The sequence below is a fragment of the Uranotaenia lowii genome, chromosome 3 (assembly GCF_029784155.1).
Source record: "Uranotaenia lowii strain MFRU-FL chromosome 3, ASM2978415v1, whole genome shotgun sequence".
Taxonomy (NCBI): Eukaryota; Metazoa; Arthropoda; class Insecta; order Diptera; family Culicidae; genus Uranotaenia; species Uranotaenia lowii.
The window spans coordinates 46167626-46239714 of NC_073693.1; the positions used below are offsets into that span (position 1 = coordinate 46167626).

Consider the following 72089-nt stretch of genomic DNA (forward strand, 5'->3'; position numbering starts at 1 on the left):
CCGAAATAAAGTGCCCGGATACTAAATGATCATAGCCTCATATGATCTCAGTTGAATTTCTATATTTCTCAGGCTTTATATTGACATAATCTTTGATTTATGAAACTCACTTATGACAAATTAGGGATCAGAAGATCACAATTCCAAAATCAGGATTCCCTATTCCAAAATGAATTTCAACTGAATATTTTTGAATTTGGAATAAGCAATTTTCAATCATTAATTTGTCCATTCCAAACTTTATGCAAAGAGTGAGAAAATATATATTTTAATAGCAAATTTCGAATAAGCTGATTCAGAAATGTTAAAATAAAATCTCAAATACAAACTCCGTACTTACTAACAGTTCGAAACATAGAGTGATGAACCCATAAAAAGAATTTTGATAGTTTTGAATCATAAATAATGAATAATTAATTTGGAGTTATTCATTTTAAAGTTGCGTTGTGAATTTTGATGATCGAAAAATAATCTTCAGAATATAAGTAGATAAAAATGACGAAAAAATGGTAGATAAAAAAAATTGCAGAAATCAATTCAAAAAGCTCAATCGAAGGAAATTCAGACAATAAACGGTGATTTCAAATCCAGTAGTAAGATCAAGATCGGATTCAGAGTTAATGTTAGAGATTATTATAATTTAAAAATAACAATGCAAATTTGTAATTTATTTTCCGACGTATCATTAATTCTATCGGTTTTCATCATTGATTGAGTATCATACACATTTTTTTTATTTAAAAAGATTTGAATTGAGAATAACATGAATATATTGTAATATTTAAAAGCTACTGTCCCGTTATTGTGGTCAAAGTCCGTTTTCGCTTTAACAAAATAAAGTACGCACTCTTATAATTCGGGTTTTTTCTCTTCTTGGAAAATTGTTACGTCTTCTTATAAGTTAAAAAGAATTCAATTCTCTGCAAAAGCCGTTGGAACTAAGGGTTTCATTATTTCTTCATCCTTTTAGGGGCATGTGAATAAGCTGGTGAAAAAACAAGTTTCCGTAGATATTTGTATCCCTCAAGCCAAAACCCCTCAAGAAAGTTTTTTTAAGAAAAATTACTTGAAAACTCTTCTTTGATTATTGAATTAATTTTTCAATTTTTTATGATGTTCACTTTAATCCAAAATAATCATTGATACGTTTGCATGTGTTTTTTTATTGAAACTTTACATATGGAATCGTGGTTGTCTTTTCCAAATTTAAAAAACAGTTATGGAATTTTACACTCAACCTCTACTACAGAAATGTAGTGATTTGAATGAAATTTTAAGGCTCTAAGATTTTATTTGATTATTTATTCCTTAAACGGTTGTTAAAGATCATTTTTAGGGCCTTCTTGTGTCCATTCTAATCCATAATTTTGTCAAAAAGCTTTGTTTAATTCAATTGATCACCCAGGAGTTGACATGGCAGAATGAATTTGATTTAATATTTAGAGTTTCATTAATCTTAAAACGCTCTAAGTTATCAAAAAAAAATTTTTTTTTAATCAACTTAAGTATAAAACAAAAATATTCCATACAATAATTGAAAGAACAGTGGAAAATGAAGAACTTCCTGCTGCTGCTTGAAGCACAATTTATTACCCGTACGCGTACCTAAAGAGACGCACAGCCTGCCTACGGAAGAAAATCGAATAACCACGCGTTCCCTTCCAAAAAAAAGTTCATGAACCTTTTCGCTAAATGGTTCGTGAGCCAAAATCGCGGGGAAAAATTTTCATGTATGTTACGATTTCCACGAGCGAGGCAGGATTCAAAATCCAAAAGAATCGTCTGTTGTTTGGACTGCCTCGCTCGTGTTTCCTATGGTTCGCGAACCTAAGGGATTTTTTCCACAGCCTGCTCGCGCTTTGGCGAACCTTTACGGGTAAAAATCGTAGACGAGCGGGAATCGCCACTCGTGTACACGATTTTATTAGTCCTTGTGCATGAGTACATAGATATGGATGGATCTTCCAATGTTGTCCTTAGGATCTTTTATGTGTGAACTAAGGTAAAGTAAGGTTGCACTCAGGATCTAACATATGTTTGTGAGTGCTCAACCATTGTTCACCTGGCACATATCGATAGTGGCAGTGTTTCTGGAAGCATATAAAGCTTAGTTCTTTTAGAAATGGGACAGTTACGAATGCCTGTATCTCAAAAACCATTCTTTTGAACCAAATACTTTCTATGAAGAAAATGAAGGTAATGTTATGATATTTCATGAAAAAATTTGAAAAAAAATATTTACCGTTTTTTGTTAAAGAAATTTCTACTTTATTCTTGGTATCTCCCATTGGCCGGCGCACACTTTTTTCAGTCATGGTATTGATCAGTTTCTCCAACTTATACTTCGTAAAATCTATATTTTAGGTGGCTTCACCCTCCTTCTTCAATTTCTGATAATTTTTGGTCCAATACTTCTCTGGAAACTGGAAACTGGAAGCATTTAAGTGGATACAGTTGTTTCGAAATGAACAAATTTGATTATTTTTGACCACATTTTTGAACGTTTTTTTTTCGGTACCGGTTTTACAGCTTAAGAGCTTTGGAACTATCAAAAAATGGTTGTTTGAGGTTGGATTTCTATGAGTCATCACTAGGCAACACTTTCAGCTTATCGGAGAAAATTGTTTTGGATATTTCAGCGGTCTACCCTTAGTTTTTCGTTTATTGAAAATTAAAAATGCTGGTATGAGACTTGACTTCCCTGATGATCCTTAACCGTTGTTGCCGATCATTTTCTTCACTACAATGCTTGATTTGAACTTTGTGGACATTATTGACAGTGTTTGCATACTTATCCACCACAAAAACTCAGTAATTCTTTGAATAATCAACGGTTTTGTCAGCTATCAATTTGATAATGACGAACTTTAAAGGAAACTGTGCAAAATTATTTTTTTCTTTTTCTCTTACATCGTACATATCTCAAAAACGCGTAAATTTTAAATTTTGAAAAAAATAGGTCGAATAGTACTTTTTACAGGCAACAAAATGCTGTCAAAATTTTTAATATCCAATAACTAGTTAACGAGCTATTAGCAAATGAAAGTGTCCCATTTCTAAAAGAACTAAGCTTTAGTTAAAGGAAATAACGCGGAGTTATGCTACACAAGGTCTAACTGCGATTTAATTGAATGATTAATGGCATTTCGGTGAATTATAAATTCTAATAGGAAGAATATCAAATGAAAGTAATGAAAATTATAGACGGATAGATTAGATTAGGAAGCATGAAAGGTGTTGAAAATGAGCCAAGAACGTGATTTGAGAAAACTTCTTGCCGCACAAGACCATTTGTCCCACACCGTATCATTGTCTAGAAGAAGCAAAGTCGATAGGCTGACTTTGCATTGATCTATACAATGATACTTGGATGGATCGAAGCACGTGTTTTTCGTACCCCGATCGGACTCCCCAATAAAAAGGTCGTCGAGCAGCGGTCGTTTTTGTCGTCGTCGAGCGATTGGAATGTTACTAGACTGGAGACATGCGAAAGTGGCGTACGAAACCGAAACTGATTTACGATCTACTGTCCCAACAGCGGGTGTTCCACAGGGGTCTATAATCGAACCTGTGCTTTGGAATGCCATGTATAATGAGGTGCTTACATTGAAACTACCAGCAGGCATGCAGAAGGCGAATTTGCTGACGATATCGTGCTCATGATCACCGGCGAAACAATCGGGGAGCAAGAAGAGCTTGTAACGGGGTCCGTAGAAAGGTTTGGCATCTGGATGGAGGGAGTTAAGCTTCAGATAGCTCACCATAAAACCAAAGTTCTGCTCGTGGCCAACAAAAGAGTTGTGCCGCACATGATGATTACTGTTGGAGGACCCAGGATATCTTGAAAACAGCAGCTGAAATACCTTGGAGTAATGGTCAACAATATTCAGCTTAAGTTCGCATGTCAAATACTGTTGTGAAAGTGCATCGAAAGTCATCGATTCATTGGCTTGGAGCGAACGGCCATGGTCCAAAAAGTAGCAAGAGACGTCTCCATGCGAGCGTAGCACTGTCGAAACTACGATACGGAGGAGCGTCCTGGAGCTCCGCCTTAGAGGTAGACCACAACAGATTCAAATTACGGAACACACATCGGCTGATAGCCATGCGAATTTCCTGTGCATCGAACCATATCCGTATCAGCAGATGCAGCTTTTGTCATCGCGGGCATGATTCCCATCGACATATCTCTGGCTGTGGATATGGAGTGTTACAAAGCAATAGCTGTTAGAGGAGAACGTAAAGTTCAACGAGCAGCGTCAATGCTCCAGTGGCAGGAGCAATGGGACGCATGAAACAACGCAAGATGTACGCATAGGCGAATCCCGCGACTTTCAGACTGGGTAAATCGTAGTAAGTACGGAGAGGTCAACTTCTACCTGGCGCAGTTCCTTTCGGGTCATCGGTACTTTAAGCAATACCTTCATTGGTTTAAGCTTATTAGCTCGTCTTATTGCCCGAAATGTGTAGATACGGAGGAATCGAAAAACATGCTATCTTTTTCTGCCCCAGGTTCATTTCAAGGCGTCAACAAATTCAAAATTTGAACGCTGAATACGTTGTGAGTGAAATGTGTCGCGACGAACAGTCGTGGCGTGCTATAGTTGACGAAATCTCGCAAATCATGCGCGATCTAATACGAATAAGGAAAGATGATGAACGGAGAGAGCGAGATAGTCAGGTCTTAGGCCTCGTTTGACACCACAATTCAAAAGCAACGCGCTCTTAGGGCGCGGTATAACCCTAGTCTCGACTTATACGTGTGGTGGGACTTAAAAGGTCTCACGTACTCAGCTTCGATCTTTCCTGCAGCAAAATTAAGTGGGGGTCGTGACGGGTTTCTAGCTTGTTAGTTTCTCAATTGGCATACAAAGCCCAAAATGGTTTTAGTGGGACAAACTCACTCACGGTAGCAAACACCAGGCTGTTATGGTGTGTTTCCATCTTATAAAAAAATGCGGAAGTCGTCGAACCAGACCAACTGAAGGTCGTCGAGGTAGAGCCATACGAAGATCATCGAACCAAAGCCGTGGAAGGTTCGATTGGAGGAGCTGTTTAGAAGTCATTAAAGCCAAGAAAGGTTGTCGATCTGTAGTCATCCAGAGAAAGTTATACCAGAGCTACTGGACGGTACCAGGGATGAATCACCCTTAGAGATGAAAATCCAGTTAAAAAAAACGCTACAAAATTAGATAAAAACACTGATGAATCATACAGTATGACCCACAAAAAAATGCGAAAATGTTTAGCAGTCTGTCCATTGTCGAAACAGACCGAATATTTTCAACAAAATAGTTCATGAAATTAGTCTGTAAACTGACGCTTAAAGCTTTCTACACTCATGTTCGATCTGTCCAAACTCTCTTCTACCAAAACTCTACACAGCTTTGCCTCTCTAATTCAAATTAACGGTCTAAAATTTCAAAGTACGTTGAGACTTTCTTCTCTCGATGAACCATGTCCACGGAATCTAGGTAATGCTAGGCTACGGTACGTACACATTTTGAAAGTGATAAAATTGTTCAAGACGAAAGTGAAGCGGAATTCAGTGTCCGGAGGCTGGCTAAGGAAACGAATAGGTTGAATTCTTCCATGCAACGATTGATTAGTCAATGACAAGTGAAATGCATCATCAAAGACGAGAGCAAAGCGCCATTCGATAACAGCACAAGTGGACTTAAGCTCTCGAGGCAATAACTGTCTTTGTTGAAGGAAATGCAGCTAATCGTCGTGTTCTCAGACGAAAAACTTTTTTAGATTGATCCGGTGTCGAATTCACAAACAAATCGGTTTATTTCACCCATGAACGCTAAGGATTTAGCAGAGAATGTAAAATTCAAGTTTACTACCAAGCTTACCAACAGGGCCATGGATCGGCTGTTTCGAATTGATTGATGATGCCTCATTTTTTCATCAAAGCTGGAGTTGAAGATAATATGGGAGAGTGGGGAATCATGGGGAACTTTTTTTCGTTGTTCCATAACTTCTTTACTATAAAAGATAAAATAAAAATAAAAAATGGTATGGTTTTCTACATTTTCAAGGTATCATAAGGTGTTTTTTATAATTTTTTATAAGTTATTTTCCCCAAATTCTGACTGTTTGAAAAAAAGCAATATTTTTTGGATTTTAAAAAATGGTGGGGAATCGTGGGCCACCAAATCCAAATTGACCAAATAACATGCAAAGTTTATGAGTTGACCCTAAACTGTGATTTCCTAATTCATTTCGTTATTTTAAAGCAGTTTCACATGATGAAATAAAAAAGAGAGCAGTGTATGATCGCATAGATTCCAAAACCTAGCTCGCGAACGTTTTGGCAAAATTTGTATATAGGATGGACAAAATATTTTTCATAACTCTTCATTTGGCATAAGAAAACTTCAGAAATAGGAAAACCGTATTTTAAGAACTGAATGTGTATAGAAACATAACAATATAGGTGGTTCAAGATGTGTGGCCCACGATTCCCCACAAGCTATGATTTGCAAATTAGTTGCGTTTGTGTGACTTATTGATGTTTCATCAAAAATTCCTTTTCCACGTGAAAGATCATGACAAAACTAAGATCATAAGCCTATGAGCATATTTTTGTTATGCACTTTAGGTTCCCCATCGATGAAATTAGCGGATGTTTTTTTAATTATGCAAGTAAGTTTTTCTAACTTTTTTAAGCTTGATAAATTAAAGAAGCATATGATGCGTATTTCAGTCAACAACATATAGAAATATATGCTCACACAAAGCGACGACGATGACAGTTGGTTTGAGATTTTTATCTCAACACACATCTGAGATATTAAAAGTGGCCCACGTTTCCCCATGGCCCACGATACCCCACTCTCCCCTACTGAAATCTACTGGTCATTTTGAAGAATATGGAGCTTCTGTGGATTCGGGTAAACTTCGGGTTAACTACTGTATACAGGAATTCGCCAAACTGTTAACGATCCAAAAAAAAAAATCCAATCGTCCGTTTACTGTAGTACTCCCTATCCAGAAAGCAGTATGTTAATATCATTGCAGAAAAGAATTAACAATAATGGGCCCAAATTACTTCCTTGTGGTACCCCTGAAGTTGGAATGAAATCTGAAGAATCAGAGGATCCGATTTTAACAGCAAGACGACGATGAGTTAAATAGCTTCTGATCCATGCACCAAATCTCTCAGATAATCCCATGCGTTTTAGCTTTAAAAATAAAATTAAGTGATTAACTGAGTCAAACGCCGCAGGGATGTCCGTTTAAATTGCGTCGACTTGTTTGCCACAATTCATCAAAGACATGCAGAATGACATGAATTCTTATAGTTAAGACGTAACCGAACGTTGCGGAAAGAACCGTGTTGATTGTCCGAAATCCAGTTACTACAGGCTGAAAATATTACATCCGTGACAATCCTCTCTAGGACCTTCGAGTAGACAGCTAGCGATGTGGCACCCCGACAATTGCCAAACTCTTGCTTATCATCCTTTTTGAAGATTGCAATGGTTTCCAGGTGGCAGAAAACTGATGTTGTAAGTGTGGCATCCCGAATTTGGTAACATCCAACCTGCACCGGTTACTCCCAGTTCAGTGTGTGTAAAAGAAGAGCACAAACGTGAGGTGCATTTTACGGAGTGAAGTAAATACGTTTTAAAGTTCTGTTGCGTAGTGCCGGATATTACATTGGCGATCCTGCCAGGAGAAGTAAGGCCGGCCGAAGCGGTATGTACGTCTAGAATTGTCGCAATATAATTATTTCACTAAATTAAAAACAATTTAATAAGGCTTCGCCTTTTCATGGCACTGAAAAAAATATGCCGGTAAATTTCACATGAACTTAAAGTTGAAATAATGAAATGTTGAGGAAACAAGAAATTCATTGCAAAAATAATTAAACCTTGAGTAGAGTAAAGCTCCTTGCCAAGGTAATAATTATGGATTTTTCGCCGATATCAAAGGTTGAACATCTTGAGTAGAGTTAAGCTCCTTGCAAAGACATATGTTCGACAGCTTGAGTAGAGTTCAGCTCCTTGCCAAGCGTATTTCAAGAATGAACTGAAAGCATCAAGCCTTGAGTAGAGTTAAGCTCCTTGCCAAGGCCCCATTTATAGATTTTCCGTAGAAATCAAAAGTTGAACATCTTGAGTAGAGTTTTAGGCTCCTTGCCAAGGGACATGTTCGACAGCTTGAGTAGAGTTCAGCTCCTTGCCAAGCATATTTTAAAAATGAGAAAAAAACAAACCTTGAGTAGAGTAAAGCTCCTTGCCAAGGTCACAATTATGGATATGTCGAAAGTTTAACATCTTGAGTAGAGTATAGCTCCTTGCCAAGCATGTTTTGAAACCTATTTTAACAATAAACAGACAAACATCTGAGTAAAGTTCGGCTCATTGAAAAGAAATATACTCAGCTCATAACCAAGTTCATATGTATCGTGAACTATTTAATGTAAACGAACAAAGAACAACATCTTGAGTAGAGTGAAGCTCCTTGCCAAGTATGTTGAAGTCCCTGAGTAGAGTCAAGCTCATTACCAAGGATATGTTCAAATGGACTTAACGTTTTCAATAAGATGAAACAATCAAAATATTGAAATAGATTTATCTCAGTCACTGTTTACACATTTTTAAGGTATATTTTTTTCAGAGTGTTGAGCAAACAAAAACAAAAAAAAACAATGGAAAATATATGCTGAGGTGAAACACCGTTTCATGAGAAGTTTTCTAAAAACAATCTGTTTATTGCTGGTGTTTATAAAATTCTGTTGTGTTATTTCCGAAACGGTATTCTCGAGCCTTGTGATGTGCGAATTTCCGACAGGAGAAGAGGTGCGTTTATTCTTCTACGCCACCGAGATGTTCTGTTTTTCTGACTCGTGTCTAGGATCAAGCTGAGAGTTTAGTGATATGGCAAACAGATATTAGCGGTCCTCGAAAAACCCTCTTTCGATGTTGGTCCCCCAGATATGCGTGTCAGTAAAATTTTCAATATCTCGCGTCAACCTGAAGCTGACAGCTTATACAGGGAACAGATTGTTTAAGGTGTACCTACCATAGCCGCGTAGGGCCATTCTTAGGTTGGACAAATGGTAACTGTAATTTTACCTCTTATATTTGTTGAATGTCTCATCAAGTCGAATATACTGCATTGTTTTGAAAGATTTTAAATTTTTGAGTGTTAATTGCCAAAAATGTTTACGCTGGAGCAGCCCCACGATTTGGGTAGTTATATAATGTTGTTCTATACTGTTTTCCAAGATTTGATGAGTTGTATCAATCGCAGCGCACTAAATTGGACTGCGCGCTCATGCAGGACATTTGTGCGAACTTGTACATTCGTGCGACTTGTCAAATCAGTGTAAAATCTGTCGGAGTTCTACACGCTCATCTCTTTTCAGTCAACCTTTGTACGGATAACTGCGACTTCAAAACATTGCACGAAATCCAATTTTCAATGAAAGAGATAATATATAAGGTACACGCGTGGTAGACGATTGTTATTGAAACAAAACTTTAATTTTATTTCTCAAACTAACAACTTAAACGATAAATTTACATAGAGTTTACTCAATAGCTGTATCGGAAAAATGACAAGTTTCCAACAAAAAAATCAATCATTTTAAGTGTTGCGAAAAATAAGAGGATCATTTAAAGTGTTGCGAAAAATGCGAGGATATTCTGTCGCTCCGAATATGATTTACATCGTGTATAACACTGCTTAACACGTTCGTCGCCACGCTCATTTTGGTAGTTTTACTAGCCGGGCCCAAAGAAATTTTCAGAGAGAGAAAGCAAAGAGGGAGAACTCCCATATTTGAAACGTGTGGCGAAGCTGAGCGGTAAACTCTAGTAAGAGAGCGTCACATGCTTTTTGATGTGACGGGGCCCCCCAGGAAATACACCCGTCACCCGAATATGGGTGCCGTGGCGACGAACGTGTTAAATTAGCGTGGATTAACATCGTGGAATCATCGTATTTGCACACACAATTTGTGTAGGTAATGTATGGCGGGCATTCACCAAGTTGGAAAGGGCGTTATACTGAGGTAATGGATTTTATTTTATTCATTTTTTCGCCGATTGGAAGAGCAAGATTGGACATGAACTCCACCGAGGGAGAATTCAAGCTTATTATACAAGCCGTAGAGCTAAGGCAGATCATTAGTAAGAAGCTGTTTCTGTAATTGCTACAAGTTTACCACATGAACCAATATAGAGCAAAGAAATTGATGTGGTTGCTGAATTTATTAATAACTTTAAATAATATAAATGCAGATGTGAGTGAGATTAGGGTTTTCTTTAAAGATTTACGTAGATTTGCATCAATTTGGAAATAAGAGCACGAATGAAAAGTTAATAATCAAACCTCGTCGGTCAGTATGACGCTCAATTATGATCGTTCCGAATTAGAGCTAGTGAAGTAACAACCCGTTAATTCTGCCTTGCGGGGAGGATGTGGCATCCCGAATTTGGTAACATCCAACCTGCACCGGTTACTCCCAGTTCAGTGTGTGTAAAAGAAGAGCACAAACGTGAGGTGCATTTTACGGAGTGAAGTAAATACGTTTTAAAGTTCTGTTGCGTAGTGCCGGATATTACAGTAAGAACTGATTGAAAATTTAAGTCACGGCCTTTAATAGTAAAGTGCAACACTTCTTTAACACGCACGCAGCCGGACAGGCTGAGGTAGAGAACTTCAATTTTTTGATAGCCTCGAAAACCATTTCGCTAACGACCAACACGTCGAGATTTATCACATCGGTAGGAAATCGTGTAACGGCTGCGCAAATTTGTTCTACTGTTGGCGATTGAATTGAAAATATACTGCAAAATGCTTTGCAGAAAGATTACATTTGTCAGTAGACGATTTAGCAATTCTATAAAATGCCAAAACTTTTTTGGGTCCCGACGAAGCTCACTCTGAGTAAGATCCACATAGCGGCGATAGCATAATCAATTGTAGATTCGATATTGTCTGTTAGCATCGTTCAGTTTCGATTTAATGAATGGGCATCTAGAATTAATAAAAATTCGAATCAATTTCTAGCGCAGCAGTTTCGATCGTTTTTAGCGAGAATTAGTCAGATTGGAGGCCGAGCCATGGGCACAGATTTGTCAAAAACCTCGTCCATAATCGCGAAGAATGAACTCAAAGCTACTTCTACACGATTTAGTAGGTACATCTTTGAAGATTTATCCAGTCCACTTCAGCTAGAATTAATCATGTGCAGATTGGTCGAACGCCTCAACAAAAGCGACCTGACTCGGAAATGCAATGTTGAACTCAAGCGGAGGGTGGTATACGCCTATTGATACAACGGCACTCACTTGCTCCAATAAAAGGGCTGTTCATGATTGAATCGCCATAAAAATCAAATCCAACGACCGATTTTGGAAGTTTTGTACACCGTTTCGCGAATGAATTAAAGTTCCGTCTAAAAATGTAGCACTTGTCATATTAAGTACTGAAGCAGAATCGACCACCAAGTTGTTGCTATCATTAGGAACCCACTATAATTGAAATTGATATGGGCGTATGTTCAAGTTATGGCCTGTGGATCTTCTCATCCAAAGGTTGCTCCTGATTCAGATCTCCTTTAGAGAGAGTGGTTGAGAACGACAGAGGACGCATTAAGTGATCGTTTCTTTTTATGTTTATCTACATGGCTGAAAGAATAAATTGGATTTAAAAATTATGTGAACAATAAGAAAAGTGTTTTTAAAATTTGATGACAGTATGTCGCATTTTTTATGGGTCTTGTTTATGGTTGCCGAATTTTTTTTTCCAGCACGTATTCGGACCGGACGATTTCGGGCTATTTTATCCAAAAACCTGTCAAAATCCAGTCATTTGATTTCGAAATTTTCGCTCAAAAATCCGGCCAATATCCGGGCTAATTTGATCAAAACCCAGGAATCACTCTACAAAAATCAATAATAAAAAGAACTTGAAAATTCTAATCAAAACTTATTAGCAGGTTTTTTATTGTATTTAAGGCTTCCAAAAAACCTTTCATGATTATTTTTATAAAACTCGCTCAAAGAACTTCCTTTTTGATGCATAAATAAAGAGTTTTTACATCACAATTTGTTTTTTTTTTGTTTGAATTGGCAAATAAAGTGATTGAATCAGGGTGAAACCTGGGCTTTCTTCAATAAAATCCGGGCTATAAAAACCGGGCAATCCGAAAAGCTTAGTCTTATAGAGAATTCGTTTTCGCGTGGTGGTGCACCGGGGCACTACCGGTAGTGCACTTTTTGTTGTTTTCATGCTCGTTTTCACGATGAGTAGTCCACTGGTAGTGCACCATAAAGTGGACGGTGGAACACTCTGAAAATATTCGGTGTTGCTTGCGCTCTCACCAATACTATCATGAATTTTGACAGGACGTGCTTCCCGATGTAAACAAATATCAGCTGGTCTGGTTTATTTACCGCAAAAATCACGTTTGAGATATTTCCACATTGTTTTTTTTTCTTTATCCCGAAGAACGGAAAAATGGAGGATGCGGATCGGACGCCCCCAAGAAGAAATGTGCCCCGAAGGCTTGCTGCAATCTATTCCAGGGGATGTCACAGAAGAGCAACAAATCCGAGTGCAAAAAGTCCAACCCAAGGATCTGGCAGAATCGCCCAAACCGAAGAGTTCTCTTGCTCGATCGTGTCCCATAGGTTGGTCTTGCGCAGCAAAAAAAAACTCTGCAACAAGCCAGCTCCAAGTGCGTGAAAATCGTGAAAGAAGTGCTTCAGGGTGACGATGATCGGTTGTGTCAAGTCCCGGAAAGTGGTTCGAAAGTGCATCCGCATTGGGGGCTTGAATTTTGTTCGTTTCGGTCTGTAATCAAAATTCTTTCCCCCGACATCCGCGATCTGAGATTGCCGTTTTGCTTCCAAATCAAACGGAAACAAATATCAGCTGTAATTGATTTTTGACAGCTTGCTATTTATGTTGACACTGCCGATTTCACACACACCAACAAAAGTGAGGGCAAAACTCGATTCATGCTTGTTTTCAGCGTGGATGGTGCAACACTTTCGGGTGGTGAAAACGAATACGATATTACTGTATACAACCAGTTTTTATGCATTTATTGTATTTATACACATCCGTGTGTATCACAAAATAAAGTTTCATACATGTTTGGAACCACCCTAATGTAAAGGTTATAAAAATTAGGAGTACCTACATTTTTATGTCGGGTAAGAACTTTCAGATCGAAATGAATTCTGTGATGATAATCCGTCGGATATACAACGAAGAAATATTTGAATCCATGTTACGTTTGGGGTAGGTGGAGTTTTAGTTTAACGTTTTTGCAAAAGGGTTAATGATCTGAGGCGAAAAAAGAGACAAAGATACACTTCCAAAGGAAAGGTTTTACCATCAATTTCATTATCAGACAGACTTCATCAACTTTTTTTCCAACCGGCAGAAGACACTGTTGCAAAATAAGACAGGAAAAACTGACTAAGTCGCAATCAGGTTCTCCCGGAGAACCGAAACTTCCGTACATCGTACAGTCAGTTGAAATAAAATAAAAATAACGACCGGAAACCGAATTTTCCCTCCGGAAACTAGCTTTCTGACGTCGCCGTCGTCGCTCGATGGGTGTAAATGCGTTCCTTTCGCTCAGATTTAACGCCCTAGCCAGGTCCCGTTTGACGGTGCTGATGGCCAAATGTTACCGGGTTGGCATACTCGAGACATGTTCCATCAACACACCGTCGAGATTCGGCGCGAAAGTTGGACAAGTCTAGTGAGTAAAGTTATGTGCAGGATTCCGATTTGTGTTTTTTCTGATTCTTCCGGAACCAGAACTGGCCGTCTAGTTCCACACAAGTTGTGCCAAGGGAATGGCATTTCTGAACAAGCGTAGAATTCCTGCATACAATTGACCTGACCTGATTTGGGGCGGCCACGTCAACAATCTCTTACCGATTCTCGGGAACGCGTGCTCCGACCGAACGAATGTTTTCGCTATCGATTTTCCTGGGCTTTGGAAGAAAAGTTTAGCTAAGTTTTTTTTCCAAGTTTGACAGTTGGTGCCGTTTGTTTTTGTTTTATTTCTATTTAGAACTGAAGAAAACATCAAAACTTTCTTATCATGCCAAGAAAAGCGGGAAATCGAGTGTCTATTTGCATTCGTAGGGACTCGGCCGGAAATAGCAAGACATTAAATCGCACGGATATGGAAAATGCCATTGCGTGATTCAGCTCAGAAAGTTTTCAACTATATAGAATACATTGAAGAAATTGTTGAGAATTTTTTTCAGTACAAATTTATAAGGCAACTTCCAATATAAAATTATGAATGAAGTGTGTTTATATAGCGAAAATTCAATACACCAATGATTTTTTTGTTGAATGTTAGATGTAAGACGTGAGACGTGAGACGTGAGACGTGAGACGTGAGACGTGAGACGTGAGACGTGAGACGTGAGACGTGAGACGTGAGACGTGAGACGTGAGACGTGAGACGTGAGACGTGAGACGTGAGACGTGAAACGTGAGACGTGAGACGGGAGACGTGAGACGTGAGACGTGAGACGTGAGACGTGAGACGTGAGACGTGAGACGTGAGACGTGAGACGTGAGACGTGAGACGTGAGACGTGAGACGTGAGACGTGAGACGTGAGACGTGAGACGTGAGACGTGAGACGTGAGACGTGAGACGTGAGACGTGAGACGTGAGACGTGAGACGTGAGACGTGAGACGTGAGACGTGAGACGTGAGACGTGAGACGTGAGACGTGAGACGTGAGACGTGAGACGTGACACGCGAGACGGGAGACGTGAGACGTGAGACGTTAGACGTTAGACGTGAGACGTGAGACGTGAGACGTGAGACGTGAGACGTGAGACGTGAGACGTGAGACGTGAGACGTGAGACGTGAGACGTGAGACGTTAGACGTGAGACGTAAGACGTGAGACGTGAGATGTGAAACGTGAGACATGAGACGAGAGACGTGAGACGTGAGACGTGAGACGTGAGACGTGAGACGTGAGACATGAGACGTGAAACGTGAGACGTGAGACGTGAGACGTGAGACGTGAGACGTAAGACGTGAGACGTGAGATGTGAAACGTGAGACATGAGACGTGAGACGTGAGACGTGAGACGTGAGACGTGAGACGTGAGACGTGAGACGTGAGACGTGAGACGTGAGACGTGAGACGTGAGACGTGAGACGTGAGACGTGAGACGTGAGACGTGAGACGTGAGACGTGAGACGTGAGACGTGACACGCGAGACGGGAGACGTGAGACGTGAGACGTTAGACGTGAGACGTGAGACGTGAGACGTGAGACGTGAGACGTGAGACGTGAGACGTGAGACGTTAGACGTGAGACGTAAGACGTGAGACGTGAGATGTGAAACGTGAGACATGAGACGAGAGACGTGAGACGTGAGACGTGAGACGTGAGACGTGAGAGGTGGACGTTAGACGTTTGTTTTTTGTTTTGTTTAGTTTCAAACTTTTTCTATGTAAATTTTAATAAATTTGAAAAAACATACATATGTTTTAATGTTTAATGTTTTAGAACCGTGATCGCTAAAAAACCACATAAGGAACCAACAGTATGTTCAAAAACTTTGGTAATAAGAAGAATTGCTGATGTTTTTCGCATTCTCAAAAACGAAAAAAAAATCCCACTTTCACATCATCAAATTTGCCATCATCATCAACAGCCATAATGCTGGTGCGCTCCAAGAAATTCAATGAATGTCGAAAACCTGAAGCTAAAAACAATGGAACCCCTTTTTCTAAGAGCATGTGCAATTTTTCTCGACCGGAAAACCAAAGAGCATGCCTGGTAAATGATGAAAATTATCCCGACAGTAGAGAAAAAATGAGTCAAAAGATCTCGAACGTGATGGAATTCTATGATTTCTCAAAAGACTTACCTACCCTTTCTAGCAAATTTTCATCGGCATAGAACGTAGGGTTCCTATACATCTTATATCACGATATTTCCTAACAAAAAAGAAGCATCCAAATGCAGCTAAGCCATAAGCCACTTGAGGGTACATGCTAAGTGATTTCGATCCTACACGTGAAGCTCTGGAAAACTTCCTTGAAGTGGTATCATAGTGGCAAAAAATTTGAAAAAAAAATCCCAATTTTCCTACATGATTGTGCTGTTTTCTGTCTTGAACATTTAAGAATTTAGTTTCATAAAAGACGAAAAAATTTCAAATTCCACAATTAATTAATGTTTTCAATACCAAAACCATAGTTCTAAGTGCAAACTCACGAGCCTTTTCGCCCACAAGCATAATCTACACCACTTGAGCGATGGGGATTTTAACCCATCGAGAAAAAAACAAAAACAGGACGGAAAACGTCAAGCAACGGGTGGATGTTTGAAAGATGATGGATAAACCAGCAAAAAAAAGTGGAACCCTGAAGGGCGGCCCATGATGTGGCGATAGTCCGTACTTTAGAAAACCATCTCTGGAGGGATTTTCGCCATCTGATTCACCCCTCTCGGTGCTTCCGTTTCATTTTCCTTCCGAGCCAAAGGTGACAATTCAGTGAAGCATCCTTAAGATGGATTCTTTTTTGCGGGTCGAAATTGCACCTACTTGTTACCACCATCTTAAATGGAACAGTCCAGGATATCCGAGTCAACCTCTTGAATGGGTGGGATTAGATGCTTTGTGGAGAATGACACGTTCGGGAAATGACCCTGCCTATTGTTTCTTCTGGTACGAGGGTCAATTTGAGGCTTTTGTCAGCGATTTGAAGGAAGATTTTCAATAAAGAATGTATGTGATTATGTAATATGAATACGGCGCATTGTATATTGTTATCAAAATATTACCAAATAGATATGAATATTGTTGAAAAAATTGACAAAATCGACAAAATTGACAAAATTGACAAAATTGACAAAATTGACAAAATTGACAAAATTGACAAAATTGACAAAATTGACAAAATTGACAAAATTGACAAAATTGACAAAATTGACAAAATTGACAAAATTGACAAAATTGACAAAATTGACAAAATTGACAAAATTAACAAAATTGACAAAATTGACAAAATTGACAAAATTGACAAAATTGACAAAATTGACAAAATTGACAAAATTGACAAAATTGACAAAATTGACAAAATTGACAAAATTGACAAAATTGACAAAATTGACAAAATTGACAAAATTGACAAAATTGACAAAATTGACAAAATTGACAAAATTGACAAAATTGACAAAATTGACAAAATTGACAAAATTGACAAAATTGACAAAATTGACAAAATTGACAAAATTGACAAAATTGACAAAATTGACAGAATTGTCAAAATTGACAAAATTGACAAAATTGACAAAATTGACAAAATTGACTAAATTGACAAAATTGACAAAATTGACAAAATTGACAAAATTGACAAAATTGACAAAATTGACAAAAATGACAAAATTGACACAATTGACAAAATTGACAAAATTGACAAAATTGACAAAATTGACAAAATTGACAAAATTGACAAAATTGACAAAATTGACAAAATTGACTGTTGGCAACTGGGAGCACTGCCAACTTTGAAGCGGCGCGACATTTTCGACGCCAAATACTAAACTGCAGTTCAGCGGCCAGCCGCGACGCTTTCCCGTTTGACAGCTACGAGTTCCGGGAAAAAACTTACACCACCCATTCAAGAAGAGTCAAACAGATAGCTTTATTTCTATTCTTCGTGATTAAAACTATATCTACCTATTTAAACTACAATTGAAAAAAACTACCTAACCTAAGCTAAAACTATTGCCGAACCAAGTGCAGTGAAACAAACGAACGATAACCAGACAGTGGCACGTAAACAGGTTTGTGAATCCTGCCCTACACGAAATGTTGTGTTGTGCTAACCTCAATTTTTCTACACATCACTAGCTAGTTTTCAGTGAGACCTTTTCGGATTCATCCGGCCCAGTGTAGAGCATAGTACTGTGCTAAACAACAACGTGTTCCATCCAGCGCTTTCTAGCTCGACTATTGTTCCGGCTCTTCCAGCCTAGTTCATAGAACTTAGCCTTCTCAAGCCGCATCCGAGTAACAGGTTAAATAGAATGTCGCTACATGCTAAACGATCATGCTAACCTTTATCCTTCTCAGCAGCTCGTGAATCGTTTCGGCTCATCCAGCCAAGTTTATCGAACTTAGCCTTCTCAAGCCGCGTCCGAGTAACAGCTCGTGAATAGTTCCGGCTCCTCCAGCCAAGTTCCGAGAACTTTGCTCTATCAAGCCGTGTAACACTATCAGGTTAGCAATTCCCGCTGCATGCAAAAACGGTTCATGCTAACGCTTTCTTTCATTAGCAGCCTTGGTCAGCTTTGCCTAGAATCGTTCCGGTTGTAGGGAAATCGACTCGAAACACTGATTTTGTAAGTCAAATTACTATAAAACTAAAATTATGTCATCTAACCAAAACTCAATAAATACAGCTTGAAGCTGCTTTGCTATCAAGACCGGTGTCCTTTTCCCCTCCTCCCCTACATACAACTCGGAACATTCTTCAAGAAAATCACCATCCATCGCGGGAGATGGCAACTGCGAACGACGATGCACCATCTCCAGCGACACCCAATGATGGAGTTTCCAACTGCGTGGCGTGTAATCTTCCTGATTCGGCAGGGAACATGGTGCAGTGCGACGTATGCGATGATTGGTACCATCTAACCTGTGCAGGAGTTACACCATCCATTGAGTCCCGCCCTTGGTCCTGTCCAAAATGCCAGCCAGCGCTCAGCATTCACAGCAGTGCGACCGCTTCCAGTAAACGTTCCCGAAAGGTTCAGCTACAGCTGGAGCAATTGGAGGAAAACCGTAACTTAGAGCTTAAGGCTCTACAGATCCGCTTGGAAGCAATCGAAGCCCAGAAACGACTGGTCGATGCGAAGTACAAACTTTTGCAATCCACCGTCAACGATGTGGATGAAACGAACAACACTCAGAGCCGGGTGAGCAGGAGGATTAGTCGTCAGCTTACGACTGATTGGTTGGAAAGCATATCCGATGTCGTTGTAACTCCCGAACGTGCTCCAACCAATGATGCAACTTTTCCGACGGTCCCTACAGGCCAGCTGAACGGTCCAACTTCTAACACACCTCCGACTAGTTCAAACCAACCTATCGCTGGTTCAACTTTCCCCACAACCAGTGGTCGGAGCATCAGTGATACTCATCTACCGACCTGGTTGGTCGTTCCGGATTCAGCATCTACCCAAATTTTTCCCGCTGTTTCGGAAGCCAACTTGGGTCAACGGATGCAGCAGTTGTCAACCGACAACCATGGTGGAAAGAGAAGGTCAGCAGTCCAATTTGCCGATAAGATAGCCACGGTAGGAGCTCCCGAACAACAATATCATCGAAATCCAGCCGGTTTCTTTCCCCATGGCGAGCAGGTTACACCAATTCCACGTGCGCCATCCCAGGACCGTGCGCCTGTGCCTCACCCCCCTCAAGACAAGTATAAAAGAAACCAACGTCAAGGTAAGACCGTTCCTAATTCTCTTCGCCTAAATTCCGATCAATGTAATGAGCCCCATGAGTCCCTGATATCACAGTTGGGACATTGCCCCCCAAGCGAGTACGCAAATATCACCCAACATATGAATAGTTTTTCGCCTACCCCATCTCAACTAGCAGCACGTCAGGTTATCGCCCGGGATCTCCCTATCTTTTCAGGGGACCCGGAAGATTGGCCAGTATTTATTAGCCATTATACTACCTCCACTTTAGCCTGTGGCTACAACCCGGTTGAAAATTTGACTCGTCTTCAACGTTGCCTCAAAGGAGTAGCACTTGAATCGGTGCGAAGCAGCTTACTTCTGCCCGATTTAGTGCCTGAGATAATTGACACGCTACGCTTTCGTTTTGGCCGACCTGACCTGATAATTAATGGCCTTTTACAAAAACTTTGGAATATTCCTGCCCCCAAAGCTGAAAAATTAGAATCCCTGATAGAATACGGCACAGCCGTTCAAAATTACTGCGCTCATCTGGAAGCATCTGATCAAAACGCCCATCTGTCAAATCCATCATTGCTCGCCGCGTTAGTGAACCGTTTGCCGGTCGATTACCAAATGCAGTGGTCAGCATATACAGACGACAACAGTGAAGTGAGCTTAAAAGAATTTGGTGAATTTATGAAAATGTTAATGAAACGAGCAAGCAAAGTTACTTCTTCGAAAATATGTGTTGTACCCAGTCGGTTTGAGGAACGGACTCGGCCAAAGCGAGGAGCTTTACACGCGCATACCGAGAGCAGTCACCCAGCCAGTAACCACAGAGAGAGGAGATGTAGCATGTGCAGCCGGAACCACCAACTGAAGGAATGCGACGAATTCAAAGCGCTCACCCTTGAAGGACGCAGGCGAGTCGTGGAGCAAGAAAGACTATGCCGCAATTGCCTGAATTTCCACGGCCACCGACCTTGTCGTTTGAGTGGATATTGCAATGTTAATGGTTGTACAGTCCGCCACCACCCTCTTCTCCATTCCATCGGGGGTCAGCAGATGCAGAATAATGCAGGCGAATCTTCAGTACGTTCAAACGATCATCAGTCCAACTCCAATGGTCGTGGACCATCCGCTTTCGAACCCAGTCCGCCCGCCGACATCCACGTGCATCGAAGTTTTCCTCAAGTTTGCCTGCTTCGCTTTGTGCCGGTCACATTACACGGTAAGGGAAATCTGAAAATTGACACTTTCGCTTTCCTGGATGATGGTTCATCACTCACGCTTATCGAAGAAAAACTGGTTGATGAACTCGGTTTGCAAGGACAACCACGAACACTCTGTTTGAAATGGACGGGCAATAAGACGAGAACGGAACATGGCTCCAAGGTGATTGAGCTTCAGATATCCGGAACCGATCAACGGCATCATAAACTACAAGATACTCGCACAGTCAAAGAATTAGCTCTTACCCCACAAACACTAGACTTTGGTACATTGTCGGCTTCATTTCGGCATCTACGAGGACTTCCGATAGCGAGCTACAGGAATGCAATTCCTCGTGTTTTGATAGGGGTTAACAACCTTCATTTGACCGTTCCGCTTCGTACAAAAGAAGGTCAGCCGCAAGACCCAATAGCTACTAAAACAAGGTTGGGATGGTGTGTCTACGGAGGAACAGGATATCAAGATACATCTTTGTACGTGCACCGTTGTAGTTGCTCTGGTGATGATGCATTGCACACTGCTGTTCGGAACTATTTTGCTTTAGAAGACGTGGGGATAACCGGGACAGCCATTCTAGAATCTGAGAACGATAAACGGGCCAAGAGAATCCTTGAAGAGCACACAAGTCGCCAAGGTGATAGATTCCAAACTGCCTTACTTTGGAAGTCCGATTATTATGAGTTTCCTGACAGCCGTTTTATGGCTGAAAAACGTTTCGAGTGTTTAGAACGTAAGCTTAAACGAAACCCAAAGATGATGGAAAACGTTACTAAGCAAATAGAAGAATACCAGATGAAAGGATATGCCCGTCTCGCCACCGAAGGTGAAATCAGAAACTCAGATCCTCGGAAAACCTGGTACCTACCACTCGGCGTTGTAGTAAACCCCAAAAAGCCGGAGAAGATTCGCATGGTGTGGGACGCAGCTGCTACGGTTAAAGGTGTCTCGTTGAACAGCATGCTTTTGAAAGGGCCAGATCAACTAACAACACTACCCTGGGTCCTCTTCCGTTTCCGACAATATGCTGTGGCAGTCTCTGGTGATATATCCGAGATGTTCCACCAAATCCGTATTCGTCCCGAAGATCAGCAAGCTCAGCGTTTTCTCTGGCGGACCAATCCAAATAAAGTTTTCGACGTTTTTGTTATGCAGGTGGCCACTTTCGGTTCAACTTGCTCCCCAGCATCTGCTCAATTCATAAAGAATAAGAACGCACGAGCAGAGGTGCAAAGAGATCCCTTTACGCTACATGCAGTGCCGATTCTTACAGCCCGACGTCAGCCACGAAAGAATCATCTTGCAAAGTTGCAAACTGATTCTTTTCCCCTTACGTGCAGAACGTCGAACGTGTCTGCAAGTAAAAGCCAACCGCGCGATGACTGCACGTTCCGAAAATTACAAACGATTCTCCGAAGTTAGGAACAGTTGCAAACTTGCAAGCCCGAAGATAAAATCCCTTGAGCCGAACAGAAAGAATCATTTCCGAAGATAGCTACAGTCTGCAAGTTGCTTGCTTGCAGACTTGCAGCGCGGCGATGTACGTTTGCAAACTTGCAAGTTGCAAGTTACAGAACGGTGGACTCGTTCTTGTGCGGATGGATTCGTTCCACTAACCTAAGCTAAGACCGACCGAACCGAATCCACGGAGGAAGAAAGTGATAGGCCGAAGAACCACCGCCACCGACCATCAATTCAGTTGCCGTTCAGCCATCGAAGCGTGCGCGCGTAGCGTATGTACATGGCTATCAGCATAACGCTCGGCGCGCCGTACTACAAAAGTAAGGACATGATGGAGTTGTTGTTGGTGCCTTCGTGCTCGTTTCGTTTCCTTCTAAGACGGATTCGAAAGGAAGTGGTGCCCAAATTTTATTGTCGAAAGCGTGATATGTTTAACCGTGAAACGTCCAGCTTTTTATAAGCAGTTTCGTAATATCTGAAATATATACAACTGTAGAGTAAGATTTTTAAAATTAAAGTTTCTACGAAGATTGCAAGTAATTTTGGCTTTGAAGTCAAAGAAATTTTGTTGGTTTTTTCCTTCTGTTGAAACGAAATTCTGATGGAAATGAATCATAGATATTTTTCAAAGTATAACTTAAAACGCTTTACAGTCTTCAGCAAAGAAGTAAAACATAATATATAGTCAATGATTGATTTATCATAGAACTGTTTTTTAAAAGCCTTATCAGTAAAACTGGATGCGATAGACAAAATCTCACCAAATATTCGAGTTCAGTACGCCAAAATCATTCAAAACCAGTTATAAAACATTGATAGAAGATTTGAATCAAACAGAGTGTGGAGTTTTTGAGTTCAAGGTTGGAATGACGACGAACAAGCACTGAATTTCTATTGAGTTTTGAACTGAGCTGTACAAACTTTCTGTAAAAAACCAAATGAGTGTTGCAGACCACAGAAGAAGACATGACTCCCAAGATTACTTGGTAAAGATGACGTGATTCTTATACATGTCTAAGCAAATGAAACTGAATTCTAAATTTGAAATTTACACAATTTAATCTGTGATCCTACTAATCAAGTGATCCTGCCTTCGGAAAATCGATTGAATTTTCGGGACGTAACTTCAAAGAAGTTTTCGTGTCGAAACTTCAAAGAATTTTAACGCAGCACTGTTTTAAAACATCATAGATGATTTTTCAACATAGTTTGGATCAGTTTTATTTAACAACTTTGTGTTCATAAATAACTTGTAAGATGACAAAGTTATAATCAAAACTAATTTGCTTGTATTAGCTTTGATGATTTATATCAATCACCCTGGTATGATAATTGAAAACTAAATTAACAGTTGGGCACCACTTCCTTTCGAATCCGTCTTAGAAGAAAACGAAACGAACACGAAGGCACCAACAACAACAACTCCATCATGTCCTTGCTCTTGTTGTACGGCATGCCGCGCGTTATGCGGATAGCCATGTACATACGCTACGCGCGCACGCTTCGATGGCTGAACGGCAACTGAATGGATAGTCGACGGCACCTCGGCCTATCACTTTCATCCTCCATGGATTCGGTTCGGTCGGTCTTAGGTTAGTGGAACGAATCCAACCACACAAGAACGGGTCCACCGTTCTGTAACTTGCAAGTTTGAAAACGTACATCGCACCATCCCGCTGCATGCAAGCAACTTGCAGACTGTAGCTATCTTCGGAAATGATTCTTTCTGTTCGGCTCAAGGGATTTTATCTTCGGGCTTGCAAGTTTGCAACTGTTCCTAACTTCGGAGAATCGTTTGTAATTTTCGGAACGTGCAGTCAAGGGATTTTACCGCGCGGCTGACTTTTACTTGCAGACACGTTCGACGTTCTGCACATAAGGCAGAAAGAATCAGTTTGCAACTTTGCTAGACGATTCTTTCGTGGCTGACGGCGGGCTGTTAGAGTCGGCTAAAAGTCGTGCGCTGCATGCTACATGTAGGGATCTCTTTGCACCTCTGCGCACGAGAGTTTGCGGATGTCTATCCTCGAGCTGTTGAAGGAATCATCGACTGCCATTACGTGGACGACTACGTCGATAGCTTTGGGACAGAGGAAGAAGCTCAACGAGTTGCTCGAGAAGTCAAGGCCATTCACGCGCGAGGAGGCTTCAACATTCGTGGTTGGAGATCCAATAGCGTGAAAATACTCCAAGGACTTGGAGAGGCAACAGATCCTAATCCCAAAGAACTAAACACACAGCACGGCATCATCGAGAGGGTTCTTGGAATGCACTGGCTTCCCAATGAAGATACTCTGGCATATTCCACCAACTTTCAGCCACAAATAAACGACATTATTTCAAACAGAATGCGGCCAACGAAACGACAAGTACTGAAGTGCTTAATGAGTGTATTCGACCCTCTCGGTCTTCTAGCGGCCTTTGTCGTTCAAGGCAAAATACTTCTCCAAGATATTTGGAGAGCCGGTACTCAATGGGATGAAGAAATCAACGACCAAGTATTCGAAAAATGGACAAGATGGATAGATCAGTTCCCACTTATAGCAGACCTCCAGGTTCCAAGATGCTACTATCTAGATGCTACTGAAACACTCTACAATAATCTTGAACTGCATATATTTGCCGATGCAAGCGAAGATGCTTACGCAGCCGTAGCGTATTTTCGTATTTCCATCAATAGCAAGGAATATAAGTGCACTTTAGTTGCGTCAAAGACGAAGGTAGCTCCTCTACGACATTGGTCGATTCCCCGGCTTGAACTCCAAGCTGCTGTATTAGCTGCGCGACTAGAAACGTTTATTAAAGAAGGCCATACATTGCAAATACATCGTACGGTATTTTGGTCGGATTCGAGTACAGTACTAGCCTGGATACGCTCGGACCATCGAAGATATTCGTCGTTTGTGGCATGTCGAGTATCTGAAATATTATCTACCACTTCTATCGCTGATTGGCGATGGATCTCAACGAAGATGAACGTTGCTGACCTGGCCACAAAATGGGGACAAGGTGGCCAACTGGATGTGGATGGTCCATGGTTCAACGGACCGGAATTCTTGAAAGAGGAAGAGGCAGAGTGGCCGCGTCCCAAGTCAATACAACCAACTGTAGAAGAACAAAAAATGTGTGGGGTCCATCAAAGCCTAGAAATTCCAGATCCGCTGGTTGATGTATCCAGATTTTCTAAGTGGGAGAGACTGACCAGAGCAATGGCCTACGTATTCCGATATTTCAACAACTGCAAGAAAACACGTTGCAAGATCAGTAGTTTGTATCCCACGCAATCCGAGTTGAGGCTTGCCGAAGATTACCTTTTCCGAATGGTTCAACGAGAAGCTTTTCCAGACGAAGTTCACCAACTACTGGCACAAATCAGCGAGCCGAATAAGAAACAGGTCACCGTAGGAAAAGGCAGCAAACTGTATAAGTTGTCACCTTACCTGGACGAGCACCAAGTTCTGCGAGTCGACGGGCGGATTGGAGCGGCGGTTAATGTGGACAACTGCATCAAGTATCCAGTGATTCTCGCGAAACAACACCGTGTCAGCGATTTGATCATCGATTTTTATCACCGTAAGTTCCATCACGCTAATTTCGAGACCGTGGTGAACGAATTACGTCAGGTTTACCATATCCCACAAATACGATCCCGTGTGAAGCAGATCGTGAAGCGTTGTCAGTACTGTAAAATCAACAACGCTCGACCTCAAATTCCAAGGATGGCTCCTTTACCAGCGGCGAGGTTAGCAACGTGCACACGACCATTCACTTTCGTTGGGTTGGATTTGTTTGGTCCACTCCAGGTTAAAGTGGGTAGGAGCTCGGTTAAACGCTGGATCGCGCTCTTCACCTGTTTAACAGTGCGCGCTGTCCACGTCGAAGTAGTATTCAACCTAAGTACGGAGTCGTGTATTATGGCGGTTCGGAGGTTTGTTGGTAGGCGAGGATCACCACTAGAATTCTATTCAGACAACGGCACCAACTTCCGGGGAGCCGATAACGTGCTGCAGCAACAAGTGTCCAACATCGAAGAAGGGCTGGCATCTACGTTCACCAATACTGCAACGAAATGGGTGTTTATACCACCCGGCACACCACACATGGGCGGCGCTTGGGAGCGCATGGTTCGTTCGGTGAAGAAGGCGATGGAGACGAGCGTGAGCGCGTGTCGAAAACTGAGCGATGAGGGTCTGTGGACTCTAGCAGTCGAGGCTGAAGGAATAGTGAATTCCAGACCGCTTACGTACCTCCCGATTGAGGCAGCGGAACAAGAAGCTCTTACTCCTAACCATCTGTTAATCGGAAGCTCCAACGGTATCAAGCAGCCGACTGTGGAGCAGGTAGACGAAAAATTGGCGCTGAAAAATACTTGGCACCAAATACAAACTCAAGCGGACACTTTCTGGCGTCGATGGATTCGTGAATACTTGCCGGATTTGACTCGGCGACAATGGCAGAGTGAAACTCGACCGATTTGCGTAGGAGACTTGGTGATCATTGTGGATGAGGCTAGAAGAAATGGTTGGGTCCGCGGACGTGTTAATGAGGTAAATCCAGGGCAAGATGGGCGTGTAAGAAAGGCGATTGTTCAAACTCATAGGGGGCTCACTAGGCAATCGGTCTCCAAGCTAGCTGTACTTGACGTTGGGGGTGAGGTCTCAAAGTTAGCTGTATTTGAAGTTGCGACTAAGGGTAACCCGGGATCATCCTGACCAGTGTTACGGGGGGGAGGCTGTTGGCAACTGGGAGCACTGCCAACTTTGAAGCGGCGCGACATTTTCGACGCCAAATACTAAACTGCAGTTCAGCGGCCAGCCGCGACGCTTTCCCGTTTGACAGCTACGAGTTCCGGGAAAAAACTTACACCACCCATTCAAGAAGAGTCAAACAGATAGCTTTATTTCTATTCTTCGTGATTAAAACTATATCTACCTATTTAAACTACAATTGAAAAAAAACTACCTAACCTAAGCTAAAACTATTGCCGAACCAAGTGCAGTGAAACAAACGAACGATAACCAGACAGTGGCACGTAAACAGGTTTGTGAATCCTGCCCTACACGAAATGTTGTGTTGTGCTAACCTCAATTTTTCTACACATCACTAGCTAGTTTTCAGTGAGACCTTTTCGGATTCATCCGGCCCAGTGTAGAGCATAGTACTGTGCTAAACAACAACGTGTTCCATCCAGCGCTTTCTAGCTCGACTATTGTTCCGGCTCTTCCAGCCTAGTTCATAGAACTTAGCCTTCTCAAGCCGCATCCGAGTAACAGGTTAAATAGAATGTCGCTACATGCTAAACGATCATGCTAACCTTTATCCTTCTCAGCAGCTCGTGAATCGTTTCGGCTCATCCAGCCAAGTTTATCGAACTTAGCCTTCTCAAGCCGCGTCCGAGTAACAGCTCGTGAATAGTTCCGGCTCCTCCAGCCAAGTTCCGAGAACTTTGCTCTATCAAGCCGTGTAACACTATCAGGTTAGCAATTCCCGCTGCATGCAAAAACGGTTCATGCTAACGCTTTCTTTCATTAGCAGCCTTGGTCAGCTTTGCCTAGAATCGTTCCGGTTGTAGGGAAATCGACTCGAAACACTGATTTTGTAAGTCAAATTACTATAAAACTAAAATTATGTCATCTAACCAAAACTCAATAAATTACAGCTTGAAGCTGCTTTGCTATCAAGACCGGTGTCCTTTTCCCCTCCTCCCCTACATACAACTCGGAACATTGACAAAATTGACAAAATTGACAAAATTGACAAAATTGATAAGATTGACAAAATTGACAAAGTTGACAAAGTTGACAAAATTGACAAAATTGACAAAATTGACAAAATTGACAAAATTGACAAAATTGACAAAATTGACAAAATTGACAAAATTGACAAAATTGACAAAATTGACAAAATTGACAAAATTGACAAAATTGACAAAATTGACAAAATTGACAAAATTGACAAAATTGACAAAATTGACAAAATTGACAAAATTGACAAAATTAACAAAATTGACAAAATTGACAAAATTGACAAAATTGACAAAATTGACAAAATTGACAAAATTGACAAAATTGACAAAATTGACAAAATTGACAAAATTGACAAAATTGACAAAATTGACAGAATTGTCAAAATTGACAAAATTGACAAAATTGACAAAATTGACAAAATTGACAAAATTGACAAAATTGACAAAATTGACAAAATTGACAAAATTGACAAAATTGACAAAATTGACAAAATTGACAAAATTGACAAAATTGACAAAATTGACAAAATTGACACAATTGACAAAATTGACAAAATTGACAAAATTGACAAATTGACAAAATTGACAAAATTGATAAGATTGACAAAATTGACAAAGTTGACAAAGTTGACAAAATTGACAAAATTGACAAAATTGACAAAATTGACAAAATTGACAAAATTGACAAAATTGACAAAATTGACAAAATTGACAAAATTGACAAAATTGACAAAATTGACAAAATTGACAAAATTGACAAAATTGACAAAATTGACAAAATTGACAAAATTGACAAAATTGACAAAATTGACAAAATTGACAAAATTGACAAAATTGACAAAATTGACAAAATTGACAAAATTGACAAAATTGACAAAATTGACAAAATTGACAAAATTGACAAAATTGACAAAATTGAAAAAATTGACAAAATTGACAAAATTGACAAAATTGACAAAATTGACAAAATTGACAAAATTGACAGAATTGTCAAAATTGACAAAATTGACAAAATTGACAAAATTGACAAAATTGACAAAATTGACAAAATTGACAAAATTGACAAAATTGACAAAATTGACAAAATTGACAAAATTGACAAAATTGACAAAATTGACAAAATTGACAAAATTGACAAAATTGACAAAATTGACAAAATTGACAAAATTGACAAAATTGACAAAATTGACAAAATTGACAAAATTGACAAAATTGACACAATTGACAAAATTGACAAAATTGACAAAATTGACAAAATTGACAAAATTGACAAAATTGACAAAATTGACAAAATTGACAAAATTGACAAAATTGACAAAATTGACAAAATTGACAAAATTGATAAGATTGACAAAATTGACAAAGTTGACAAAGTTGACAAAATTGACAAAATTGACAAAATTGACAAAATTTACAAAATTGACAAAATTGACAAAATTGACAAAATTGACAAAATTGACAAAATTGACAAAATTGACAAAATTGACAAAATTGACAAAATTGACAAAATTGACAAAATTGACAAAATTGACAAAATTGACAAAATTGACAAAATTGACAAAATTGACAAAATTGACAAAATTGACAAAATTGACAAAATTGACAAAATTGACAAAATTGACAAAATTGACAAAATTGACAAAATTGACAAAATTGACAAAATTGACAAAATTGACAAAATTGACAAAATTGACAAAATTGACAAAATTGACAAAATTGACAAAATTGACAAAATTGACAAAATTGACAAAATTGACAAAATTGACAAAATTGACAAAATTGACAAAATTGACAAAATTGACAAAATTGACAAAATTGACAAAATTGACAAAATTGACAAAATTGACAAAATTGACAAAATTGACAAAATTGACAAAATTGACAAAATTGACAAAATTGACAAAATTGACAAAATTGACAGAATTGTCAAAATTGACAAAATTGACAAAATTGACAAAATTGACAAAATTGACAAAATTGACAAAATTGACAAAATTGACAAAATTGACAAAATTGACAAAATTGACAAAATTGACAAAATTGACAAAATTGACAAAATTGACAAAATTGACAAAATTGACACAATTGACAAAATTGACAAAATTGACAAAATTGACAAAATTGACTAAATTGACAAAATTGACAAAATTGACAAAATTGACAAAATTGACAAAATTGATAAGATTGACAAAATTGACAAAGTTGACAAAGTTGACAAAATTGACAAAATTGACAAAATTGACAAAATTGACAAAATTGACAAAATTGACAAAATTGACAAAATTGACAAAATTGACAAAATTGACAAAATTGACAAAATTGACAAAATTGACAAAATTGACAAAATTGACAAAATTGACAAAATTGACAAAATTGACAAAATTGACAAAATTGACGAAATTGACAAAATTGACGAAATTGACAAAATTGTGTTCAACGTCAGTTCACGAAACTCATCTTCACATTCCTACTCACCTCTCAGCTCAATTTAAAGTCTTAAGTTCAAAAAGAAATTTTCAAATCCGATTTTTATTTCAATTTGATTTTACTTTCTACGTTTCTACGCATAGCTTTCTCATGTTAATGTTTTTTTGCCTTTTAAAATGTCTGTTTTGAAGATTTTCCGTTAGTTCTCCGAGTTTTTTATTAAGTTTTTTTTGCAGCAATAATGATGGTTGATGAATAGTAAATTGCATTATTGAGATATGATTGTGTAGAATAAATAACAAAAAAGGAAGAGTTTTAACCATATAATGAGCATCTTCCGCCTCGTCAAATCTTTAAAATAAGGTCACATTAATGAAATATTCATTTTAATGGGAAAAAAATTCTATTGAAAATATTCCGCACAAAACATTTTCAATAAGTATAATTGATATCAATGACATAATGATTGCGCAAACATTTTCGAAATACCCAATTCAATGCTTAATAGCTTTATTATGGCCAGACAAAAGGCTTATTAGTTTTATAACGGGTTTATGAGAGCCATATAAAATCTAAAATTTTACCTTTTTTTTTTAAAAAATGCTGTGAATTACTCAAAATCGCATGAAAGCCCCATAATAAAAAGGCTAAACAAGCAGAAATCAAATTTCGCAATCTTGAAATCCAAGATGACGGCTCTCGATTAACTCTAAAATGCTGTTAATGACAAAAGAACACATGAAAGTCCCACAATATGGGTATTTGTTTAAAGGGCTGAGCGAGTAGAAGTCGAATTTCGCTCTCTGATGCCATCTTGAAATCCACGATGGCAGCTTCCTCTTAAATTTAAAAGCTGTCAAAAACTGAAAATCCCATGATATGGGAAGTGGGTAAAAGGCTAAACTAAAAGAAGTCGAATACCGTTATCTGCCGCCATCTTGAGATCCAATATGACGGCTTTCGTTTAAGTTTAAAACGCTGTTTATAACTGAAAATTACATTAAACTCCCACATGGGTATTGAGTTAAAGGGCTAAGCTAGAAGAAGGCTAATTTCCCTCTATGACGCCACCATGGAATCCAAAATGGCGGCTCTCGATTAACTCTAAAATGCTGCAAACGACTAAAAATCAAATGGAACCCCACAATACGGATATTGAGTGAAAGGGCTAAACGAGTAGAAGTCAAATTTCGCTATCTGACGCCACCCTAGATGGTGACTTCCACTGATCTTTAAAATGCTGTAAATGGTCGAAAATCTCATTTAAATTTCATTCGATTATCAGAGATTGACAGCATTTTCAAGCTCAGTGGAAGCCACCATCTTTGATTTCCAGATGGCTTCAGAAAGAGAAATTTGACTTCTACTCGTTTAGCCAATAACCAGGCTGCGGGGGTTTCATGCGGTTTTCAGTCATTTACAGCATTTAAGTTCAGCGGAAGCCACCATCTTGGATTTCAAGATAGGGTTTTAAGCGATTATCAATAATACACAGGTTTGAAAGGTTTTCATTTAATTTTCAGTGATTTACAGAATTTTAAATCTAATCGGAAACCGCCAATTGGACTTCTTCTTGAGGAATATTGTTCAATATCGAATACTGGAGGAATATTGTTCTACAGGTTATAAGTATGCTAGACTTTTCCGAAGAAATTGTGAAATTTATCCCGTCAGCCCATTCGATCACTTTTGTCACAGCATTCTGCAATTTTTTTCTAACACTTTTCACTTGTGCTCCTGATACAAGTAACACTATGTCGTCAGCATAAACGAATGTTTGCACTCCACGGGGGATTCTTTCGAATAACGGTTCCATGGCAATTAAGAATAGTGTTACAGCAAGAACTGATCCTTGCGGAACTCCATTTTCTATGGATTTCAATTGGGATAAAGTTCCACCGACCAGTACTTTGAACGATCTGTTTGTTAGGAAGTCTTGGAGGAAATTATATGGATTTCCACTAATTCCCCATCTAGCTAAAGTAGCGAGAATGGGTGCTTTTTGAGCAGTATCATATGCTTTGCTGAGATCTAGTAGGGCCAACTCAGAGTGTTGCTTTTTTTCGAAGGGATTGTCTAAAGCAGCCTCCAGTTCTGTTAAATATTGCTCTACACCCCTTCCTTTTCTGAACGCGTATTGGTTGTGGCTCCATAGATTTCGGTCTTCGATCCACTGAACAAGTCTTCGGTTTACCATGCGTTCCATAGTTTTACCAATACAACTTGTTAGTTATATTGGTCTGTGGATTTTAGCTTTTTTAGGATCTTTCCCAGGTTTTGCCAGGGGTATTACTATGGCTTCTTTCCAAGAGGGCAAAAAAGTTCCATTCTCCCACAGCTCGTTAAAACAGTCGAGGAGTTGCGTTTTGGTTGCAATGGGTAGTCGTCGTATCATTTCGTTACTTACGCTATCTGGTCCAACAGAGTTGCCTTTTTTGGATTTCGTCGCGTAAAAAAACTCCTGTATAGAGAATTTTCTTTTCAGCTCGGATATTTCCTTTTCTTTTTTCCGGCTGGTACGTGGTGGCGGTGGAAATGGTAGTTGGGGTTGATTGGACATTGACTGAAAATGGTCTCCAAGACTTTCTGCAACTTTTTGGTGGTCCTCTGTTATTCCGTGTAGGGTTTCGAGTACTATTCGGGGCGATTTTCGTTTCCCAAAGAATCTATTGAAATTCTGCCACATAACTGTTGTGGGGGTGTCGGATGTAAAAGTGGCGACAAAATTTTCCCAACTCGTTTTTTTCGCCTCCGCTATCCCACGAAGTGCCGCATTGCGAGATACTTGGAACTCTTTTAAAGCGTTGGCGCGTTTTTGGTCGTCTGCTGGAAGGATTCTTAGGCGTCTTAACTTTCGTCTTCGATCTTTTATAAGTTCTTGTACTTCTCTATTCCACCAAGGTACTGATTTATGGCAGCAGTTGCCACTTGTACGGGGGATGCTGGCTTCGGCTGCTTTAACTATTGCTTCTGTTATTTTAGCAAGGTTCGGTGTCGTGTTGTGGGAAAGTTTTTCTAGTAAGACATTTTCGAAAAGCTGCCAGTCAGCTTGATTTTCGAGCCAGCGTGGGCGTTTGGTTAACTTTTTTGGTGATGTGTTAATTGTTACTCGTATCGGGAAATGATCACTGCCGGAAAGGTCATTTTCCACTTGCCATGAAAGGCGATTGCAAATTGACACGGAAGCCATGGATAGGTCTATTGCACTGGTTGTACCATTAGGAAGATGGAAGTAAGTATGTTCGAATGAATTTAAGATGATAAGCACATTTTCGGCAGCAAGTTGTTCTATGAATCGTCCGCGACGGCCAGTACGTTCACCACCCCATATGGCATTGTGAGCGTTGAAATCTTCAACAATCAGAAGAGGATGAGATAAAGAATCGAGGACATTCTCGAATTCAGTTTTTAAGGACTCGAGAGACTCGTTATTCGGAAGGTAAGTGGATAAGATCGTAACTTTTATGGGTGCTTCTATGGTAACAGCGCAGAAAGGCAGGCAGGGATGTGTTAAGGCTAACTTGGGATGCCGGGATACCATTTCGGATTCCAAGGCCAGCACTCGAAGTGTAGGGAAATGCGCTAGGAGTTGAAAACCAGCGATTGTTTTTTACATACCCGTTAAGGTTTAGTGTGCGAAGCTCTTGAATGGCTATAACTACGGGATCGTACCGGCTGATGAGTTGTTGTAATTCGGCTCTGCGTGGGTTGGCGGCGCATACGTTCCATTGGAGGACCAAGGTTTCTTCGCTGGTTGGGGTTCTATTTCTGGGTGTGGTGCTGTTGCTGTGACGACGTGTGAGTAACGATGTGTTACTGCCGGTCCATCGATTGGAGATTGATTGCGTGGGTGCTGAAAGGTACGGTGCATCGGAAATGTGTTCGGGTTGGATATGCGTTGGTGTACTTGCCTGTGAAATACACAGGTGTCTGGTGCCAGCAAGCGCCCCGGGTGAACCAGGACTTGGAACAACCAGATTTGCGGCTGGCACCGAACTAGGGCTGTGTAGAAGTGATACTTCTGATGATGTTCTAAGGGATTCTTCGCAGGTTGAGGCTCGGTTTCTGGGTGTTGTGGTACTGTTGCTGCGGTGACGTGTTGATAACGGTGTGTTACTGCCAGTCCATTGATTGGTGGTTGATTGCGTGGGTGCTGAAAGGTATGGTGCATCGGAAATATGTTCGGGTTGGATATTCGGTGGGGTACTTGCCTGTGAAATACACAGGTGTCTGGTGCCAGCAAGCGACCCGGGTGATCCAGGACTTGGAACAACCAGATTTGCGGCTGGCACCGAACTAGGGCTGTGTAGAAGTGATACTTCTGAAGATGTTGTTGTTTGGTCGGTAATAAAAGTTGGTTGGGGAAGGGCCATTTTGATGATTTAGTTTTGGGAAAACATATCCTGGCTTTCGGAGATTACTGTTTCAGATGCGATGTTCATTGCGCTATCAGATTCTAAGCTGGGTTTGATCGTGGCTTGTTTCTTCTGTGGGGGCTGTGTTTGTTTTTGGGGGTCACTTTGGATCCTCTTGACTGGGGTCACGGAACGATTGACTTGGGTTTCCGTTGGTGCCAAGGAGCGGCTTTTTCGATTTGATTGTTGTGCGTAGATGTCTTTTGTTGGGTTTCCGGGTTTTGGTGGTTCAACAACAATTTTGATGGATTTCGTTGACGAATCATTTTCCTGGCTTTGTGAACGGTTTCTTTCAAGGCTCTGGGACCTTTGTATCCATGTTTTTGCCTTTTGAAAATTTGATTGAAGGGTTTTGCAGGTTGTCTTTAATTCTTCTATTTCTTTCCGCAGCTGTTGAATTACCTGGTCTTTTTTATGGAGTTCTTGTAGGGGTGATTTTGGTGAGCTAATTTCCGCATATGAGGGTTGTTTTTGCTTGGATTCGTACAGTCGTCGTGCTTCGGGAAATGAAATTTTTAGATCTATTTGCATCTTGCAAATTTGATCTTCCACTAAGTATTTAGGGCATTGTCGGTTCAGTGCAGAGTGGTCTCTTTTACAATGGAGGCAGAATGTAGGGTTTTGGCAATCTCCTTCGTGTTCCTGGGAGCAGTTTTGACACTTTTCATTTCCTTCGCACCTCAATTTAGTATGACCGTAGTTTAGGCATTTGAAGCAGAGCATAGGTGATGGGTAATACGGACGTGTTGGGATTCGAAGGAGGCCAAAATAAATATCCTCAGGTTTTTCAATGCCTGCAACCGTAAGTACAAGGGAAGCAGTTTTAACTGTTTCTTTTTGTACTTTTCTCGTTATTCTTCGAACACTCGTCACATTTTGATATTTCAACTCTGCCAGAAGTTCTTCGTCGCCGAGACCTAGTACATCTCGACAAGTAACGACACAACGAGTGAAGTTCAGTTGCGGGTGAGGTGTCACTTGGATAGGAGTTCCGTCGATCAAGGAATCCAGTTTCATAATCTTTTCAGCTAATTTTCGGCCACAAACCTTGATGGTGTACTTGGTTCCTTTTGCTTCGGTTTTAGCGTACTCTATCCTTCCTCCGTCGAGTTGGACAGATTTGCTTATGGTGAATGGGTTTTTCGGGAGATTGCTGCCTTCAGTTGGACTCAGTTGTAGGATTATTGTGTCATCTTTAGGACCAAACCATTCGGGTAGCGATCTACTATAAATGATATCTGGTGGGGAACCTCCCCCCGGAGGGTTTTCCGCGCTAGCCATCAGGCTAGCGTTGAATTTTGCTACGATTTAATCTTTCTTCTGTCACCAAACTCGGGGGAAAAAGGTAAGAAGAGGTAGCGAAAATGGATAACGTCCTTGTAGGATATGCCTTTTAACCTAGTGTCTCACGTAGTAGCAAGAGGCTAAGGTTCCACTACTACGAGGTATCAACCCACTCACGATGTGAGTTGTGCAGCCCTTTACCCTCAGCAAAGAACGAACACGCGAAGGGCGAAGGTACCACGTTTCGTTTTTTTTTCTCAATCAAAAAGACCTTCAACATGCGCTGTGCAAGTCTGCCAGTCAACCTTTAGAGGGAGGCGGAAGAGATCACCAACTTTCGAGCAGTTAAACGCCTGAAGTTAGGCACTCTAATACAGAGCTCCAGGTCGGATTATAGCGGCAGGATAAAAAGACTATAGCAGTCTATTGCCGCCACCGGAGTCAAAACAATAACAACACTATTCAGACGATGTTTTGGTGGATGGTGTTGCATGAAATTTCACCGTTAGTCGAGAGTGAGGCATACAACTTCACTACGTTACGCTTCTTCTGGCCTCAAACTAACTCGCAGACCGGAAACCACTACGTCAAAAGTCTGATTCCACAGAGAAAAAACGCTTAAAATATTCCGCATAAAAAAACGTGCCGTTACGCTCGTACTGATAAACTCGGAATGTACTAGTTGGATCTTTTCACTCAATACTTGAATATTCATAACACTTCCGGTTGCTTGAAGTGTTTCAAAGATTTTTATATTTTTTTTTTTATTTAACTCGAAAACAACTCACATGACTTATCAAAAATGTGTAAAAATGGGTATTCCAATTCAAATATGTGCAATCTAGCCTGAGCATGTTCTGTTTTGACGTCTTGATCGAGAACTGCCATCTAATTTGATTACGGCTTTTAAACCAATCCTGCCTTTACGGCCTTTAAACCAATGCCTTTATAAAACATGCAAAAAAAAAGCTGGGAACAAATTTCTTAATTTACGTTTAGAGCATTCAGAACTCTTTCTTAACAACTTAAACAATATATTTAGTAAAAGCTTTATTAGCGTTTTCAGATCTGTCTGAAAACAAATGGTATAATAAAAAATCTAAGCATTTTTCTTGACCATAAAACGGTTATAAAACTAGCTGCATATAAAATGCTATAATAAATCCATAATAAAACTGTCAAATGCTCGTTGGCTTAATCCGTGGTACTTGGGATAGGACAATCTTGCGTAGAACGGCAGTTTAGAGGTCGAATGTATATCCACGATAAAACTGCTTTCAATTCCTACTCAGAAAAATGTAAACTTAAAACGCTGCTGCTTAATTTAAGATCAATAAAGTTTTATAAAAAAAACACAAAATAATATTCATGAAAAAGCGATGACTAACATTTTTTTCAAAGGCAGTTTTTTCCACCAATTAACGCATTGCTCACATTTGGCGACTGACAGTTACAAACCAGGCGAATCCATAATTGTTGATAAGTGTTGTTGATGCATGTTCAAAGGGGAGTAAGGGGCTGTTCATTGCAACAACCTTGATTGTTAATCGACCGGAAGTTGCACATCGTTATCGCCACATCCTGCAATCATTCCTGACGGATGCAAACCACAACGGCAAGAATAAAACAAAACGTTCCAGTTTACCAAATGACCGGAGATCCTTCCTGATAAGAGCTCGATATGCTTCGCTTGTTTAAGAGTGACGCATTTTTTAGAATTGTTTAGAAATGTTACTTCTGGGTGTAATTATTAACGATGTATTGTCTGATTCATCGGTTTGTATGGTCTCAAGTCTTAGTTAACAAACTTCCATGGTACCTCATTAATCTTTGTGTGTAAGACTCAACAGTCATGAGGCGGGTTCTGGTTCCAGTTTTACTCAATGAAAATGATTTTCATTCAGTTTCAATGTCAGCCGAGCCAGTTGCCCCCCGATTATTGTTTCCTTCCATTAACATCCGGTCTTACCCGTAAATAATTGAATTCTACCCTCCCCAATAACTAGGTGCGCTTCCTTCTAGTGCGCCCGCGATCCAATTACACAATGAGTGCACAGAACCGAACCGAAGATCAAGGTCAACTTCTCGCTAACCCAAAGAGTAGCTAACTATGCTATGAGTATTAATTGCTCACGCTCTACAACGTCATCGTGTCTGCGTCTGCCTTTTCCTCCAGGCGCGACGACGTCCTTCCGATGGCTCCCAGACAACTTCTATCGACGCCCGCTGTTGTCCGGCGCGGATAATTTCCAACTTGCAGCAGAAGCAAAACATTGACCTACATTAACTTCCAGACTTCCAAACGTGTAAAAGTGAAGCCCTCGTTCTGACGCCATCTGGCCCCGAGCGAATCCTTCCATTAAATAGCTGCTGGAAGAAGCGTAAGGAAGCACCCTTTGCTCCTGACTGGCGTCTTCCATCCCTGCCGGGACGCTTCATCCCCACCCACAATTTAATCCTATTGCCAATTACAAGGAATACTTACAATCGTCCTTTCCTGTTCCTTCTCCAATCCTCGTCTCAAAAAAAAGAAGAAAGCGCGAAAATTGTGTTAACTATATCGAGCAAACATTAAGTCACACAGAGAGCACACCAGCCGATCATCGTCCTCGTCGTCGTCATCGTCGTCCTCATTCATCGTCGTCGATGTGGCGGGAACGCGAAAATCGCAAGTCCTGTTTTGTTTTAGGTACTTCCCGAGAATAAGAATTAAAAAAAAACGCCGCCGAAGACGGAGAAGGACCCGAAGTGAGGGCTGTAGGGAAGTTAATTCATGACCAGTCCTTTTGGCGTTGTTGGGGTATATCGGTGAGAATATTCATGGAAAAAGACGCCCGATTGAGGAGTGCCAGCTGGTCACTTTTAATTGAAGGTTGGTTCACTGGAACAATAAGTGCCCCATGTGTCAGGAGAGAGAAGTACTCAAGGCTGCTTAACGATGACGGGCGATTGAGGAAATTAAATCGGGTGTTTTTTTCTACTTCAACGAGTAGATTGCCAAACGGTTGCCCCTAAGGACCAATGAAAAGTTTCCCTTTCGTTGACTTTATTTTTGCCGGATTTACAATTGTACTGAAGCAATTCAAGATGTAGGCTTTCCAGACCAAGTGAATTGGAATGCAATTTACATCTTTCAATGAACACACGGTGAACACGCATAAATCTGAAGATTGAGTATGAAACCCAACGGTGAAACAATAAGTTTCTACCACAAAACTGTTATCTTGTCTTTGTTTCATTTTTGGGCAGTGAAAGGGGGTAGTAAATATAGGGAAATGAAATGAAATAATAAACAGCCGTAGAAAAACAAATAAATAATTCACATTAGAAAATAAATCCTACGGAAGAAAAATATCCACTGATTTATATCAGTTATCTTAAGTTGTAATCCAATTCGACATTCTATTAATAAGAGTGTGTCAAAGTAGATGAGAGTCGGGTTGATAGGTGCTTATTGATGAAAGCTATATTTCGTCGAGCTAATGTTGAGCTAATTTTGAGAATGAGAGCACTCTTGGGTGCAAACTAATGAAGAGCGAAAATTAAAGATCAGTTTGAGAAAAGTTGGAAGGAAAGACAGTTGTGCTTTTCAAGGATGGAGGCGTTATGGGCGAGAATCGGAAAATATGAATGATCGGTTACGACAGAAAGTAGAGACTTTTCTATTAGCCGGTAGAACTTTGTTTACCTTTATATTACTTTGCTAATGTGCTCCTTGAATCCTTCAACTGAATCGATCTTGGGTATCGATCTTTTCTAGAAGATCGAACAATCCTACTTCTAGCTACCTCCGGTAGTTTCTCCTAAGGATGGAGCTGCTCCTCTTCAACGCACGCACCGGACCTCATTTGTCGCCTTTATAGCACGACGCTCTCGCCCTTGTTGCAGCTCGATGCACTTTCTTAAAGGCTTCCAGATCGACGACCATTGGCTCCAGCCCGACGATCTTAGTTTTAGTTTTATTGATTAGATCCTAGGCTTCAGCCCTTTATCTTATTCTATAATATAAATGACACTTAATAACTACAGTAATTGTTAATTTGTAAAAGAACACTGCACAATTCTACTTTTGATTTGCTCTCTGGACATGCTTAGTTGAGTAATATCGACGTTTGTGTTGTAAAATGCCATCATTCGGTACATTGGTTCGTTTCTGGCGAAATTCTGGTTGCGATTAGCTAGTTGAAACGGCCTTACGCTTCGTAAACTGCTGCGGCCTTCGTACGGAGATATACAAGATAATAAATACGGCGAGTAATATCTTCCACAGATTAAGTCCTTTAGAAACAGTGCGTCGATCGATTTTCTTCGGGTTTCCAGCGTTTCCAAACCTACCAGCATGCACAAGACTCGATACTCCGGCATTTCTGCTTGCCACCCAAGGTTTCTCAAAGCGTATTTCAAGAACTTCTTCTGAACTCTCTCTAGTCTGTTGTTGTGTATGTTGTAGTACGGTCGCCACACAATGCCGGCATATTCAATGACGGTCCTAACTAATCCAGTGTAGATAGAAACAATCGTGTAGGGATTATCCAGCTCGTGACAGATTCTACTAACCATTCCGAACATAGAATTGGCCTTTGCTACAACTTTTTCGATGTGTTTTGAAAAAGTTAACTCCGCGTCCAACTCCACTCCTAAGTCTTTTACTGAGCTTTGCCGAGCAATGATGAAATCGTTTTCTAAGCGGTATTCATAAGTGATATTGCTTATTTTCCGGGAAAATGTTATCACGTTGCACTTCGAAGAATTGATCTTAAGGCCGAATCTACTGCAACACTCTGTGAATCTGTGCAAGGCGTTTTGCAGAGTCACGCAATCCTTCGGGTGACGAATAGGTAAAAACATTTTCAAATCATCGGCATAAACCAGCGCGAACACATCAGTCAGCACTTCAGGAAATTCGTTCATAACAGCGATGAAAAGAAGGGGTCCCAAGTGACTCCCTTGTGGAACACCACTGTTGACCGAGAAAGTACTAGATCTCACGTTCTCCAGTTTGACGTATTGCGTTCTTTCGATCAGGTACGAACGAATCCATTGGAGACAGGATCCGGTTATTCCATTCTTGCATAATACCGACAGTAGAGCGTTTATATTGATTACATCAAAGGCTTTGGACATGTCAGTGTATATTGTGTTAACTTGAAAACCTTGCATCATCCACTGCGAGGTTCTCGATACACACTCTGTTAGGTTCGTTACGGTTGAGCGTTTCTTGAGAAAACCATGTTGAACATCCGAAGTCTTCGTTTCAATCCACGGGTGAATCTTATCGTATACAATACTCTCGAAAAGTTTGGGTATTGCAGAGAGAATTGCAACACCACGATAGTTTTCTACGGTGAGCCTGGAACCGTTCTTGTGTATCGGTATAACATGCGAGATTTTCCAAAACTTCGGGAATAAACCGGCACGAATCGATGAAGTGAAGAGAAATTGTAAGGGCTCTTCGATTCCACTCACACATTTCTTCAAAAATGAGTTTGGTATTCCATCAGGGCCACAACTTTTCGATTCGTCGAGCGATAAAATCTTTCGTCGTATATCAGATGCCGCTATGGTGAATTCGGGTAAGATTTCTACTGGTGATTGGCGTTCTTGTTCTATTTCTGCGTTGCTCAAACGATACACGCTGTGAAAGTATTCGGCAAAGAGCTCGGATGCATCTTCCAAAGATTCTGCTTTGTTGTTGTTGTAAGAAACATTTTTTGGTATCAAGTTAGACTTACGTTTCGAGTTGACATACTTCCAAAATCGTTTTGGTTCAGATTGTATATTTTGTTGAAGTTCGTTCAAATAGCTGCATCGTTGGGCTCTATGCAAACTATTGAATAAATTAGCCGCTGTTCGGTATGCTGTTTTATCATGCTCAGATTTACTTCTGCGGAATTTGTTATGCTTCTTTCGCTTGTCTTTAAGTAGGCGGATAGTGTCGCTGTCAAACCATTCCGGGTATTTAGAGCGAGACGATTTTACTCTGATGGTTCTACAGTGATTGAGTAATATTCCATAAACCACGGTGTAAAACGACAAAACATTGAAATCCAGGGCATTTCCTATTGAGCTATCATTTTCGCGAATGTTGTCGAAAACCCCTAGGCTATTCAAAAAATCCAACATAGATCGTATTCTCGAACTAGCTGTTTCGGGAATATCTTCGTTATGTAGAAAAACCGTATTCCATTCCACTTCCAAAAGAGCTTGAGAAACAGCGTCAACGTCAAAATTTTTCATATCAATCGTTACTTTGCTTTCCTGAGCTGACAGTGCATCTGCATATTGAAGAATATTTAGACAGACGTTTATCCCCATGGCCTTGTGATGCACCTCATGCTGAATTATAGGTAAAATCTCATCAACTTGACAACTTTCCTCGTCATTAGTGAATATAAGATCAAGAAACCGGTTATTATGATTAGCGATTCCACAAACTTGCCGCAAATCGAAGGCGGCCATGTCGTCGATAATAATCGATTCTTCAGGCAAACGAACGTTGTTTGGCAGAAAGGGAAGATCACTAGCTTTATCTCGATACCAAGTGGTATTCTTCAAGTTGAAATCACCAATTATGATCACTTTGCTGTCGGGTGATATACTTTTAACCAAAGAACCCACATTTGCAGTATGGGAAACGTGTCTTTGATAGCCTGAGGCCGGAGGTATGTAGATACTGCATATGAAAATCTCGATTTTGTCTATGACTAGTTTAACTGTGACTTCTTCATTGCAATTTGATTCATTGATCAGAGTGCTCGTAAAACGATTGTTTACAGCGATCAGTACACCACCACCAGAAGTTTTATCAGAATTTGTGGGCGATCGGTCACAGCGGTAAACTGAGAAAGTTTCGGGAAAAATCATTCGGTCGCTTATTGATGCGTCAAGATTTGTTTCGCAGAACGCGAACACGTCGTAGTCCAACTCAAGTGAAGACAGTAAAACGGTCTCTAGTCTCTTTTTACTACGGATACTATTCATGTTTTGATAATAAATCGTCAAATATTTTTGTCGTTTTGTCTCGATGCCTTGATTTGTTGTTACGATTGAACGATCTTCAATGATTCCTGGCTCAACGACCTCCGACAGGCCTCCTGATCCGACGACCATCCAATTGGCTCCTGGTCCGACGCCCTTCAATGGTTCCTGATCCGACGACCTTCGTCTGGTTTTGATCGGACGACCTTCCAACAGACTTCTGGTCTCAACACCCTTGCTGCGGTTCGAAGCTTTCTCCTGCGCCTCGACGCCTTTCTTGAGGCAGGACGCCTCTCGATCTTCCGTGGTACTCCCCTCGTAAGTCCTCTAGTGGCTCCAGGTCCGACGACCACCACCTGGATTCTGACTTGACGCCATTTCATGGCTTCTGGTCCGAAGAATTTTCAGGAGATCTGGTCCGACGACGGCTTCGTTGTCCCAGCCCAACGACCTCACCAATGGTATCCTAAACACTTTTCGCATTGACTTTTTGTAAGTGCCAAAAGTTCCAACTAGCGAAAAAATCCACGACTTCATCGGACTTGAACTTGGAGTTACAAAAAAAAAATGTGGTCCACATGCAGCCCAACAGGCTACTCAAATGCGTTTACGTTAAAGTCAATGACCTAGCGCTTGCTGAACGCATTCTTGAAGAGCACGACGATAAGCACAGTATTGTAGTAGATGGCAGAGACTACAAACTGCGAGTAGTGATGGAGGATGGAGCAGTTGAAGTTCGACTGTACGATCTCTCCGAAACTGTAACGAACGAACACATCATCAACTTCCTCAGTGCTTATGGCGAAGTACTGGCTGTTCGCGACGTTATGTGGGACGAAAAACTTCGTTTTGGAGGTTTTCCCACCGGAATTCGTGCCGCATGTGTAATTATCACCGAGAACATGCCTTCGTATGTTGTTATCGAAGGGCAAAATACTGCTCTGATCTACAAAGGTCAGCGTCTTACTTGTATGCACTGCAAGGAACTTGTGCATATCGGAATACCCTGTGTGCAAAACAGAAAACTCCTTGTACAAAAACTGAACACAGACCAACTCTCACTCATATGCCATATGCCGGCACAGAAACCAACAATAAAACTTCCACCAACATCCAATATTTTATCTTAAAAAACTAACGAAACACAATACGTACCAGCACAGAAAACAATTCCTGCACCGGGTCCGGCACCGAAAAATCAACGCCACCACCTCCAAAAACTACCAACATGCTACCATCATCCATTTCTCTAGTGATGTAGTCATCATTCACAAAAAGAACAGCAATAGATAATGTCAGCTACAGCACCGGAACTATTAATATCAACACGATACCAAGCCCAACAAAACTGAATGCACTACGAATTTTTGCACAAATGACCGATCTCGATATAATTTGCCTGCAAGAAGTTGAAAACGAAAACCTTTCGATACCGGATTACAACACACCATATGTAACGTCGTTCACTCCAGAAGAGGAACTGCTATAGCAATGAAAGACCACATCGATTAGTCTCATGTTAAGAAAAGCTTAGATGGGAGACTGATCGCCTCTGGTTAAGCTTGTTCCTCACCACCCGGCAATGCTGCTTTCGCTTGAAATCTCTGAAGTTGTGACTCCTATCAAGAAGCCGGCATCCTTTTTTCTCGATTTCAAGTACAGTAGTTTTTCGATTTTATCACGGTCAAAAAAAATTTCACCGTGAATATGGCGAAACCGTGAATTTGGCGAAACTAAAAATTGAAGTATAAAAAAGTATTTTTACTGTCTTTAATCAATAATTTATAATGTTTTCAGTAGTGGAAACGTTTTGTATCAGTGAATTTTGATCATAAGGCGTAGTTATCAAAGATTACTAAACAAAAAGGATCGTTTTCAGTTCAAATTATTCTTCTCTAAAGCCAATTTTTATGATTTTTTTTAAATAAAACCATTTTGTATATCCATTTGATAGTCTACATCTAATTAATGTGAATTATTTTGTTTTGAGGGAAATTTAACAGTCGTTATCTCTTATTTCGATTTTGAAAAAAAGTTCAAAGAAATTAGCATCAAAAAATTTGTTTCAGATTCTTTCAAATTTCAATATTTTAATCTTAACACCTTTGATGAACTAAAAAGTATGTATGTATGTATGTAGATAATCCACCATGGGTGCACGGATTCACCGCAGTTTCGCCAACGTATGCGCTAAATTGCATTCTTTAGATTATTAGTTCGGCCAATCTTCAATGCAAAATACCACATACCCGACACCATGGCTTCGTTTGAACTGTCATGTAATGGATGTATTTCGTATATGTGTATGTCTTATTTGTAGAACAAGCAAACAGTTTCGCAACCGTATAAAATTCATAACATTTTCAGTGTTATAAATCTTTGACAGGTATTCCGCATGCGTGTAGATACCTGCCCAGCTGGCAACTGATTGAACGTTCTTATATAATATAGTGAATAAATGAAATAGTTATACAACAGAATAACCTTACCTTTATACCCATCTTACCTCAAAACACTCTAATCTTACCTTAAGATATAACCGACCTTGTTCAGTATTATAACCATATTTATTTTCATCTTATCTAAAATAAACAATTTTTAAACTATTAAAAAATTGCGAAGAGAAATATTTGAACAAAGAATCGAAAATGATAAATTCAGTTTAAGTACAAAAAACTAAGAAAAGTAAACAGGACCACAAATACAACCTATTCCACACTAGGTAACGGTTGAATCGCTTTGTAGCCTGCGGCGAATCGTATGTAGTTCCACCGACCCGTAACTCGTCGCTGCGTCTAGAAAAGCCCAGTGATGACTTGAATTAAACGTTAAAATAGTTAAAATATCATAGGCCGGGATATTTTTTTACTAAGCAATTGAGTGAAAAGTATATGGAACTACGTTTTATAATAATATTATTGTTATAGCAGAGATTTGGATTGTAATGAGCCCTTAAGTTGAGCATACTATGGATTAAAATGGATTATATAGATGACCTCCAGATCCCATACCCGGCACCATGTCTTCGTGTGAACTGTTATGATGTGTATCTTTTTTGTGTTAATGTAAGTAAATATTTGGATGAACAATCCAATCCAGTGCACACCCAGTTCAAAATTAATAACATGTTCAGTGTTATATATTTACTGCAGGTATTCCGGCATCCGTGTATATACCAAGGTTGCCGAAATCACAGAAAAATCTGTATTATAACAGAATTTTGAACATAATTTCGTCACAGAATCTGTGTCACAGAACACAATTTTTTTTTAAATTTTCACACAATTCACAGATTTTCCAAATTTTGAACAGATTTTTAAAATTATAATTTTTTTTGTCATTTTCGACTTTATATTTCTGACTTCAATTCATGAAAATATTAAAACAAGGTAATGTAGATTTATTGTTTTAATAACTATAAGAAAATTCCAATTTGTTGATATTTAACATGATTTCCCTATGAATTTCATAGAAAAAACGTCACAGAAAACCGTCACAGAATTTTAGGTTTAAATCACAGTTCGAGATTTTTTTTTGACGAAAACACAGATTTTTTTTCGGCAACCTTGGTATATACCTGGCGATTTGGCACCTGACTGAACGCTCTAATTTAAATATCCGAAACCAAAATTTCATGTCATGAAAACAAAAAAGAACAATCTTACCAAATAACAGGCATTCATTCTTACGTTTTTCGTATGCGTTCATTGTAGTGCCATAACGCCAATCCGCATTTCTTCTTCGGCACACGTTCAAACTCTGGATTCGTCCGTTGATACTTAGGGTACGACAAGGTTCACACATCTATCCACTCAATCTCGCCAAACGCGATATTACTAAGAGAAAATTAGGCTTTCCGCACCACGCGCAACACAAATTCTGCGAGCCGATTATTAACAACCGAATAGCAGTAATAACCGGAGAAACCATGCATTCACGAAAACCCCGCCGAACCTGCCTTTTTTGGAAGCGATTGAACATTGCTCTTCTAATTGCAATTTCACCGCTACGTCATAGTAGGCCGAGAGCGTGTCACATATATGAGCTAACTATCATCTCGTATCATTAATTTATTTACCGGCCGCTTCAGATACTTTTCAAGTTCGAAATTCCAACTACCACCATTCGCGTATTTTTGTCACATCACAGCAAGCTGTTCGGAAATTCAAAACTGCTTGTAAATTTCAGGAACCTCTCTGATTATGATTCTCTCTTTCGTGTTTTCGTAGCCATGATTTCCCTTGCCCCATACATATATTTTCTCGGGCAACTTTTCTTTCAAATTTTCTACATATTTTATCAATGTCACCAAATTATAGCATACTTTTCCACTTGCTAAAATAGTCTAAGAAGTAAGCCCTTCACAATTTCCCTGGTTCACAATAACACCATTTTTTCACACACTGCTTCGCGAAAAAAAAACGCCCCAGCCACTTTTCATTGAATTTTATTTTTCACATAATTTTGAGGGCCTTCTTTCCTCACAAACCAAATCCTTATGTAAAACCACCATTTAAATCCTCTCATCAGGAGTAGTATCAAATTTCACTTTCCTATGCAAGCACTTTCTTAAAATTTCACTACTATTATATGACAAGGCAGCTATCGGAAAACGCGTCCGTTCACAAGCAAAGCTCGAGAGAGAATCCAACACCTTTGATGAACTAAAAAGTATGTATTTATTCGAAAAATATTTTAAAATTTGCTCAACTTAGACTTTTACAGTGTGTTTCTCGAAATTTGCTTTATGGGCAGATAATCTTTTGTCTTCATATGTAGAAAAACAGAAATCTTGCTCATATTTTCAGACAAAGCTAGCAGAATTTCATTTTGGTCTTCCAAAATTATCCATTCAGACAATACTAAAGGCTATCCAATAAGGATTGCGCACGCCACCCTTTAAAATAAACAAGTTCAACAAAGAAATCAGAGACACTTATCTCTTTTCAAAAACGCTTAAATTCACCCACATTATTATATGATTCGCATAACCAAAAAAGTTAACTTTTTTAAGCGACTTACCTACACAAATAGCAATACTAGCATCAGCGTGACGTTAAAATACTTGTGTCGATTATTACAAGCGTTTTTAAAATCCAAATGACGGTTTTAAACACTATACAGATAAAATAAGCAGTTCAATGGCATTTTCATATTATTAGATAACTATATACTATAACATAAACCATAAAAAATATCATAAACAAAGACGCTCTATGCTTTTGAATGAAAATTAAGAACCTGGAAATGGTTTCTGAATGATTTCTTAAAAATCGTGATAACATCGAAACAATAACCGTGATAAAATCGAGCGTGAATTTGGCGAGTATTGATAAAATCGAATAGTGATAAAATCGAGAAACTACTGTATGCCGATTTTGTCGCTATTTCACAAACGCTTGACGCCATCGACTGGAATTCTGAACTCGATTCTTCCGATCCAAACGCTGCTATGAAGTTCTCCCATATCATTAACTACATCATCGATCGTCACGTACCAAAACGCTCAGCAGCCTCTAACCTACGTGCTCCCTGAGTCACGAAAGAGTTGCGACAAATGAAAGCACTCAAGAATAAAGCCCTCCGCTACTACTTGAGGCACAAGTCTCTCCATGCCAAATACCAATATCGCAAACTTAACGCAGCTTATAAAAAAGTATGCACGCGTTGTTACCAGGGCTACCTTATCCGGATTCAGCGTGGTTTTAAAACTAGACCTAAATCGTTTTGGCAGTACATTAAGGACCAACGGAAAGAATCGGGCATATCGTCCTGCATGTTTTTGGAAGACAAGTCGGCGACCTCGGACCTTGATATTTGTAACCTCTTCGCTGACGAATTCCGTAGTACTTTTGATTCCGGTTCAATATCCACGGACCAGTTGACTATGGCGGCTAGTAACGTCCCACGTCAGAGCACTTCATTTCATCACATCGTAATCGATGACGATACCATCTTGAAGGCGACTGCTAAGCTGAAATCCAGTGTTTCTGCAGGTCCGGATTGTATTCCAGCGACTTTTCTAGAATGCTATATATCACATATGCTGACTCCTATAAAACGAATCTTCCAAGCATCGCTCACGGAATCCACGTTTCCTTCCATTTGGAAAGAGGCTACATGTTTCCGGTCTACAAAAAAGGTGACAGGAGGAACGCGGTATTTCTGCCCTATGTGCGATCGCCAAACTGTTTGAGTTGGTTGTATTAGATCCATTTTTCTCGTATTGCAATTTTTATTTCTCTAACAAACAACATGGACTACGACAACAAACTTGTTGACATTCACATCTTCCATGCAAGACAGTTTTGCCAAGGGATCTCAAACCGACGTAATCTACACCGACCTGACCGCAGCTTTCGACAAGGTAAACCACAAAATAGCCATAGCCAAACTAGATCGAATCGGTATTTGCGGCTCTTTACTGGAATGGTTCCATAGCTACCTGGTAGGACGGAAACTAATTGTACGATCAGGTGAATCATTTTCAAATCAATTCCCTGCCTCTTCTGGAGTACCTCAAGGGAGCCACCAAGGACCCATCATATTCCTGATCTACTTCAACGACGCGCTGCTGCTTCGCGATGGATCAAAACTGGCGTATGCCGACGACTTGAAATTGTTTCAACCCATCAACAGCCCCGAAGATGTCAACGTCTTGCAAAGCCAGTTTAACATCTTCGCCGCCTGGTGTGATGTCAATTGCCTTCCCTTAAATCGCAACAAATGTACGGTAATTTCATTTTCACGCAAGCGGCTACCGCTATCGGCTGATTATTTTCTGGGACATGAGGCAGTTGCACGAGTTGAGCATGTGAAAGACCTTGGTGTGATCCTGGACAAACGGCTGGATTTCAAGATCCTTACAAACTACATCGTCGATGAAGCTTCCAGATGCCTGGGTCTTTTATTCCGCATGACAAAAGACTTTGAGGATATTTATTGTCTCAAGAGTCTTTACTGTAGCTTGGTTCGATCGTCCCTCGAATATGCCTCGGCTGTATGGTGCCCCTACTACCAAAATGGCTCGGAGCGTATCGTGGCCATCCGGAGGCGTTTTTTGCGCTTCGCTCTCCGGAACCTGAACTGGCAAGACCCGTTCCGACTTCCCAGCTACGAAAGCCGCTGCCGCCTTATCGACATCGACACGCTGGACCGCAACACGGGCCTCTATTGTTGCCGATCTGCTTTCGTCGAAAACCAACTGCCCTGCACTGCTAGAAGCACTCCAACTCCTATGTGGTTTATCTATAGGTGGGGACAAGACTACCCTTGCACGAGTGTGAGAACAATTTTTTCAATGTTTTGATTGCTACGTCACAATCGTTCATGAGCGTCTCGACGTTGAAGTCGCCATGTTATTTAAAAAATCACAATCAAAGCACCCTTTTATTTACGCTTCTTCTTCCTGATGCGCAGTACGGTGACGCTATGAGTTCTAAATAATAAACAACTTTATTTGCGTCCCAAACATTCCTCCTAATAAGTTTTTATGGCTACATTTGGAGGTCTAATACTTGACTCCGTGATGGCGTCGCGTTACGTCACAATCGTGCATAAACAACTGTATGGATACAACGAACTAATACTAATGCTTTTGGTTGTCCCCACCTATAGATAAACCACATAGCTCCAACTCCGCGTACGATCCCGAGACTTGAGAAATCGTAATCTTCAGCTCTTTGCTCCTCTCCGACAGAATAACTACGGAGCTAATACAGCGCTAATTGGTGCAATAAGGACGTTTAACTGCTTCTCCGATCATATTGATTTTGACGTTTCGAGGGAATTATTCCGAAGAAGAATCCTTAGTGTTTTAAGTATAGTATAGGGTAAATTCCGTGTAATTGTAGTTTGCCTTTAATTTTTAACCTATCATTTGGATCAATATGTGATCTGTTGATGAAAATAAACAAATAAATAACAAATATTGGAAACAAGAAAGACTCCACAACTCCATCACATAATGGAACGTGTATGCCCTGTATGCCCCATCTGGAACAGCAAATCGTTTAGAGCGCTAGAGATTTTTCAGTACAACTATATCATGTTGTTTTGGTAGGCGGTTTCAATTGTGTGCTACGTCCATGTGATGCAACAAGCTCCAATTCAAGTCCATCTCTTCAAACAGCTGTTCAGCAACTACAACTGTGTGTGGTCAAGCTATACCCACATGATCCAAGGTACACACATATAACTCAAAGCTAATCATCCAGATTACACCGTATTTATGTAAGCCAAAGTCATCAGCCTGACCCGTGGATACAACTTATGGTGTCTCCGACCATACTTGATTTCAACCGAGAACATAAACGAATTCCAAATAGGTTGGCAGTTTTGGACTCGTCAACGTAGGAATTTTGCGTCGTGGATTCAATGGTGGATTTTCTTGGCGAAACAGAAAATTAAATCCTTCTCCGGTGGAAGTCAAGCTATGTTTTGAGTCTTTCAATCAGGAAGAAAAACGTCTGAACAGTCTGCTACGAAATGTATGTAGCCGGAGAGCCTTTATCAACATTCCACCTGGGAGAAAGAAGGCATAAAAAAACCATGATCAGGCAGCTACGCACCAGCGAAGCAGACAGAAATCTCAACATATTGAGAGACATGTATTCAACTACTTCAGAGAATTGTATGCCGCAGAAGAAGGATTCTGTGAGAGAATTGTTCCTGAAGAAGACCCCACGAATGAAAACTGTATGAGAATATGGGCAGCAATACAAGAGAGTGTCTCGAAGAAGTCTCTGGGCTCAGATGGAATTCCGAGTGAATTTATAAAAGAGTGTTTGACGTAATACATTAAGAACTAAAGTTTATACTAAATGAAGCAATAAGAGAGAATTTCCCATCTGAGTTCGTTAAGGGAATTGTGGTACCTCTTGGTGAAAAAAAGAGTAGAAATGATAACTTGAGTGTATATAGATAGACCGATACCATAATTAAATGTATACTACAAAATACTATCGTGAATTTCGAAAGTTCGTCTGGATTACCTGCTACGTACACATCGAGTTCTGAGTGAAAGTCAGAAGTGCTCAAACTTGGATCGTAGTATTTTTCAAGTTACTCTCACTTTAAAAGATCGAATGGCAGAATTTATTGAATGCAGAAAAAATGGAAGCTTATCTAATATGATTTGGAGGCTGCTTTTGATGATTCATCAAGGCAGTTCTTGCATCAAAATATGTTGCTTATGGGCATCAACCCAGGATTGGTTGCGCTTATTGCCAAAATAGCTGAACGTTCATCCTCGAAGGTACTTATGAACGGTTATCTATCACCCTCTTTTCCAGTACGAGCTATGCTACACGAAAACTGAGATTCCCTAGTTACAAATTTCGCTCGACAACTTTGGCTACATAACTTAAGAAGCCTTACGATACACCAAAAGGATAATTTGGTGAATGTGTTTATATCCTCAAAACTGTGATATATATCGTCAATCCTACCACCATACAACTTGCATATTGCCAAGATTACAGCAACAATGAGCACTTTTATTTTCCGTGTGATTCCTGCGCGCATCCCAATTCTGCAACAACATTAGAAAAGGTGGTGTCAGCCTACACCTGCCGGCACTGAAGTGAAAAGCACTTTTAACACCACACGTGTAAAAAACATGTATTCAAAAGTAGTCTACGAATATATGATAGATCAGACAAGACCACCTAAGATTGAGACAAATAATTCAGGAATCAATTGGAGCAGAGTATGGAGAAATATTTATTCAAGAAAATTAACCCCAAAGCAGAGAGCCGATTTGTACATGTTTGTAAACCAAAAAGTGCAGCACAGGAGGTCGAATGAACCGATCGGATGGTGAGAACTGCACACATTGCAATGCACCAGTTGAAACCATAGTGCACAAATACTCGGAATGTATGAGAGCTAGAGACGCCTGGCTACTAGGTCAAGAAAAATCAATACAGAGATCAACAGCTGGACGATCCCACAGTTCCATGAGCTTCATAGACCTGAACTTTTAAACACAAGTGATCGGAAAAAGGCAGTAGTTCTCAAACTGTTTAATAATTTTGTAAATTTTATCAATCAATGTTCAAAAGATGTTGATGTAGAAAAACTTTCGTTTTATTTGGAAATTGATATGTAATAAGACTATGCAATTACTTCACTATCGTTAAACATTATCAATTAGCATTGTATGTAGAGTATAAAAAAAGTAACGCGACGTAATATCGCAATCGATTAACTAGAAGAACAGGACCACCAGGGGGAGAAAAAACAAAGTTCACTCCAAAAAAGGAACCCAATCTTGTGCAGCGTAAACAACAATATTGAAAATCAAGAATACAATCTGACACATGTGCTTGAGCTCGTTCTGAAGATAGTTTCACGTCTTTTTCTTCCACACGTAACACCTTCCCAATAACAGCTCGACCGAAAAAATTACTAACGAAACCATCAACAATACCGTCAACATAACAAAAATGGGTATCATTTCTCTGATATTAATCATCCGGTAAATATCATCCGTTTCAACTCCATCCGGTTGAGCTCCATGCTCTCGATACTCCCAACTGTTTACCATGGCGTGCCAGATTCCGGTTTCGTAGGCTCTGTTCAGAAGGGTTGCAAAACTCTCGCTGAAAGGACTTCTCCGGTTAAATGCGAAAGCATTCTGACCAATAACTAGTGGTTCGTTGATAACGTGAAACTCTGCCGAGGACGAATAACGCCTGAATGTCTGCTCCACCTTTGTTTGACAATCATCCAGGAGAGCTAGATAGTGGTTTTTATTTCTCACCAACATCCGCTGCCAATGTTCCGTATTTTGAACATCCTCAACGATGACGACCTTTGATAGAAGTTCGGGAAAGTTTTTGAACATCCATTTATATTTTTCGTGAAACAAAACAATTCTGCCTTTTCTTCGGACTAGTTCCGATAGCGTCGATGGATATTCCCAAACGTCCGGGGTAATCAGAAACTCTGTCAATTTGCCGATGTAAAGTTCAGTCAGCAGAAGTCGTGTCCATGTTTCTAGAAGATGCGTAAAGGTTCGTATGGTATTTATGTGAATAATGTTGCACGATGTCAAGAACATTTTTATGACAACCATGTAAGTTGGGATACAAATTACGATGCAGGTCCACAGTCCAACGGTGAATGGACTGGTGAGGATTCGTATAGGACAGCTTCTGCGGCGTCTCTCGACGATTAAACACCATCGCTTCTGATAGGGTAACGATACAAAAGTTGCCCTTTCTTTGAACTCTTCCACCTGTCCGAATGTAGGCAGCATTAGATCCAAGTCCTTCATAATGGATTCGTCGAGACTGGATGTTCGTATATCTAAGCTCAATCCTTGGCGGGATGAAAACAGCTGAACATAATTTAGATTCATTCTTTCGAAAGCATCTCCCAGGATGTAAACTTGAACTACCATGCTGCGATTGTACTTATACTGTAGAAGTTCCTCCACTGTTTGGTTTGGACGATGATCCGGAAATACTAGGGAGCGGTTGGCATACAACATAAAAATAAGCTTTCGAGCACCAAAATGTTCAAAAATACTACGTATAGCCAATCGCCAATCAATCAAACGGCCTTCCAATACAATCAGGAAAACTCCGAATCGATCGATGATGGACCGGTCCCATAATCCAATCAGCCGCTGGTCAATGGTCGATAGAAATAGAAGCGTAAGAGCACATTTATAGTGACGAACTTTTTCTGACACTTGTTTGGGTATCTCGAAGGTAAACGATAGAAAACTGCTTGATTTCATTCCGATAATCTTATGAAATATTGGGATATCACGGGTAAAATTTATGAAACATGTCGGTCCTTTTTTAAATTTCAATTCATGAAATCTAAGCAGAAGATTGTCAACTTCAAGAGATTTCACACACGGAACTAAAATCAGGAACAAAATCGAAATATTCATGATGAGAAAAAACAATATTCGCAGCTTAGTAATAAAACACAACTAATGTGCTAACCTTCCAAACGTTAGTATTTATGGCAAAATTTGGTTCCTACGTCTGAGATGCAATCGATGCACAAAAGGGCGAACAAATCCCTATGGGCTCATAAGGGCATACAATTACTTTCTTTAAAGGTCAAAACTTTTAAAAAGCTGTAACTCCACCTGACTGTAACTGACCTATAAACCTACTTTTTACGACGCTTAGACGACAGTCAGGAGGTATGTACTTTATGCACCCACAAATCAGACTCTACTTCAATAATGAACATCCTTGGAGGTTGAATTATCGGTATAAGATTCAATGCCGGACGGGCATTAACAAGCATTATAATAACCAGCATTGTCCTCCCCAGCGGAACCGCATTGTATATGCCTGAAAAAAAACCATAATAAAACATATCCCTTATCCTATCACAAGACAAAGCAGGATGGAAACAATCTGCCAGCAAGGATATCGTCAAATGATGTACCGAGCACTGCGGGTGTATACTGGGATACCAGGTGCCTTGATTTGTTAGTTAAACGCAGACTTTCGACCCTTTTTCCGGATATTGTCCAGACACAGATTTTGCACAGATTTTTGCTCAGATTGCACAAATTTTACAGACTTTCAGGATTGAATATTGAAATTAATATGCATGTATCGGATATGATTTACAAGTGTCAGATTATACGAGCAATTTTGCTTGTATGCGTTGGTATTTCACCAATCATTCCTTAAAACACAACACTAAGAAATAGAATTTCCTCGAGAACAAACCATAAACAACCATACCAAAGGCACGCACTTAGAACAGAGCAGAGAACGCAGAGACATCCGGAACACAGGAACAGAAGTAACGCAGACCACCAGCACCATACGTTTCAAATGGACAGTAACGTTTGAAGCTTTCTAAGAAATATGCTCCTTGATGAGGAATCCACGTGTTATAGAAAACGCCTGATTCATTATCGACCACACCATTCTTCAACGCCTCGAAATGATCTATGTTGTAAGCGCCTTTACTCGCTCTTGAAAATAAAAAAGAGCCATCAAACCAAGAAATTAAACTTCTGATTGCTGAAAAGAATATTTCACACAAACACTCAAATGCAGCCTTAATCTGAAGAATTCAGGGTGGAGACACCCAGAATCCTATTCTTATTTTAACTAAATGTAAGTAAAATAAACATTACCAAATAAAGAAGAAAAACATCTGGCCTCTGTTAGTTGATGGTTAATTCCTCTCTTCAGTCTGCTACCAAAGTTTTAGCTTAAGCGGAATTAGATTCAAAATATTCGCCCCGCCAAAGGAGACTGTAGCACCCTTGACAATTACACTTAACTCATCCGGAAAATAGATCTACAGTTTTAAACAATTTTTACCACTTAAAATCCGATCCAGTCAGAATCTCATCCATCACGATTAGAAAAAGTAGCGGTGATAAGATACATCCCAGTCTCACTCCAGCAGTTACCGGGATTGTTTCGGACAAAACACCGTCGTGCAAGACCTTGCATGACAATTCCTCGTATTGTGCTTCGATGAGATGGACTAGTTTCTCTGGGACTCCACGTCGCCTTAGAGCCGCCCAGATGTTTTCATGGTTAAGTCGGTCGAATGCTTTTTCGAAATCAACGAACACCAGCAGAAGAGAGTCCTGGAATTCGTTGATTTGTTCCAGTATGATTCGTAGCGTTGTGATGTGGTCCACACATGATCGTCCGGATTGGAATTCAACTTGTTGCCGTCGGAGTGTAGCGTCGATTTTCCCCTGGATCCTGTTCAGCGATTCACCGATAACCATGTTGTTGTTGCCACAAAATTCTACAAACAGCTCTCCGTTTTCGCTCAAACGAGCGCGTAATATAAAAGTTACCCGATCAGGAGGGAAAAACTTAATTATATAAAGATGAGATATTTTGATACTAATTTTTTCTTATCTAAATGAGTTATTATTCAGTACTCGTAGGATGTTGAAATATCTCAAATTATATCAAAAAATCTATGCGATCATAGCTAAATTATATCAGTTTTAGATATGCTCCCATCAAGATTATATCTCATTCAGATAGCATAGTTTGATATTCGGCAGAACAAATCCTATCTAAATTATAACTTATCAAGATATGAACGCTTCGAGAAAAATTTCTAGTGGAATGTCAGTAACCCACACTATTTGCTAAAATAATGCTCCATTTATGGTATCCCAAAAATTTGGTTCAATTTTATGAATCTGCTGAGCGAAACTCATTAAAGTACGGTTTGGGCCGTTGACTTCGATGTCCGTGTTTCATAAAACGTTGCACGTATATCAAAATATGATATAATCATTTTATTTTAGGACAATCCGAAAAAAAACTTTATCATTGAAAATAACCCGATCAGGAGAACATATCAAAATAATAACTCAAACGTATCTCACCAAGATATTTACATCTGATTCAGTTATTATTAAGTATTTTAAATTTTCGATTTTAAGTTTTTCCAATATGAATTATATCTTATTCTGATTGACAGACTTGAATGAAGTTGAGCTCATTTTCAATAAAAAAGATTTTTTTCGGATTGTCCTAAAATAAAATGATTATATCATATTTTGATATACGTGCAACTTTTTCTGAAACACGGACATCGTAGTCAACGGCCCAAACCGTGCGTTAATGAATTTCGCTCAACAGCTCCATAAAATTGAATCCAATTTTTGGGAAACCTAAAATGGAGCATGGTTTTAGCATATAATGTGGTTTATTGACATTCCACTAAAAAAATTTCTTGAAGCACTCATATCTTGATAAGTTATAATTTTGATAGGGTTTGTTCTGTCCAATATCAAACTATGCTATCTGAATGAGATATAATCTTGAAAGGAGCATATCTAAAATTGATATAATTTAGCTATGATCGCATAGATTTTTTGATATAATTTGAGATATTTCAACATCCTACGAGTACTGAATAATAACTCATTTAGATAGGAAAAAAGTAGTATCAAAATATCTCATTTTGATATAATTTAGTTTTTCCCTTCTGATCGGGAAGCTCAATCCCATTCAAGTCTGTCAATCAGAATAAGATATAATTCAGATTGGAGAAACTTAAAATCGAAAATTTAGAATACCTTATTATAACTGAATCAGATGTAAATATCTTGGTGAGATACGTTTGAGTTATTATTTTGATATGCTCTCCTTATCGGGATTATTTGCTAAAACCATGCTCCATTTTTGATTTCTCAACAATTGGATTCAATTTTATGGAGCTGTTGAACGAAACTCATAAATGTGCGGTATGGGTCGTTGACTTCGATGTCCGTGTTTCATTAAAAGTTTTTTTTTTGTAATTTCTTTATTTGAAACGGCTCATACCTTTAGGCTTTAAGGAGCCAAACTCGTTTTGTTTGATTACAATTGTGTGCTTATATCTAGTTCACTTTTTGAAGAAAAGATAGAAGATAGATAGGGAAATGTGAAATAAAAAGAATTATAGACGAAGATCAATAGCTTTTAGGAAAAGATATATTTCTAACATGTAGTCCAAGTCTATCACAGCCAGCACATCTTTCACTGGAACATAGGGTGGTTTTCCTCGGGCCCTAAGGGAGTCTATAAAATTCGTTCTGGCGACAAGATGGACCTCGCACGACCAAACAATATGCTCGATGTCATGGTAACCTTGGCCAACTCATTAAAAGTTGTGCGTATATCAAAATATGATATAATCATTTTATTTTTGGACAATCCGAAAAAAAATCTTCATCATTTTAAATGAGCTCAACTCCATTCCAGTTTGTCAATCAGAATATGTTATAATTCAGATTGGAGAAACTTAAAATCGAAAATTTTAAGTATTTAATTATATCTGAATTAGATGTAAATATCTTGGTGAGATACGTTTGAGTAATTATTTTGATATGCTCTCCTGATCGGGTATCCAAGCAATCGAAAATGCCACTCGTATTTTAGCAACCAACATCGTTCGCGTTGTCCCGATCTAAGTAGCCACGATCTGTGCGCAACAGCAAGCATGATCCTCTTTCGTGTGCGGGTGACTTTTATTTTTCGAGTTAGATAACGTTTAAGTTTTTTTGAAAAAAAATCACCTCTTTTCAAATGCCCATAACTTTGTTAATTTTCGACGTAGAATATGGAACAGCATATCAAAATGCATTAAAATTTAACCAGCTATCCATATAAAATACTAACAAAATATTATATATTGACTCTCGGTATAAAATAAAGTAAATATGTTAAAAACAACGTCCAAAAGTGCCGTCTGCACCACCAAAATTTTTGAAACGTATTTCATTTTCTAGTCCTATCAATTTCAAAACTTTCATCTGAATACACCAAAGTGGGCTAAAAATTCCTTCAAGAGTTATGAAAGAAACAGTGACAATAAATTTCATCTTTAACGCCAAAAACTAACAATTTCATATAACTGCACTCACATATAGGGACTTCTTCTCCTATCGTGCGCATTTGCCCCGGGGCGGGGTTAAAAATCTGCAAAAAATACCATGTTATAGTCTAATTAGTTTTACAGCTTTCACCTGAAGAAACCAATATAAGCCAATCACTCCTTCATGAGATATGGAAGAAATAAGGACCATAACGTATTCTTGCGCCCGCGTCAGGGAATAACGATTCTCGCACAGCGCTTATACGCAGAACACCATTTACACGAACGTTCATTCTTAAGCATACCCTAGAAACGATTATATTCATTGATTGTTCTTTGATCTATTTAAAAAAAAAATGAAGATAAATAACTTGTCAATAGAATAATATCTACGTGCTATGTTTACAACTCTGCACCTACACTGGGTACCTCAATTTTATTTATTTATTTATTTACATAGTATTCCGTCTCACGACATAACTTGACGAACATAATTCCTAAAATTCACTCGGTTCATAGCAACCGTTCTCCAATTTCTCGGGCCCCCCACCCCACTTGGTCTAACCACCTCGCTCGTTGCGCCCCCGCTCGTCTTGTTCCTACCGGATTCGTAGCGAACACCTGTTTTGCAGGACAGTCGTCCGGCATTCTCGCAACATGTCCCGCCCAGCGTATCCGGCCAGCCTTCTGGATACTGGGTTCGCCGTAGAGGCGCGCGAGCTCGTGGTTCATCCTTCGCCTCCACACTCCGTTCTCCTGTACGCCGCCAAAGATGGTTCTTAACACTCGTCGCTCGAATACTCCGAGTGTACGCAGGTCCTCCTCGAGCAATATCCATGTCTCGTGCCCGTAGAGAACAACCGGTCTAATGAGCGTCATATACAGCTTACACTTCGTGCGAGGGCTAAGTCTTCTCGACCGCAGTTGCTTGTGGAGTCCATAGTAGGCACGACTTCCGCTGATAATTCGCCTCCGGATCTCACGGCTGGTGTCATTGTCTGCGGTCACCAGTGAGCCGAGATAGACAAAGTCCTCAATTTTAACAATGGTCAAATCGCTAATGTACGTCCGATCGTGCATTTGAGTACGTATTTTTAACAATGCGATTAGAAGTCCTGAAATAATTGAATAAAAATTAGATGAATGAGATTATTCAAAATTTCTTATTTGTAGAAGTCATCTGACAGGTATTTATAACAAAAAAGTTTTTGACTACATTCGGATTCTAGGAAAATTATCTGGAATGCGAAACAGGAATCTTGGAAAACGTTCACTTCATCTTTCAATTCTGAAACTATGCCTAGCAAATTGTGGGGATGATTCAGATCCCAACGAGGTTTCAGTAAAACTTCTAGAATATCAATTATGGAAACAAATGATGGTTTAACTGATCATCCTATAAGAATAGCCAACGCCTTGGCAGGATCATTTGCGAATAATTCAAGTTATGAATCGTATGACACTGAATTTTTGAGATACAGAAACAAACAAGAACAATCAATATCTTTCAATTTTGCCGAAAATGATTTGTATAACTGTCCATTTTCTAATTACGAACTCGTGACTCCTTGAGATAAAGGAAAAGAAAAAAGTTGTGGCCAAGAAAACATTAATTACTCTATGTTACAACATCTACCATACCATGCTAAGCTTACTCTTCTTAGAGCATTTAATAATCTGTGGGAGGAGGGTAGTTTTCCAGGAATTTGGAGGGAATCGCTCATTGTACCAATTCCGAAACCGAACAAAGCATCAACTAATCCAAAAAATATACGTCTAATTTCGTTGAACGAGTGTTCAAAAGTACGTACGTTCCAAAGTAATTGACGAGCATATAATAACTTTAACAGGAGATATCAAAGAGTCTTTGAGGAGGAAACAAATGACAGATGCAGTTTTTCTTGATATATCAAAGGCATATGATGTTACTTGGCGTATTATGAATCTCAAACAACTCAAAGTTTGGCAAATTGGTGGAAACATGTTTAGATTTATTCAGAACTTTCTTGAATATCGTACTTTCAAAGTTATTTTTGGTAATTACATTTATTTTTTTATTTATTAACTTTGTTTATACTGGCAAAGTAAGAAAACAATCCTTATCAATTATTGCAATCGGTTTTCAAAAAGCTAACTAATCTAATTACAAAAAATAAAGCAAAATTATAGCCTAAATATTAATACTTTAATTATTTTTTCTGTTGAATTATTACATACACTTTTCACGAAAAGTTGCAATCGAATTAAGAGATTTTAAATCGTTAGGAAGAGTATTCCAAATATCAATACTACGTACAACAGTGTTGCCAGATTTTCTGGGTAAGAATGTAAAAGTACTCATTGAGAAAATAAGAATATTTTAAAATACCCTGTTAAATGGAATATATCACCTGCGAGAATCAACTGGGAAATGTAAGAATACCGTGATAAAAAAAAATCGAACATTGTCATCCAGCAAAATTTTCAAAACATGTGAGGTCAGAAATATGTATGTATGTATGTATGTATGTATCCACCTTGGGTTTGCGGCAGCGCCGCGGTCATGGCCAAAAAAATAACCCGTGCGACCATCTTGGTTACCACGCAAAACAATCATAGCCACTCAAAGAGACTTCCAAGGGAATAGAATCGTAAGCAGAGGCACTTACGGTATCCAGGAATAGAAGGGGAAAAAGTCTCAAGAAGCTATAACCGCATTGTTGACTAACCAAAATAGCATACAAATTATAATCCCGCCTCCAAGGCTTCCGAAAAAAGAGTGCGTCCTTATTTTACAAAAAGTAATCAAATACTTTCTTTTTCTCAACCATGCCAAATTCCCTTGGCATAAATTGAGAAACGTCCAGTATTCGAAACAGGTAACAAGCACATACTGCTACCCGCTCCTTTTGCAAAAGAAGGGTACCCTGATGCCCCCACCCATTCATTTGATGCAGATGAATTATAATATGAAAATGTAATAAATAATATAATATAATATGATAAAATGTAATATAATATAATATAATATAATATAACATAAACATGTAATATAATATGATTAAGGTAATGTTAAAATATATATTAAAAAGAAATATTGTAAAATATATCATAGAATAATGTATGCTCATAAAATATAATTCATATAATAAAACAATATAAAATCCATAAAAATTATGTATTTACATCTGCGTATATTTCGATGAATGATTTTTTTTTATTGACCTTAATAAAAAAAAAGTGAATTAATTGCATTGGTGAACTCCAACCACCTGTGTTAAGTACAAATCAATAATTTAACAAATATAACGAAAAAAGATAGTTCAAAACGTAAGCAATTCACACTATGATGACTGAAAACTGAAAATATCTTATTTTAAAAGCTGTATTATATGTTTAGAAAGCAATAACTTTTCTTACGCTTGAAATTTTTGTACATTTAAACATAATTGATTTATGAAAAAAATGGTAAAATGGTGAAAATAGTGCAGGTACAGTGTAGAATAACTTGCTAGCAACTGATGTTCAGGCACTTCTATGCAATTTTTGTTGAAAACTGGAATAGTAAATAATGTTATATCATATTGCTGACGGGTATGAAACTGGCATATAGCTTGAACCAGATGATGATATCGATGATTTTAATAAACCATCATTCGTGTTTCCTAAAATGTTAATCCGTAGCAGTTAGTTTCATAACATACTCACAACTATTATAAACTGTTGACATTAACAAACAACAATTATATTGTTCAACGGTATGAAGACATGAAGTTAAAAACGATATACTGATTTTTTTTAAAACTTGGTTAAACTGGGTCCATCCAAGCATGAGGCTTTTGATTCCTAGAAAAACAGTAAACATATTTGATTAAAAATTTGAATTTGGGCTTCGCAAAGGTCACATGTTCCAAATGTGAACAAATGAAGTTTTCAGCTGGATGCCAAAGTACGCTTGAAGACCTACATTTGATTAAATAATGTTTTCTAAAGTAAATCTGAAGAGAAATAAAAAAAAGCAGAATAAAAGTTTTGCTGGGAGAATATGGAGCTGTCAGAAATATAACAATTCAAATTTAATATATCATGTTGCTATGAGTGTCAACTGTTATTTAAGAAAATAAATTGAAAATAAACGAGTTTGTATTATTTTTAAATATTAAACGAATGTAAGGAGTATTAACGAATAATAATAATAGTAGCTAGAATTAGTGAATTCTCCAGTCTGGTTAACTTATTTTAAATTAAGTTGTTGTTGTGTCTGAAGATCCTGAAACTAAGAATCAACATGCATGTTAAAAAAGTCTTGCATAATGATGCAAATGCCAAACCTGTAAACAAACGAAAACAGTTTATTTTGGTATTCAAAATCTTTTTTGTTGCTGCAGTTCTCCATAAATTCGGGATTCTTTTGGTTTCTGAAAGACTATAGATCAACTACCAATAAAATCATGATAAAAACCTCCTTCAATGACAACTCACAGAAGAACTTATAAGTAGAAAACATATATCAATTAAGTCGGCTAATTGTTAGAGGAGTAATATTCTTGATAAAAAAAAACTTGTACATCAACATTATAATTAAAAAGCCTGAAAAGCAAAGACATGAAAAATAGTTCTTCAATCCACCACAATTAGATAAAAACCAACTTAATTTTTTTCATTAACATCAACACGATAAAGACGATGTTCCATCCTGAAAGCGAAGAATTTAAAGAATCTGTAATGTTCCGTTGTAATCGATTCAGTGCATGATAAATATGAATGTTATTATTATTTTCAATGTATGAAATTTATATAATTTTGTAATAAAATTTTAATTTGAGAATTTCAACGATTTTTCAAAAATAATGTTGCATTATATTGTCTAAAATAAGAGAACTTCGTAACCCGTTGGATCGAGCTGCTGAAAGGAATTATGTTTTGATTATATGGTTGATTCAGTGATATGAAAATATGATCTAACTATGAATTAGAATATTTTGTATACGCAATTCATATGAGATATTAATAAGACATAAACATAACAATTTGATGATATAAACAATACGATCTGTGCATGAATTGAATTTAAGTAATCGGCTCCTTAATCCGTTGTATTGAGCTGCTGAAAAGTATAATGCCTGTGCAATTTATAAGATATGCTAAATTGATATTAAGTTCCCTCCATTGTAAGAGATTAAGATGAATAGAGACAGAACATCAGTAATTCCATCCTCTGTTTGGAGAAAATAGGGCCATAAAAACTAAATAAAATTAATAACAAATCATCATCTTAATTGGCTGCCTTGCTCTTATCTGCCTAAGAATTTAATCATCATTAAAAAACAATTAATTAAAAAAAAACAATTGGAAATTTTTCTTACCATCATATAAATTCTGATGATATCAATGTTACTTAACACAACTGAGAAACTAATTGGACACATGAACACCATTTTAAGCAAGTCATTACTCATGAAGGTTTTCAAATCAATTTTAAATGCTCACAGTACTGATGATTCCGATAGAAAAAGTTGAAATAAGTTTGTTTTTTGTAGGATTTAATAAAACTTTGAATATTCTACAGTTTGAATGAATTTTTTTATATAACATATGTAGTAAGTGTTTTCAATTTGTTTACTTTGCTTTGATTTCGATTGATTCTATCAATTGAATGCTTGGTAATTTCTCATGAAAAAAACATGTTAATATAATAAAAGTAATTGTGTGTTAACTTTATGATGAATCAGAAGAAAATTTCAATAGAAAAAATTTGAATTAAGTATACACTTCAAAGAAAAAAAAAATATATATATATCAATGAATAATACTTATCTTGCAATCCAGTGTATTTTTGATAACATCTCGGATATTTCAAAATTCGCTGAGCAAAATTCCCAATGTTAGTTCTCCTCATATTTCAATTGCTGTTTGTTTTGTTGGAAGCACTCGGTTTCAAAAACGTAACGCAGCAAGGGTTACCATAATTATTTCCATTCATCCGAGACTCACACCACCTTTTTGCCAGTGTAACGTTTCATATAAGTAGGCTGGCAGCAGGGATGCCAGGTGTTGAGGATGAAAAATCTGGGCAATTTTGAAAAAAAGTCTGTGTGTGTCTGTGCATAAGGAAAATCACAAATTTCTTACTAAACAAGAAATTAAATTTGGCGAACCGTGTGAGCGGGGGGGGGGGGGGGGGGGGGAGGGAAGGGGTGTTTGTGCCATGGTGTTCGGGTTATTTTCGAGTTGATAACTATATAACAAACACTGTTTCCTACCACGTACCATGCCGATCTTATTTAAAAAAAAAAAAAAATGATTGATTGGTCATACCAAAGAATACAAGCCAGATATAAGTCTAATTTGCCACTTACATATCAAATCTGATACATTAATATTGATTTTATCTGTCAATTTTGAAAGTCTGTAAAATCTTGGCACTCTCAGCAAAAATCTGGGCAAAATCTGTGTCTGACCAATATCTGGACGAGGGGTCAAAAGTCTTGGTTTTACAGACAAATCTGGGCACCTGGCAACCCAGGCTGGCAGCACGATTAGATCAGGTACAAGGAACGAAATGGAAAATGGACTGAAGAAAATTTATGCACGCGATTTGTAACCATTAAAAACTACACTTAGCACTCAAAACACCAGCAACCCTCGCTATACGCTTGTTGAAAAACACTCTGTTAACTGTTACGCAACACCATTCCACTTTTAAACACCACACAACTTCTGAAAAATACAACTTTCTATCCGATCAAAAAATATCCACATCACAACGGCAGGGTTGCCACCGAGCCGACGTAAAATCTAAAAAAAACTGTAGTTGCTTAAATTGGACCAATCGACAGGAACATGTGAGGTCAGAAATATAACCATAAACCATAAAATATGCTTTACCGATGGTTCGAAAACGAATTCTGCTGGTTCTGTTGGAATTTTTCATCCCCATAACAATGTTTCTTGGCTTATGATATAGCTCAGTTAGCAAGTATGTTGTCTCCTGAGCCGATGTCCGCGAGCCCAAGAGTAAATATCGAACACAGTTGTACCGGATAAGTTTTTCAATAACGATCCGCCAACTGTAACGTTGATAAAGTCGCGAATGCCATAAATATGGTAAAACGCTATAATCGAAACAAAAAAAAATAACAACGTTTCTCAATCCTTTTCGCTCCCTAACTTTCTTATACCGTATTTGTTTTCTCCCCCCGATCAGTGTTCCACCGTACCCGACAAAAACAAACACAAATCGTCGCCAGTGTATTGCTACCTCACTCACTCACACGCTCTCTCGCAACACTGGCAAAATTATCGGTGGGCCACCGTCCGTAAGCAGAACTCCGACAGGTCAAAACTGTCGTACTTGATGTCGAATTTTCGCGTTTTCGCACAATTTTATCCACAAACATGACACACAACTTACTTACGCAAAACTCGTCAAATGAATGACCGTTTTTTCAATCCACACGCTCAACTTGTTTTGAGTACAAAACCTGTAGATTTTATTCATCTGACAGCATTACGCTTGTTCATTTGTAACCATCATCATGTATTCACCACATTACCACCCGCCTCTACTCTATCGTTTCAAATGTTCAGTTTCAACAAAATTCTAATAATTATTTCTTTCAACCAAATCAGATGTACTTTCATGTATCGATTTACTTGAGAGAATTAAATTTTTTTTACATGATGAATGGATATAGCGAGTTTTTTTTTTTGGTTTGGCATCTTCTCTCTGATTTATGTTCTCTGATACCTTTTTTTAAATCGTTTTTTTCTTTTGTGTTCTTAAATATTTTTTTTATATCTTGTTCTTTAGCCTTTTAAGTTAATAAGTCTTTCTACACTTTCTGTTTTCCGTTTTCCCTTTTTCATTGCTTCTCTCTCTTTCTCATTCTATTCATTACCAGTTATTATTTCTATACAGTTCTTTCACAAGATTGTAAATTTCGTTGTCTTTTAAATGACGGCTTAGTAAATCAAATCCAAATTAGTGACGTGCAATGCACTCCGCAATATGGAGTCTTTCAATCATTAATCAATCAAGTTTTTATTCGAAATATCTTATTTTACACTAATCCCTCATTGATAGTTATCATATAAAATATTTTTTTTCATTATTGATCATCTTCTCTCTATAATTTAACTTTATGTCATTCTCTTCATGTTTTCTGTTTTATATTACCAATTCTTATGCTCTATTTTTCTTCATTTTTTCTTTTGTTATTTTTCTCGTTTCTTTCTTCGATTCTTCTCTTATCTTCGTTCTCTTTTCGCTTTTTATTTCCTTTAAGTTCAATTTTTTAGGCTTCTCTCTCTCTCTCTCTCTCTCTCTCTCTCTCTCTTTCTCTCATTTTTTCTTTCTCATTCTCTTCATTACCCGATCTTATTTCTATTCAATTCTTTAACCGGATTGATAATCCCTTTTTTTATTTACACCGTAAAATTTAAATTCATTATGGCACATTTCACCACATCTTCACGAACAAAAAATAATTTTCTCACTCAGCTAAATTTTCATCGGAATTTGCACTACACAAAAGGAAGCCATTTTGGTAGGTATGTTTCTATCAACATCTGCGTAAAATTCTACGGACATGCAAATATCTTACCCAAACAAGTCAGCAGTCATACCGAACATGATGGCACGTTCATTGAATTTCGTACCTGTTTTGAGGTTATCAGTCTTCCAACAAATTTTGAATAGTTTCAATCCGAGTTTTCATCAAATCATGCCTTTTATTTTCAAGTTTTTCATCGAAAAACACAAATTTATCCGAGGTTTTCATCGATTCGAATAAGAAGCTGACCTTTTTTCGAAAACTCATTAATATATAAATTTTTCATCTGGTAGCAGAACTGAGTCTTCACCAAAACCATATAATCTTGCACTGAATTCAATTCGAGACTTTCGTCGAACCATGTTTATTTTTTTTTTACCAAAAAGAAACATACATATAAAAATCCGAGTCTTTCATCGGAAAATCGATCAAGCAGTTAATCGAGTCTTTCATCGACAACCAATAACTCCGAATCTTTCATCGGGTATAACACTGAGTCTTTCATCAGTACCTAATTTTGCATAGAGCTCAATTCGAGTCTTTCATCGAATCATGCTAAAACATGCTACGAGTCTTTCATCGTGAAAGTTACATAATTATCGGAGTCTTTCATCCGTGAATCGATTAAAAGCCGATCGAGTCTTTCATCGAAATCATAGCTTTTAAAAGCACATATCTGATCCTTTCATCAGAAACACATCAATTTTCACAACACTTTAATAACAACGAAACCATTCACTTTTTTTTCTCGCGATTTTCTTCCGTTCCTTTTTCGATGAGCCTATCGACTGCGCCATTGTCGTACTTGATGTCGAATTTTCGCGTTTTCGCACAATTTTATCCACAAACATGACACACAACTTACTTACGCAAAACTCGTCTTTTTCAATCCACACGCTCAACTTGTTTTGAGTACAAAACCTGTAGATTTTATTCATCTGACAGCATTACGCTTGTTCATTTGTAACCATCATCATGTATTCACCACAAAAACCAGTTCAACACTGTCCGAATAAACAAACAGTTTGACAGCACTTAGTGGTGCACCAGTGCAACACTAGTGCAACACTCGGCATAAACAAATACGGTATTAGTATTTTTTCTGCTAAAGCATATGCTATAATGCTAGAAATGAAAAGAATTCAAGATACAACTTTTCAACAACAACAACTTAAACTAATGAACAATCATTTTTATGTAAATGTTATTTTTGATCTGGAATTTATTTTATTTATTTTTATTTACATAGTATTCCGTCTCACGACATAACTTGACGAACATAATTCCTAAAATTCACTCGGTCCATGGCAACTGTTCTCCAATTTCTCGGGCACCCCACGTTCGCCAGATCACGCTCCACTTGGTCTAACCACCTCGCTCGTTGCGCCCCCGCTCGTCTTGTTCCTACCGGATTCGTAGCGAACACCTGTTTTGCAGGACAGTCGTCCGGCATTCTCGCAACATGTCCCGCCCAGCGTATCCGGCCGGCTTTCACCACCTTCTGGATACTGGGTTCGCCGTAGAGTCGCGCGAGCTCGTGGTTCATCCTTCGCCTCCACACTCCGTTCTCCTGTACGCCGCCAAAGATGGTTCTTAACACTCGTCGCTCGAATACCCCGAGTGTACGCAGGTCCTCCTCGAGCAATATCCATGTCTCGTGCCCGTAGAGAACAACCGGTCTAATAAGCGTCATATACAGGTTACACTTCGTGCGAGGGCAAAGTCTTCTCGACCGCAGTTGCTTGTGGAGTCCATAGTAGGCACGACTTCCGCTGATAATTCGCCTCCGGATCTCACGGCTGGTGTCATTGTCTGCGGTCACCAGTGAGCCGAGATAGACAAAGTCTTCGACTATCTCCAGCTCGTCGCCGTCGATCGTGACCTTGTTATTACTGGACAAGCGGGTTCGGTCGGTCTCGGATCCGCAGGCCAGCATGTACTTCGTCTTGGACGTATTAATCATCAACCCAATCCTTCCTGCTTCGCGTTTCAGTTTGCGGTAGATCTCCTCCACCGCCGCAGATGATCTGCCGACTATATCAATGTCATCGGCAAAGCAGATAAGTTGACTGGATCTGTTGAAAATCGTGCCCCGCATTTCGCCCACCGCTCGTCGAATAACACCTTCTAGCGCCACGTTGAACATCATGCAGGATAGACCATCACCTTGTCGAAGCCCCCTGCGCGATTCGAATGAACTCGACAATTCACCCGAAATCCGCACACAGCACTGCGTTCCATCCATCGTCGCCTTGATCAGTCTGATTAGCTTCCCGGAAAAGCCGTTCTCGTCCATGATTTTCCATAGCTCGTTACGGTCGATCATGTCGTATGCGGCTTTGAAGTCGATGAATAGATGATGCGTAGGGACTTGGTGTTCACGGCATTTTTGGAGAATTTGCCGTAATGTGAATATCTGGTCCGTCGTAGACCGTCCCTCCATGAAGCCGGCCTGATGACTTCCCACGAATCTGTTTGCTTGTGGCGTGAGGCGGCGGAGTAGGATTCGGGACAACACTTTGTAGGCGGCATTGAGGACAGTGATCGCTCGGTAGTTCTCACAGTCCAATTTGTCGCCCTTCTTGTAGATGGGGCATATTACCCCTTCCTTCCACTCCTCCGGTAGCTGTTCTATGTCCCAGATCCGGATTATCAACCGGTGTAGGCAATCGGCCAACCTGTCCGGGCCCATTTTGATGAGTTCAGCTGCGATGCCATCCTTCCCAGCCGACTTGTTTCTATTCAGCTGGCGAATGGCTTCCTTAACTTCACTCGTCGTTGGGAGTGGCTCCTCTTCGTTTGATCTGGAAAGAAGACTTAATTATGCACATAATGAAGATCATATGATACTAAATATGCTTTCGAAGTACATTTCTTCGATAACCTTGATGCTGAAGTCACTGTTTTACGGACGATGTTTAACAAATAGTATGCTTTCCATAACAAAATTGTGTCCCTGATCCACATTTCATAACCTTAAACTTTATTGATAAGAAACTTTTATTCATCAGTAAAGGCTCTGGGCTCATTTAATACGGTAGGCCTTCTTTCGCAACCGTATTTTTATCAACGAACAGAAATTATCCTCTGCTCTCGCGGCCACTAGAGGAAGCATTTCAAGCTTCCAAAAACACCTTTCAAAGCACCACCCGAAATGTGGAAGCTCTGTTCAACTTTCACCACTACTGTTGCCACAAGGATAACGACCAACGAAATTCACCAGCCAACTTTCCGTTCGAATTCACCACCAAACGGCAGATCACGAAAACCGCCATCCGTCCGGACGCGAAAGCCTCTGACTGGAAGGGGAGCTGACTCCAAAAAAATATTTACGACCCCGGCAGAACATCTTGACAGGGACGGAATTTTGCCGACAGCAATCGATTGATCCCGCCCGGGCTTACTGGGAATTTGAAGCCATTCGAGTCAAAGTCGGGGGATAAAAAAAGAAACATGACAGGCAGCAGTTGAAAGTCGTGTGGCTGGCTGCATCGCAAGTTGGGAAAAAAAACTACCGAGCCAAACTTTACATCTGCGCTGCTCGAGGGCTAAGCTGGAAATAAAGCTGAAATCCAAAGCAAAAGAGCAAGCAAACTATGTTTCTGGTGGAGCGCGATTTGTCGATTGAAATGTTCTGAATTTTCTGATAAACGAATGGTCGAGTGGGTATTGTTAGAAAATGACCCATTATTGGACGAATGATTAAGCAGAGTATTAAAATCAAGAATTATCAACCTTAGCCATCTTTCAGTAGTTATAGTGGTTGATTCAGTTTCATAAGTCGTAAACATAAATTTGCAAACGCCAAGACGGAGAGGGTCAATTTAGAAAAGACTGCAACCAAATGGCGTTTTCAGCAAGCGTGCGCGATCTTGATCACTATTCATTCCCGGTAACAGAAAAGACCGGTGCCCTCCCGAAATTTATGATCCCGGGCCCTCCTCGGGGGCCAAGATTTTTCTTAGTCTTACTGGTGAGCAGCAGGTTTAGTGACCGGGAATTTGGTTTTACGTTAACGTTTATCGTCGGATCCCCGGAATCACCTTGACAGAATGTTTTATTTTACTGCTCCCAATATAATTGAACGTTGCGCGCGTTGACATTGATCGTGAAAAGTTATTCGGATCGTTTGAATGCTCCGTTTTGAACTGCTGGGCGTAAGCCGGAGACGACAGATTGACGTTTGATTGAAGATCTTCGATATAGGTGATTGATTGAATCTAAAATCATTATCGGA

The 72089-nt window shown here is 39.2% G+C and overlaps 2 protein-coding genes and 2 long non-coding RNA genes across 4 annotated transcripts; 3 read left to right on the top strand and 1 right to left on the bottom strand.

Annotated features, from left to right (window-relative positions):
• Window positions 1-17526: 17526 nt before the first annotated feature.
• Window positions 17527-18497, top strand: LOC129751224 (uncharacterized). Its single transcript, XR_008738653.1, has 5 exons — window positions 17527-17819; window positions 17887-18052; window positions 18112-18255; window positions 18315-18377; window positions 18438-18497. It is a non-coding gene; the product is annotated as an uncharacterized LOC129751224 (long non-coding RNA).
• Window positions 18498-24103: 5606 nt separating this feature from the next.
• LOC129752142 (uncharacterized) lies at window positions 24104-26848 on the top strand. The gene has a single exon (XM_055747936.1). It carries the CDS (start codon window positions 24104-24106, stop codon window positions 26846-26848), a length of 2745 nt encoding a protein of 914 aa, XP_055603911.1.
• Window positions 26849-27087: 239 nt separating this feature from the next.
• LOC129751223 (uncharacterized) lies at window positions 27088-27852 on the top strand. The gene is made up of 3 exons (XR_008738652.1): window positions 27088-27176; window positions 27244-27409; window positions 27469-27852. It is a non-coding gene; the product is annotated as an uncharacterized LOC129751223 (long non-coding RNA).
• A 10927-nt stretch (window positions 27853-38779) lies between these two features.
• Window positions 38780-43364, bottom strand: LOC129752143 (uncharacterized). Its single transcript, XM_055747937.1, has 3 exons — window positions 43355-43364; window positions 40076-43285; window positions 38780-38889 (listed from the first exon to the last, which is right to left on the bottom strand). The coding sequence occupies exons 1-3, from the start codon at window positions 43362-43364 to the stop codon at window positions 38780-38782; spliced, it is 3330 nt and encodes a 1109-aa protein (XP_055603912.1).
• Between the last annotated feature and the right edge of the window lie 28725 nt (window positions 43365-72089).

Excerpts from the sequence above, each read along its gene's own strand:
- LOC129752143 (XM_055747937.1), bottom strand. Across the intron at positions 38,890-40,075 it reads GTCCAGAGAGCAAATCAAAA|TGAACCAACCTTCAATTAAA; the intron begins GTAGAATTGTGC and ends TTATTGTTCCAG.
- LOC129752142 (XM_055747936.1), top strand. The coding sequence starts at position 24,104 with ATGCTACATGTAGGGATCTCTTTGCACCTCTGCGCACGAGAGTTTGCG.